The sequence below is a fragment of the Ranitomeya variabilis genome, chromosome 4 (genome assembly GCF_051348905.1).
Source record: "Ranitomeya variabilis isolate aRanVar5 chromosome 4, aRanVar5.hap1, whole genome shotgun sequence".
NCBI classification, from domain to species: Eukaryota; Metazoa; Chordata; class Amphibia; order Anura; family Dendrobatidae; genus Ranitomeya; species Ranitomeya variabilis.
In genome coordinates, this window is record NC_135235.1 from 55,037,080 (window position 1) to 55,109,168 (window position 72,089).

The 72,089-nt window shown below is 43.2% G+C and overlaps 1 protein-coding gene across 2 annotated transcripts; it reads left to right on the top strand.

Annotated features, from left to right (window-relative positions):
* The first annotated feature begins 28,571 nt into the window (after positions 1-28,571).
* LOC143769729 (homeobox protein pv.1-like) lies at positions 28,572-59,065 on the top strand. 2 transcript variants are annotated; one of them, XM_077258541.1, is made up of 4 exons: positions 28,572-28,813; positions 49,840-49,984; positions 51,379-51,653; positions 58,164-59,065. In XM_077258541.1, the coding sequence occupies exons 1-4, from the start codon at positions 28,643-28,645 to the stop codon at positions 58,461-58,463; spliced, it is 891 nt and encodes a 296-aa protein (XP_077114656.1). In that variant the 5' UTR covers positions 28,572-28,642; the 3' UTR covers positions 58,464-59,065. The 2 variants fall into 2 exon arrangements, with proteins under 2 accessions (XP_077114656.1, XP_077114657.1); XM_077258542.1 differs by having other exon boundaries at positions 28,595-28,813; positions 49,775-49,984.
* Positions 59,066-72,089: the final 13,024 nt, after the last annotated feature.

Genomic DNA, 72,089 nt, shown 5'->3' on the forward strand with positions numbered 1-72,089 from the left:
GTGTCTTAGTGGGCTTTATATTGGTCCAGTCAGATGATGATCCATATGAGCATATCGGGAAACTTGCAAAACCGGGTGTGTAGCACAGCATAGGGCAGGGGCCATAGGGGAAGGAGAAGAAGTCCTGCTGAGTAAGGGCAGATATGTAATAAAAGAGATGCAAAAAAATAGAATAGAGACATTTAACTATGTACAGTCATATGAAAAAGTTTGGGCACCCCTATTAATCTTAAGCTAAATGTTTTATAAAAATTGTTTTTTTTTGCAACAGCTATTTCAGTTTCATATATCTAATAACTGTTGGACACAGTAATGTTTCTGCCTTGAAATCAGGTTTATTGTACTAACAGAAAATGTGCAATGTGCATTCAAACTAAATTTGACAGGTGCATAAGTATGGGCACCCTTATCATTTTCTTGTTTTAAATACTCCTACCTACTTTTTACTGACTTACTAAAGCACTTTTTTTGGTTTTGTAACCTCATTGAGCTTTGAACTTCATAGCTAGGTGTATGCAATCATGAGAAAAGCTACTTAAAGTGGCCACTTGCAAGTTGTTCTCCTGTTTGAATCTCCTCTGAAGAGTGGCATCATGGGCTCCTCAAAACAACTGTTAAATGATCTGAAAACAAAGATTATTCAACATAGTTGTTCAGGGGAAGGATACAAAAAGCTGTCTTAGAGATTTAACCTGTCAATTTCCACTGTGAGGAACATAGTAAGGAAATGGAAGAACACAGGTACAGTTCTTGTTAAGGCCAGAAGTGGCAGGCCAAGAAAAACATCAGAAAGGCAGAGAAGAAGAATGGTGAGATCAGTCAAGGACAATCCTCAGACCACCTCCAGAGAGCTGCAGCATCAACTTGCTGCAGATGGTGTCACTGTGCATCGGTCAACTATACAACGCACTGTGTTTTTTTGCCGCCATGCATAACACCTTTTTGTATGACCAAACAACTCAATCTTGGTTTCATCAGTCCACAGGACCTTCTTCCAAAAAGAAATTGGCTTCTCCAAATGTGCGTTTGCATATCTCAGCCGACTCTGTTTGTGGCGTGCTTGCAGAAACGGCTTCTTTCGCATCACTCTCCCATACAGCTTCTCCTTGTGCAAAGTGCGTTGTATAGTTGACCGATGCACAGTGACACCATCTGCAGCAAGTTGATGCTGCAGCTCTCTGGAGGTGGTCTGAGGATTGTCCTTGACTGATCTCACCATTCTTCTTCTCTGCCTTTCTGATGTTTTTCTTGGCCTGCCACTTCTGGCCTTAACAAGAACTGTACCTGTGTTCTTCCATTTCCTTACTATGTTCCTCACAGTGGAAATTGACAGGTTAAATCTCTAAGACAGCTTTTTGTATCCTTCCCCTGAACAACTATGTTGAATAATCTTTGTTTTCAGATCATTTGACAGTTGTTTTGAGGAGCCCATGATGCCACTCTTCGGAGGAGATTCAAACAGGAGAACAACTTGCAAGTGGCCACTTTAACTAGCTTTTCTCATGATTGCATACACCTGGCTATGAAGTTCAAGGCTCAATGAGGTTACAAAACCAAAAAAAGTGCTTTAGTAAGTCAGTAAAAAGTAGGTAGGAGTATTTAAAACAAGAAAATGATAAGGGTGCCCATACTTATGCACCTGTCAAATTTTGTTTGAATGCAGATTGTACATTTTCTGTTAGTACAATAAACCTCATTTCAAGGCAGAAACATTACTGTGTCCAACAGTTATTAGATATATGAAACTGAAATGGCTGTTGCAAAAAAAACAATTTTTATAAAACATTAAGCTTAAGATTAATAGGGGTGCCCAAACTTTTTCATATGACTGTAACTATCTGCTTCACAAAATGAGGGTGCCACATACTACTGATTTTTTGCACACACGTTTTATTGGTCAAATTTAATGTACATACATGACATACTGATACTGTGGTCTGTGGCTGCTACTGTTTTTTGGGTATCCTGTTAACCTAACATTTCTTGATCCATTTTAGGAAGTGAGGAATTGCGGTTCAAGACAGTGACAAAAGTTAATCCTAGCGCAGTAAAAAAAATGCATGGTAAAAGGAAAAGTGGCAATAGCGTTGGACAAACTAATGAAAAAAAAAAATAAAGCATACTATGGCATCTGCCAATAAGAGTATGGGAGCCATAAGAAGCAGCACCACCACTGCATTACTTATCCAGATTATGTAATGCAAGTGACAATTGTCCTCCAATGTATTCAGCAAGTGAATTAGTGGAGAAGTAGAGGCTAGTATGGACTATATTATACATCATTCATCTCAGTCACAGCAGTACAATGTTACCTCTTAGGTGGAGTCACACTCAGCGTAGGGAAATACGGTCTGTTTTTTTACCGGCGTAATACGCAGAGATGATCCCAAAACAGTGATCCGTATGTCATCCGTAGGCAGGGTGTGGCTGCGTATTTTGAGCATGTAAACCTCCGTATGTAATCCGTATGGCATCCATAATGCGTTTTTTTCATGCAACCTTACAAAATGGACATTTAACGGTTTTGAGGCCTGAAATTAATTTAACTCATCAGCATCAACCCTATTTAAGGCCTCTACAACAGGTGGAACCCTCCCATATGGCCATTTTGCTGCTGTGCTTGTGTAGGTGTTTTGATGGTACTTGGGCAACATGTGTGACTTCCTGCATTTCACACCAACTCAGCGGGTGTTATTTAATTGGGTCTTGTCACACCGCTTTGGCCAGCCATACCCCGTGATAGTTGACCCGCGAAGGAGGAGAAGAATGTGGGTGCATCCACTTTTGAGGCAACACCTCACTAAAGGGCATTTTTACAGGCTCTATTCTGCTCTGCGGACACATCTGGACAAATTCTTCCAGTACTGTCGCATGACAATACCCACCTTCAGGGCCGTATTTGCCACTAGGCACTTGAGGGCACGTGCCTAGGGTGGCAGGATGCGGGGGGCGCACTTGAGCAAGGTTTTTTTTTTTTATAAAGTCCGGGGTCAAGCGCCGGAGACAGTATGGGGGCCGAAAAGTGAGTGGTCACAAAATAGAAACTGAGTAGTGAGGGCATAGCATGGAGGGACAATGTAAGGGCACAGCCAGGAGGGGACAGTATACCAAGGAGTACAGTATAAATACTAAGCCCTATAGGGGGACACAGTGAGAGAGGACAGTGTGAAGAGGGGGCCGGTATGGAAAGGAGAGGTCAGTGTGAAGAGCATGTACCATAAGAGGGACAGTGTGGGGGTCATATTTTGTGCAGACAATATAGTGAGGGGCAATTATTTATTCAGGAGCATTATAATGACACTTGTATCTTTAAGGGCGTCTTGTGGAGATTTTCTGCAAAAGAGCGGAGAAGATGGAAGTCTGCAGAGACGGCTGTGGCTGAGAAAACTCATCATGGGGTCTGGACAAGATGAAGAAAAGAACAACGGCTCCAGAGACGATCTATAAGGTACCTGGATGTAAATGTTATTTGTGATACTAACTAACTCTCATGTTTTTATTTATGTTAGGAGCATTAACCCCTTCACCCCAAAGCCTGTTTTCACCTAAGTGACACGGCCAATTTTTACAATTCTGACCACTGTCACTTTATGAGGTCATAACTCTGAAACGCTTCAACGGATCCTGGTGATTCTGAGATTGTTTTCTCGTGACATATTGTACTTTATGATAGTGGTAAAACTTCTTCGATATGACTTGCATTTATTTGTGAAAAAAACAGAAATTTGTTGAAAATTATGAAAATTTAGCAATTTTCAAATTTTTCGTTTTTATGCCCTTAAATTAGAGAGTTATATCACATAATATAGTTAATAAACAACATTTCCCACATGTCTGCTTTACATCAGCACAATTTTGGAAACATAATTTTTTTTTGTTAGGGAGTTATAAGGGTTAAAAGTTGACCAGCGATTTCTCATTTTTGCAACAAAATTTGCAAAACCATTTTTTTTACGGACCACCTCACACTTGAAGTGACTTTGAGGGGTCTATATGACAGAAAATGTCCAAAAGTGACACCATTCTAAAAACTGCACCCCTCAAGGTACTCTAAACCACATTCAAAAAGTTTATTAACCCTTCAGGTGCTTCACAGGAATTTTTGGAATGTTTAAAAAAAATTGAACATTTAACTTTTTTTTCACAAAATTTTTACTTCAGATCCAATTTGTTTTATTTTACCAAGGGTAACAGGAGAAATTGGACCAAAAAAGTTGTTGTACAATTTGTCCTGAGTACGCCGATACCCCACATGTTGGGGTAAACCATTGATTGGGCACATGGCAGAGCTCGGAAGGGAAGGAGCGCCATTTGACTTTTCAATGCAAAATTGGCTGGAATTGAGATCGGAACCCATGTCATGTTTGGAGAGCCCCTGACGTGCCTAAACAGTGGAAACCCCCACAAGTGACACCATTTTGGAAAGTAGACCCTCTAAGGAACTAATCTAGATGTGTGGTGAGCACTTTGAACCTCCAAGTGCTTCACAGAAGTTTATAATGTGGAGCCGTAAAAAAAATTAATATTAATTTTCACAAAAAATGATCTTTTTGCCCCAAATTTTTTATTTTCCCAAGGGTAGCAGGATAAATTGGACCCCAAAAGTTGTTGTGCAATTTGTCCTGAGTACGCTGATACTTCATATATGGGGATAAACCACTGTTTGGGCGCATGGCAGAGCTCGGAAGGGAAGGAGCGCCATTTGACTTTTCAATGCAAAATTGGCTGGAATTGAGATCGGAACCCATGTCGTGTTTGGAGAGCCCCTACGTGCCTAAACAGTGGAAACCCCCACAAGTGACACCATTTTGGAAAGTAGACCCTCTAAGGAACTAATCTAGATGTGTGGTGAGCACTTTGAACCTCCAAGTGCTTCACAGAAGTTTATAATGTAGAGCCGTAAAAAAAAAATAATATTAATTTTCACAAAAAATTATATTTTTGCCCCAAATTTTTTATTTTCCCAAGGGTAGCAGGATAAATTGGACCCCAAAAGTTGTTGTGCAATTTGTCCTGAGTACGCTGATACTTCATATATGGGGATAAACCACTGTTTGGGCGCATGGCAGAGCTCGGAAGGGAAGGAGCGCCATTTGACTTTTCAATGCAAAATTGGCTGGAATTGAGATCGGAACCCATGTCGTGTTTGGAGAGCCCCTGACGTGCCTAAACAGTGGAAACCCCCACAAGTGACACCATTTTGGAAAGAAGACCCCCTAAGGAACTTATTTAGATGTGTGGTGAGCACTTTTAACCCCCAGTTGTTTCACTAAAGTTTAGAATGTAGCGCTGTGAAAATCAAAAAATCATTTTTTCTTTCCACAAAATGATGTTTTAGCCTGCAATTTTTTTCCCCCAAGGGTAACAGGAGAAATTGGACCACAAAAGTTATTGTCCAATTTGTCCTGAGTACGCTGATACCCCATACATTGGGGGGAACCACTGTTTGGGCGCACGGCAGAGCTCGGAAGGGAAGGAGCGCCGTTTGAAATGCAGACTTAGATGGATTGGTCTGCAGGTGTCATGTTGCATTTGCAGAGCCCCTGATGTACCAAAACAGTAGAAACCCCCCAAAAGTGACCCCATATTGGAAACTAGACCCCCCACGGAACTTATCTAGATGTGTTGTGAGAACTTTGAACCAACAAGTGTTTCACTACAGTTTATCACGCAGAGCCGTGAAAATAAAAAATATTTTTTTTTCCACAAAAATTATATTTTAGCCCCCACATTTTTATTTTCCCAAGGGTAACAGGAGAAATTGGACAACAAAAGTTGTTGTGCAATTTGTCCTGAGTACGCTGATACCCCATATATGGGGGGGAACCACTGTTTGGGCGCTCGGCAGAGCTCGGAAGGGAAGGAGCGCCGTTTGAAATGCAGACTTAGATGGATTGGTCTGCAGGTGTCATGTTGCATTTGCAGAGCCCCTGATGTACCTAAACAGTAGAAACCCCCCACAAGTGACCCCATATTGGAAACTAGACCCCCCACGGAACTTATCTAGATGTGTTGTGAGAACTTTGAACCCCCAAGTGCTTCACTACAGTTTATAACGCAGAGCCGCGAAAATAAAAAATATATTTTTTTCCACGAAAATTATATTTTAGCCCCCATGTTTTTATTTTCCCAAGGGTAAGGCTGGTTTCACACTTGCGTTTTTTAAAAAAACGCATGTGTGAAAAAACGCATGTAATCGCGGTAAAACGCATGCGTTTTTTTAGACGCATGCGTTTTTATAGAAAAACACAAGAAAACAAGAAAAAACCAAAAAACCCTTACCCTACCCCTAACCCTACCCCTACCCCTAACCTGAAATACGTGGCACTGAAATACGTGGCACTGAAATACGTTTATATACGTATATACGTATATACGTATATAAGTGCCACGATATTTCAGTGGCCACGTATATAAGTGCCACGTATATAAGTGCCACGTATTTCATGTACATGCCACGATATTTAAGTGCCACGTATTTAAGTGCCACGTATTTAAGTGCCACGTATTTAAGTGCCACGTATTTCACGTAAATGCCACGATATTTCAGTGCCACGTATTTCACTGAAATACCGTGGCACTTAAATACGTGGCACTGAAATATCGTGGCACTGAAATATCGTGGCACTGAAATACGTGGCACTGAAATACGTGGCACTGAAATACGTGGCACTGAAATACATGGCACTGAAATACGTGGCACTGAAATACGTGGCACTATGACTGTCAGAAAATGTTCATTAAACGGTTAGGGATGAGTTTAGGGGTAGGGTTAGGGTTAGGGTTTGGATCCCTTTATCACCTTGATGGTGGTGGGTGACTTTTCAGTGTGTGTTCTGTTTTTTTTCTATAAAAACGCATGCGTTTTTAACGCAAACAAACGCGTTGAGATCGGACGCCATGTCGCGTTTGGAGAGCCCCTGATGTGCCTAAACAGTGAAAACTCCCCAATTCTAACTGAAACCCTAACCCCAACCCTAACCCTAGTCCTAACCCTAGCGCTACTTTCACACTAGCGTTTTTTTGCATACGTCGCAATGCGTCGTTTTGGCGAAAAAACGCATCCTGCAAAGTCATCTGCAGGATGCGTTTTTTCCCCATAGACTAACATTAGCGACGTATTGACACACGTCGCAAGCGTCGTGCGACGGTTGCGTCGTGTTGTGGCGGACCGCCGGCAGCAAAAAACGTTACATGTAACTTTTTTTGTGTTGACGGTCCACCATTTCCGACCGCGCATGCGCGGCTGGAACTCCGCCCCCACCTCCCCGCACCTCACAATGGGGCAGCGGATGCGTGGAAAAACAGCATCCGCTGCCCCCGTTGTGCGGCGCTTGCACAGTATGCGTCGGTATGTCGGGCCGACGCAGCGCGACGGCCCCGTACCGACGCTAGTGTGAAAGTAGCCTAACGGGAAAATGGAAATAAATATATTTTTTAAAATTTTATTATTTTTCCCTAACTAAGGGGGTGATGAAGGGGGATTTGATTTACTTATATAGCGTTTTTTGGGCGGATTTTTATGGTTGGCAGCCGTCACACACTAAAAGACGCTTTTTATTGCAAACAATAGTTTTTGCATCACCACATTTTGAGAGCTATAATTTTTCCATATTTGGTCCACAGAGTCATGTGAGATCTTGTTTTTTGCGGGACGAGTTGACGTTTTTGCTGGTACCATTTTCGGGTACATGACATTTTTTGATCGCTTTTTATTCCGATTTTTGGGAGGCGGAATGAACAAAAACCAGCAATTCCTGAAATTCTTTTAGGGGGTGCATTTATACCGTTCCGCGTTTGGTAAAAAGGATAAAGCAGTTTTATTCTTCGGGTGAGTACGATTACAGCGATAACTCATTTATATAATTTTTTTATGTTTTGGCGCTTTTACACAATAAAAACTATTTTATATAAAAAATAATTGTTTTTGCATCGCTTTATTCTGAGAGCTATAACTTTTTTATTTTTCTGCTGATGATGCTGTATGGCGGCTTTTTTTTTGCGGGACAAGATGACGTTTTCAGCGGTACCATGGTTATTTATATCCGTCTTTTTGATCGCGTGTTATTCCACTTTTTGTTTGGCGGTATGAGAATAAAGCGTTGTTTTTTGCCTCGTTTTTTTTTTTTTTTACGGTGTTCACTGAAGGGGTTAACTAGTGATATAGTTTTATAGGTGGGGTTGTTACGGACGCGTCGATACTAAATATGTGTACTTTTATTGTGTGGTGTTTTTTTTATTTAGATAAAGAAATGTATTTATGGGAATATATTTAATTTTTTTTTCTTTATTTAGGATTTTTTTTTTATTTATTTTTTTTACACATGTGGAAAAAATTTTTTTTTACTTTTTTACTTTGTCCCAGGAGGGGACATCACAGATCGGTGATCAGACCGTGTGCATAGCACTCGGTCTGATCACCGATGTGACAGGCACGTTCCACAGGCTTGCCGGCGCCTGCTATGAGGATTCTCAGCAGACGCCGGCAAGCAGGGTCATCTTATGACCCGGAAGGAGTCCCGCGGCCATCTTGGATCCGGGGACTCCTTCCAGGTCACCGGAGCAGCGCGATCTCATCGCGCTGCTCCGGTGGGAGAGCGCAGGGAGCCCCCGTCCCTGCGCGATCCCCCTCTATGCCGCTGTCACTATTGACAGCGGCATCAGAGGGGTTAAATGCCCGCGATCGGCGACAGCGCCGATCGTGGGCATTGCTGCGGGGTGTCAGCTGTCATATACAGCTGACACCCGCACCCGATCACCGCGGCGCTCAGCGTGAGACCGCGGTGATCGGGGCGCCGTACTAGTACTGCGGCTGGCACTAATGCAGTGCCGGCAGCGCCGTACTAGTACGGCGCATGGCACGAAGGGGTTAAAGGGGATGTCCAGGTTTGTGATGAGTCTGCAGTCATTCTTTGTGACTGCAGACTTCTGAATTCTCACAGCGTGCCCTGCACGCTGTCAGGATTCTCTCGTGCTGGTGATTTACATACATGCGGTCACATGCTGACTAGACATGTGTGGCCTCCATCAATGAAAATGAACTGAGCGAGGCAGGGCATGTCTAGTCGGAATGTGGTCAGAAGTATACAAATCGCATGATTGTGCTGACATGACCGTCCACCGGCAAGGGATAATCCTAAAAGTGTGCAGTTCATTAGTTGTTAGCTGCAATGTCAGGATTCAGCTCTGCAGGTTCCAGTAGTCGTCACTCGTCACATGGACACTTGACTCATATGCGATTTTCACACTTATGGTCCTGTGACAACGAGCTTGCTCTGCTTCTCTCTGTTTTTCACTGATCATTGAGAGCATTAGGGAGAGGAGCTTGTCGGTACATGACTAAGTGTGCAAATCACATATGTCCTGTGGGGAGGGAGGGCACCAAAATGAATTCTTGCCCCTGGTGCCAGAAAACCTAGATACACTCTGCCGGTATGCCACTGCGAGCGGTGATTACCGGGTCCGGTGGAGGGATGTCTGTGCACAGGCAGTGAGGCAGGGACTGAGGGCGTGCACAGACAGAATGGAGGCCCGGAGACTGCCCGTCCCAGTCTAAGCCTGGAGCCCTCATTATATGTCAATGTAACATGTCAGTTAATAAATTGTTTTCCTAAAGTTTTATAGAGTAGTTTTAGGTCAGGGAGGGATGGTTAGGGATGAGCTAGCAAGGTGCAGGGACAGGTAGTGATGTCTATTTGTGGACATGTGCGGCACTTGCAGTTTTGCACTTGCGGTGATACAAAAAATTGCTGCAAGTAACGCATTTGCCGGATCGCGGCAAAACCGCAAGTGCCGCACATGTCCGCAAGTCCCATAGGGAATAAATGAGGCCAAACGCAGTGTTGCTGCAAGTGATCCGTTACATGGCAGATGTGGAAAAACTGCCGCATCTGCTGCAAAAGGCTACTTTGACATCAGCGATTTATGGCAAAGTCACTGCCGATAGTGTCATACTCACCAATGGGGGAGGCAGCACTAAAAGTGCCTAGGGCAGCAGAAACTCTAAATACGGCCCTGCCCACCTTTGATATCTTGTTAGAGACAGTACATCCAGGAATAACATATCAGGATACCAGGATGCGGAAATGCATATCCGCAGAGGAGCGTCTTCGCCTTACCTTACGGTATGTATTCACCATCCTCACATACTGTACGTTGATGATGTTTTTTGTCCTATTTAGATTTTCCTAGCATCTGAATTAAATTATATTAATCAATTTTAGCCCCGGATGGGAAATATATCAGGGTGCGTAAGCCGCCGAACACGGGCTCACAATTCTACAATTATAAGCAGTTTTTCTCTGTAGTTCTGTTAGCTGTAGTTGACAGTAACCACAGGTTTATAATTGTAGATATTGGGGCCTATGGGCGAACTGGAGATGCTAGAGTCTTCAATTCGTCCATTATGGGTCGGCGGCTATGTGAAAACCTGTTGGACCTCCCACCACCACGACAACTCCAAGGCTCCAATGCTGAAGCAATCCCTTATGTACTTGTGGCAGATGAGGCCTTCCAATTGACCAGGCATGTCACGAGGCCTTATCCCCGGCGCAACTTGGACCACCGGCGGCGGGTGTTTAATTTGAGACTTTCACGGGCGCGGCGACTGGTGGAGTGCGCCTTTGGCATTATGTGTGCCAAATGGTGTGTCCTCCAGTCTGCCATTCAGCTGAGTGAGGCAAGTGTGAATGAAGTCATAAAAGCTTGTGTTGTTTTACACAACTTCAAAAGAATTCATGAGTGTTCCTCAGCTAATAGTGGTGAAGGCATGTTGGCCAATGTGGGTAGGCCTACACCACAAGTTCTTCATCAGCGGCATCCCCTTTCTGGCCTTAAAGTTAGGGATATTTATACAAATTATTTTGTTTCTTCTAGGGTGCTACTACCTGGCAAGATATTGCTGTCTCTATGTTGTAATTTTTTTTGTTTTACCTATATATACATCCCTAATTATAAAATTATATTACTTTATTGTTTTTTTTTTAATTTAAATTTTATGTTTGAATTGTGTATGGTGTAATAATGATTTGTCAAACACAAAGAAATTGGCTTGTTAATTTTTGTTTATAAATGATATCATAAGCCAAAATATTTTTTTTAACAACATAATTACATCATATGGCTTTTGTGGCTATTTAAACTTGGCCAAAGTGTACAAAATTAAAAAAATAACATTGCTATTACAGCAGATTAAATAATGTTGGTATATCACACAAACTTATCATTGACAAATCTTTTTTTACAGATTCTGATATGTTGGTGGAGGTGATGGCGGCAGTTCGGGTTGCTGCTCTTGTGGCCTTTGTTGGGCCAATTGTCCTTCACCCTGTTGGTGGCTTCTCTGTTGGGCCTGCTCCAAAATCTACCCATGCTTAGATTGCCCAGTTGAGTACTAGCCATAAGGGTGGATACTATGGGCATCATGACGATAGTACACATCACGTGAGTCATAACTCCCACCAATATGGCCATGTCGTCCAATCCCAGGTTGGGACCAGCCTCTAACACTGGGTCTAGACAAGTGGCCATATTGGTAAGGTTGCTGGAAGGGTGCCATTTGGTTCGGTGTAGGCATTGGTGGGTTATGTTTGGGAAAGGGTTGAGATGTTGGCATTGGTGGGTTATGTTGGGGAAAGGGTTGAGGTGTAGGCATACGGAGGAGGTGCTTCAGATCCCTCCTGAGCATGCACTGGTTGATTTCTTTGCATACGCATGACATTACATGTTGACAGCTGCCACCTCTCAATGTATTCAAACAAATCATAAGGGTTATTTGGGGGGGTGCATGCATCAAGAAGGATTTGAAAGCACCCTCTCACATGTAGCCTCACCTCACGGGGTATGGAACGGAGATACCGGGCCAGGCTTCGCAAAAATGGCTCCTCACCATCATCCTGAGCAGCCTTGGCCAAATAATTTAACACATCAGTGTCCACATTCCTTCAGCTTTCTATTAGCTCTCTCCTTCTACGGCGTGAGGTGACAGCAGGCTGTGGGGAGGCCTCCAGTAGAACAGTGGGGCTGCTGCTGTGGCCAGGATCTTCAGGCATCACTGAAGTTGGTGCATCTGTGTGTGGGCCTGAATCATCTGGCCCAGGGGGATGTGGAAAATGAGGGGCAGCCGAAGATGGATCCAGAGGGATAAACAGGGTAGGAGCCGTAGATGGTCCAGCCACCTCTTCTCCTTCCCCAACAGGATCGATCAATGGCTCACATTCGGACCCTGTTGTCTCCCTCTCAGTGAGGTTGGATTGTGTTCTGTTATGAAAATTGAAAAATTAAATTTTAGAAATCATCTATGAGAATTCCAAACATATGTGTAATGTGGTGTGAGGTTTGTACTAACGGTCTGAGATCCATACTGGGATCCAGAAAGGACAGCCGGTCAAAATAAATATACTTCCTTTTTGCTGGAGCAGATGACCCACTTCTGGACCGCTGTTGCCTTTCTCTTCGGTACTGGTCCCTTATGCTGCGCCAACGTCTCATAACATCTTCCACTGCAATGACAGAGAAGAAAATAATGTATAAGGCAATTGTGCACATGACACTGGTATTGTCGAAGGTGTTGTATATCAAGCAGGGAAAACTGCACCCCAGCCCCACCATTTTAGTACCCCTTAGCCCACCAACTATAAAATGTTCCGCCAATAAAGACAAGACCAAATCATTTGTTTGGAATGATATAGGCCACAGCAGCCTTTATTCAACATACAACAATTAATACAGTGAATGCAAATACATTAACTTTAAAACTAGAAGGGGTCCTTGGAGCCCCCAAGAATCTGGTAATTAACAACCCATAAAGTGAACATAACATAACGGCAATTTACTTCCAGCCGTTCTAACCCTGGCTCGGGAGCACCAAAACCAAAAGAGGGTTCACTGTTCACGGTAATATTCCAGGAGATCCGACCACCCCTGCTGGAACTCCCCACCCCCATTCACCAGATCCGAAACATATTAAACTCCAAAAAACAGAGGAGCCATATGCCAATGGATCCCCCAAACCAATTTCCACCAACTCCAAGAACTCCCCCAGCCGCCATGGCCAAAATGACCCGAAAAACAAACTCCCCTCAAAACAATAACCACCACACCCCAACCAAAAGAAAAAATAGGGCGGGAGGGCAGGACTGCTTGTGACCCCAGAGAGCGGGAACTGACAAGACCCCACCCCTAACCCCCCTTTGTACTTAACTACAAACCCAACCCCTTGGGATTAGCCTAATCCCCTCCCCAACCCATTGTCATGTTGGCCTCCGCCTACGCTGTGGGTGGGGGGTACGGCTCACTCCGGCCCTTCCTGTGGTACCACAAGTTGTCAGTGATTTACCAGATTGTAATATGCCCTAATAAGCTGCATTTCTTAATAAATATCTTCACTAATCAAATTTAACACACAAATCCCACAATACCATAAAAGGGTAACACCATAGAATGTAAGTACACAAGGACAGGGTCCTCTCCCCTCTATACCAGTCTGTCATTGTAAATTTGCTTACTGTAAGTGAAATCTATAAATGCTGTACATAACCCCTTTCTCATGTCCAGCACCATTAAATAAATGGTGCAATATACATACAAAATCAGAATAAGATAAATAATAATAGTCTAAAAATATTGTTCTTACTGCAGTTTACAATATTAATTAATTGAGAAACATGAGTGTACTTACTTATTTGCCTCTGGCCCTCACGTGGCCGCTGCTCATAATCTGGGAAAAGGATACCACAGATGATCCTCCAACCAGCCTCTTTCCTAGCCATGTTAGCATAGTTTGAATCACGCTGGTCCCAAATTTCGGGCCTTTCTTGGACCAGAACCAGGAGCATACAGTATCTACATTGCTGATGTTTGCCATGCTGCTTGCAACTCTGTGGAGGCGTGCGCCAGATTTCCAGGATGTCTGTCTGGCTTTTTCAGCTAATTATCATGTCTAAGCTTCCTGATTGAGGGCTTGGCACATTTCCTGTCACCTGGAGATGTCTGGCGTATTTTTTGCAAGTCACACTGCTGGTCTGTGTGTAATCCGTATTTTTTGCGCACCCATAGACTTTCATTGGCAGATTGTTTGCGCAGTACGCTGACAAACGCAGCATGCTGCGATTTTCTACGGCCATAAAATACGGCTGCGAAATATACGGCAGATAGGAGCTGCCCCATAGAGAATCATTGGTCCATGTGCAATGCGTAGTTTTTGCGCCTCTCATACCTCGGTAAAACTCTCTAGTGTGACGCCGGCCTTACAGTGACACCATCAGTTTAAGTAATTTCTGCACAACTCTCCTCCTCCACTGCAAAAAAATAATAATTTTGATTGTGAGCTGTCAATTCCATCAATGATATCTCTCTCTCTTTGTGGCCTGATATGGATGTTCCTTTTGATATTACTAAGGCTGTGTTTATGGTAAAGAGCTAGAGAGAGGTTGAATACAGTCTTAGGAGTCTTCAGAGTGTTATTCATATCTTTTCGAGGATATCTATGGTTTTAGAATACATTCTATTTTGCGCCCCATTTATTCACAACAAATCAAATTTTGGGGAAAATTCACCAAAGCTGGCAAATTCAAATTTAAAAAGATTTGCTCTTCTCAAAAATCTACACGAACACGGCAACCAGCCGCGGGTGCTGTAGAAAAAGTTGGAATGATGTTTGTGCTGACGTCAGTGAGTTTAACGGAGTTCATTGGGTGTGAACTCACAGGACCTTTCTGATGGCACCAAAAGCATGAGAACCTTCTCACGCTCGCAGTGACATCAGTGAGGTGACAGGAGTTCACCGTGAGACACTTCATTGAGCAAGCACGCACAGCTCAGTGTCTCTGTTGGATGGCAGGCTGTATAGTCACATCATGCAACAATGCAGCTTGACAACTAGATGTAGCAGAGCTAGACTCGTTCCATGACAAATGAGTTATAATCTTCTCAGCGAACAGGAAAGGAATAATGCTGATTATTATTTTAATTCTGTTACCGAAGACATTGGCTTCTGTGGACTGGGCAATGATGTGAGCATGGTTTAATTTAGCTTCATTAAAGGAGTCTGTATGATGCTTTCAATTAAAGGACATGATTCTGGGTGTGTGTTTATTTACAATATAACTATTGCATAATTAATGAGTAGACGTCTTATAGATGCCTTTCCATTATGAAGCTCTGGGCTTGATGTCACTGGACAATGCAAAGGTGACATCAACCCTACAAATATGAACCCCTCTTGCCAACCCCACAAGGTAAGTAAGAAAAGTTGGGCAACGCACCAGAATTGGTGCATCTAATAGATGCGCCATTTCTGAGCAGCTGCTATTTTTAGGCTGGAGTGGCCAATGTCCATGGCCCTTTACCAGCCTGAGAATACCAGCCCCAAGCTGTCAGCTTTAGCTTGGCTGGTTGTCAAAAATGGGGGACCCACATCATTTTTTAATATTATTTATTTGCATAATTAAAAAAACAGCGTGGAGATCTCCTCTATTTTTGATAACCAGCCTTGCTAACACTGACAGCTGAGGGTTGCAGCCAGGGCCGGACTGGCCATCTGGCAATTCTGGCAAAGGAAGGCAGAGTTTGCCATAAATCCAAAGAAGTGTGTCATGGGGAAAGAAGAGGCAAATACTTGGGCTACATTGTTGGAAGGGGTGAAATAAAGCCACAGTAAATACGGTGAAGGCAATCCAAAATTGGCCGCAACCAGTCACCAAGAAAAAAGTTTGGGTGTTTCTTGGAATTGTGGGATACTATTGTCAGTTTATCCCGAATTTTGCCATGATAGCCGCCCTCCTGATTGATCTTCTTAAGGGCACAAAGATGTCGATGACTAAGTGGTCCTCTCAAGCGGAGATGGCGTTCCAGGAGTTGAAGCTCACCCTATGCAAACAGCCGGTGTTGGTCACCCTTAACTTCACAAAGGAGTTTGTTGTCCAGACTGATACTTCCGAGGTCGAATTGGGAGCTGTGTTGTCCCAGTAAGCAGATGGGAACGAACATCCAGCCCTGTATTTGAGTTTAAAACTCTCCTCCTTTGAAAAGAATGTAGCCATCGTAGAGGAAGAGTGCTTAGCCATCAAATGGTCAATTGACACACTGAGGTAGTATCTGTTAGGCCGGAAGTTCAGGTTAGTGTCAGATCGCCCCTGAAATAGATGAGGGAAAGAAACGGGAACAATGCCCAGTTGACTAAGTGGTTTCTGGCGCTCCAGTACTTCAGCTTCCACATCAAGCATAGGCCAGGGAAGCTGCATGGAAAGCAGATGTCCCATCCAGACTTCCCTGCTTAGTGAGTGAAGGTGCCAAAGCCCCTAGCTTTGGGTAGAGGGACCGATATGTGACAAGGTCACTGGCAAAGTGCTGGAGGGAAGATATGTTACACTAAGGCTATTAGCTTCAGTGATTTGAAACCCAGAAGTTTCCTCCTGCACACTATGTGTTGAGAGGGGTTAATTGGCTATTTTAAGGACTGGAACCATTTTGATCTGTTTCCCTGTTTTTGCCAAAGGGCCGTGTCTACATTGCACTTCCCGTTGGTATATGCCACATGTATAATAAACCAGCGAAGATTTAAAAAGAACCGATCTACCACAGTAGAATTTTGGCTACTAACAAAGATGATTTTTAAAATTGCCTAAAATATATTCTCACACAACAAACAAGCATCTTGCTTTTGTTTAGTTAGGCCGATAATCGGAATGAGCATTTCCGATTATCGACCTAACTAAACTATCTAAGCAGTCCTATAGTGTAAACCCCATTATTATATAGATTAGAACAAAATTACGATATTGAATTATATCATCTACTAACATCTTACAGAAATTTTTATATAGCTTTACATGATCTCCATTAGAAAACTCATAACAGAATAATACTGTGTGAGCGGTCTCAATGGTGAAACCTTCATATTTAAGTTGTATACATTTAATATGACCAAAATTGGAATGTCAGTTTATTCACAGGTGAGACCCTTGACACATTACAAGTCCAGGATGTGCAGTCACTGTCTTCACAATACAGGAGATATCATTGTGATTCACATCAGATTGTGGAAAAGGATCAACAGACAGAGTGGAGCCAATGATTAGCACATTTGCAAACTAAAGTGTTACTTGCTAATCTAGTGACATCTCAGACATCTAAGACATTAGATCTTATTGCTCCATATTATCTCTCCCTTTGATGGCCAATTAGATTGCAAACAGTCCTGAAGTCAGTTTGCTCCTTGGTTGTATACAGGAGACAGACATGGGGTGTGTATGTGAATCAGCTAGAGCTAAAGATTGGTCTTGGAGACATGGGTGGTATGTGAATATCAGACCACAAAGTCTCTCAATATTATGCCACCTAATCAATAATTTAATGATCTTGGGATTAAATGTTGAAGCCAATGACCTGCTGTGTGTCCACAGCCTTGAGAGAGAATATGGCTCTATAGGAGGTAAAATGGCTTATATGTGACATGTTAGGGCATGTCTTAGGGTATGTTGCTCCTCAAAACCTATAGTACATTGGGAATTAAATATTCAAACATGGTGACTGTACCTGTGAACTTTATATAGTTAATACGAGATATTATTGAATGTTTTGAAATTTCATGAGCTTCGACAGGTTTTTCTCAAAATTCGATTTGCAGCAAATTGCAATACCGCGAAGCATCTAATTGCCCAGAAAAGATGTATGTATCATTCTGAGGTCTCCTACAACTGTATTGAACCCAGTTCAAGCTCTTTAATGGAAACATAGCCTTAAAAATGTGCAACTGACCTCAACAAATCTGGCCAGCAGTACATAGATGGTAACAATTCGTATCTAACACTACACTGTACTAACAGACATTTTGGGGTTCTCAAATTATGAAAATTGTCCAAAGAATATCCTTTTTGACTCTGTCTTGCTGTTTTTTGTACTCTGGTGTAATAGGAAGTCGTTGTTGCCACTATTTCACATGAAGTGATGCAAAAAGTATCCCTCTTTGGCATAACGGGTACTCACCATTAAATGTAGAATCTTGTATTTTCCATTTTATAATGGTTCCATTCTATTTTCCCTATGCCAATATTCCAATCCAATCAAAAGAAGTACATAAATGCAGAAGAAAAACTATTAATTTATGGCTCTATTAACTCCGTTAAAATAGAATGATGGATGAAATCATCACTTCACGATGGAGTGTGTAAGAAGGCGATGGACATAATTATAAAAAAAAAATCACAGTTTACAGTAGGCATTAAGCAACATGGGTTACAGTATTTTTTTTATTTTTAGACATGTGTACCAAAATGAAAACCCCTTCAAAGGGAACCTGTCACCAGCCAAAATGCTAATAACCTGCAGATATAGGCTTCATCTACAGGTTAAAAGCGTTACTAACTTGCTCAGCGCCTGCACCTATCCAAACCCTGTGGGGAGAAAATTTACTTTATTCTCCCCGGCAGCATTCGGTTTCAGTCATGGGTGTGCCATCGGCAAGGGTGCAGTCATCGTTCTGAGTATTTAGAGCGGCGGCTGTACTGACTGACAGCTAGCTCCTCTGCTGAGCCAGTGTCAGTCCAGGCAGAGGGCATGTTTTTTTTAGAAGATATGAATAATAGGCTGAATCAAATGGGTTTCAGAGGAATAACTGTTTAGGTGTGTGGTCATCTTAAAGGTGTGTTTGCATGTCTGCAAGTGATGCCGAATAGATAGACATGCCATCATCAAATGATCAATGGATGGCCGACCTCTAAGACCCTAAGCAATCTTGAGAAATAGGTGACTACAATTCTACTTCATCGCTGCATTAGTTCATTTTCAGGATTGTGGAGGTCTCAGAGGTTATACCCCCAGCAATCATTAAGTGATAGCCTATCATTTATTCTACACTTACATCAAATACCTTCTTTGATGACAAATGTTGGCTCAAGGATTGGCTACTAAATTTAGACAGTCAAGACTCAATAGCCATCATCATGAGTTTTGAACAACTGAAGATCAAAGGCTCTCATCACTGCGCTTAAATCATTTTATATACGGCAAAGATAAATTATTTACAAAGCACAATCCCTAAAAGAAAGATACCTAGATATTCATTTTAATGGAAGAAGGGAGCTTAGTAAAATCGGAGCCAGTAGAAATGGCCAAGAGCGTAAATGGTTTAGCACTTCCAAGAAGAAGAAAGACGAACCACAAGCAGTGATCAATTTCCTTATCAGTCATATTTAAACGAGCTTTCCATTCATGGCAGATAATTAGGTGCTATTCTAAGTGACCCATTTATATGCTATGCCCCATTGTCATCACTCAGACAGCATGGAAGACAATGAAAAACCAAACAGGATGAGGTGAGAGTTTCCCATTAGGAGACCCTTTGATCAGTACCACAAATCCCTTTTTAGTTTATTAGGTATGTCATAGATCTCTGATGTCTTGTGTCCTGCCCTCCTTGACTCAACTGCTACATTTCTATTATCAGATTATAGTGCCTGTGCTACTAGTCATGTAACCATCCAAAACATGCAATCCACATAGAGACTGATGCTAATCGCTCGCCTTGATTAAGTCATTAAATGTCATTTATATGTTTCAATAGATACAGTTAATGCTCTACTTCGCTAGATCAAATAATATAACTTTTGTCACAAGCAGGGTAGATCTGTCATAATCTAATGGAACCAAGGCCATCACAAGTTCTAATAGTTGACCGAGTATTAGAATCCTCAGTCCTGAGTCGTATATATATATACAGTACAGACCAAAAGTTTGGACACACCTTCTCATTTAAAGATTTTTCTGAATTTTCATGACTATGAAAATTGTACATTCACACTGAAGGCATCAAAACTATGAATTAACACATGTGGAATTATATACTTAACAAAAATGTGTGAAACAACTGAAAATATGTCTTATATTCTAGGTTCTTCAAAGTAGCTACCTTTTGCTTTGATTACTGCTTTGCTCTCTCTTGGCATATACAGTATATGGTGGCCATGAGTAGATGAATGGCCAAATGCTTAATTACTGGCTGATCACATCTCTTCTGTGGCCCAAAAAATGATATATACAGTGCCTTAAAATGTATTCGCACCCTTTGAAGTTTTCCACATTTGTCCACGTTACACACACAAAGTGGAACGTATTTTATTGAGCTTTTCTGTGATCTACCAACACAAAGTAGGAAGTATATGTGAAGTGCAATTGATACGTATATATATATATATATATATATATATATATATATATATATATATATTTGTTTGAGGGGGATTTTGAAGTGCTCCTGCCCCAGCATCATCCGTGTCATGGAGATGTGTCCAATTTTAATCCATGGGTAGGATCAAATTAGAAAATGCAAGTCTATGGGTCCGTGAAGAAAAATCGGACCGCACACATATGACATCAGAGTGCGGTCCCATTTTCCCGTATTGTCAGGGTGGAGAAGGTGGAGAAACTTTCTTTTCTCCAAGAATGAGGAAAACTGAAGACACTTGGACCACACGCTGATCAAAATAATTGATCCGATTTTCTCATACAAGGTAAAAACGGACATCTGAATGAAGATTTAAAAAAGGGGTGCTGAGAGTTTGAAAGTAAGGGGCCCATGCACAGGAGCCCTCTGTAGTCCGTGTCTTTGCTAATTCTCCCAGAATCAGGTATGTCTTCATCAGATTTGAGGAAAAAAACTTCAGATATTAGATACATTTGACATGCATAGATGTACAGTTGTGCTCAAAAGTTTGCATACCCCTGCAGAATTTTTGCTTTCTTGGCCCTTTTTCAGAGAATATGAATGATAACACCAAAACATTTTCTCCACTCATGGTTAGTGGTTGGGTGAAGCCATTGGATTGGGAATATATGGTGGTGGGAGCACAAAATGTAATCAACCTTTGGTAACACAACACAGAATCTTACTAAATATAAAATTAGGCCTGATTAAACAATTTTTAAAGTCTTTGAAAAATAGGGTTCATTTGTTAAATACATAGTGTATAGATTACCTAGATATACCATGAAAAAATTGAAGTCAGAAATTTTCGGTGGCCCACAGATCAAATGACTTATAAGTGACCAAAATTTCGGGATATGCCTGTTTTGCTCCCAGCAGTTCGCTCCCGGGTACATTTACTTCACCTATGGGAAGTTATATCATCCAGCTGCCATACCATCACCCCAGAGGACCCTTTTAAGAAGCATCGGTCCCTACTGTCCGAATACCACAGGTGCATCACAAACTTTATTCACCAAACCCTTAAAAGACGTTTCCCTTTTATTTGAGTGCCCAGGGCCACGGACCGTGTAGCAGCCACTGTGACGTCCCCTTCAAGTACCAGACCCGGTACAGAGTGCCCCATTGCCCTGGCGGGTGGCGGGCGACTCAACTTGGCATCACGAACAGGATGTACCGGGGCCAAACTGCTGGGGGCAAACTGCTGGGGGCGAAACATCCTATAACCCAAAATTTCATAGCATCAATGAATGAAATCACGTGCCTGGTCTTTATACATTCTTGTCGTGAAAAACTTTCTTTCCAACAATAAGGCTACTTTCACACTAGCGTCGTACGACGCACGATGAATTGCGTCGTTGCGACGTACCGACACAAGCAGTGAAAGCGCCGCACAACGGGGGCAGCTGATGCTGTTTTTCAACGCATCCGCTGCCCCATTGTGATTGTGCGGGGAGGCGGGGGCGGAGTTCCAGCCACGCATGCGCGGTCGGAAAAGACGGTCACGACGCACCAAAAAACGTTACATGTAACGGTTTTTGGTGGCAACGGTCCGACACAACACGACGCAACCGTCGCACGATGGTTGCGACGTGTGGCAATGTGTCGCTAATGCAAGTCTATGGAGAAAAAACGCATCCTGCAAGCACTTTTGCAGGAAGCGTTTTTTCTACAAAACGACGCATAGCGACGTGCAGTGCACGACGCTAGTGTGAAAGTAGCCTAAGGGTACCGTCTCACAGTGGCACTTTAGTCGCTACGACGGCACGATCCGTGACGTTCCAGCGATATACATACGATCTCGCTGTGTCTGACACGCTACTGCGATCAGGGACCCCGCTGAGAATCGTACGTCGTAGCAGATCGTTTGAAACTTTATTTCGTCGCTGGATGACCCGCTGTCATCGCTGGATCGGTGTGTGTGACACCGATCCAACGATGTGTTCGCTTGTAACCAGGGTAAACATCGGGTTACTAAGCGCAGGGCCGCGCTTAGTAAGCCGATGTTTACCCTGGTTACCATTGTAAATGTAAAACAAAAACACTACATACTCACATTCCGGTGACTGTCACGTCCCTCGCCGTCAGCTTCCCGCACTGACTGTGAGCGCTGGCCGTGACGTTACCGCTGTGCTGTGCTTTACGGCCGGCACTGACACAGTCAGTGCGGGAAGCTGACGGCGAGGTACATGACAGACACCGGAGTGTAAGCATGTAGTGGTTTTTTTTTTTTTTACATTTACAATGGTAACCAGGGTAAACATCGGGTTACTAAACGCGGCCCTGCGCTTAGTAACCCGATGTTTACCTGGTTACCCGGGGACTTCGGCATCGTTGGTCGCTGGAGAGCTGTCTGTGTGACAGCTCTCCAGCAACCACACAACGACTTACCAACAATCACGGCCAGGTCGTATCGTTGGTTGTGATCGTTGGTAAATCATTTAGTGTAACGGTACCCTAAGGCACACAACTTCATACAATTAGTAAAAGATATGTGCCTTCATTTCAACAAGAGTCCATTATCTACACAGTCACTTAAGGCCCCGTCTCACTTAGCGACGCTAAAGCGATCCCGACAACGATACGACCTGTCAGGGATCGTTGCTGCGTCGCTATGTGGTCGCTGGTGAGATGTAAAACAGTGAGATCTTCCAACGATCGCTGCTGCGATCTCACTGTTTGACATCTCACCAGCGACCTGTAGCGACCTGTACAACGATGTCACATGGGAGCTATTATGACGATTCAGTGTCTGAGTCGTCAACGAGGTCGTTGGTAAGGTGTCAAACACAGCGATGTGTGCTACCCAGCGGGACCTCAACAATCAAAAAAAGGTCCAGGCCATTCCGACACGACCAGTGATCTCACAGCATTGGCCTGGTCGCTGCTACGTGTCACACATAGCGAGATCGCTACTGAGGTCGCTGTTGCGTCACAAAACTTGTGACTCAGCAGCGATCTCGCTAGCGATCTCGCTTAGTGAGACGGGGGCTTTAGATTGCTTTCCAGAGAAACTTGGTGACTTCAGTGGAGAGCAAGGTGAAGGATTTCGCCAAAATATCAATACAATGGAAGCCAGATATCAAGAAAGATGAGATACACATATGATAGCAGGCTATTGTTGGAATATTATTTGCGATTGTCCTGGCAGAACCCACTCTCTGAAGTCTTAAGCCCCCCATTCACACTAGGCTATTATAGTCTCGAACACAATGATATCAACGGCTTCAGCCGATGGTCTTATGTCTATGAGGGAGATGTAGATTGTGCATGTAAAATTTCAGACTGCTGATCTCTTTCTTCTCCCAGAGATAAGCCGCCGGCCAATGCATCAGCTGTCTGCTTTCTCATAGAGAATACAGGAGTGCTTGGCCAAAAAGAGTGCCCCTGCATATGGGAAAGATGGGAGAGTTGGCTAATATGGCTGTCAGATGAACAATCGTCTAGAGCCGATGGCTATTTCATGTGTATGGCCGGCTTCACAAAAGGAGCTTGTTGTACTTTGAATGACTGCAAAGTTTGCATCACAAATTTGGGCATTTGGTATGAAATAAGTAGATTTTCATTTAATTCACTTTTCTTCGTGTCAAAAAGATAAACATTACATTAAAATATCCAGATTTTTTTTATGGGCAAGCAGAGTGATATATGCCCTATGTTCTGTATCTCAAAAGCTAGAGCAGATAGTGAAAAACTGGGATAATTTTTTTAATCACCAGGTCAAATATGCCTCAAATCAGGTCTAACATTTGGGGCACCAAAATGTGTTTTGACCAGTGTAATAAGGAATATAGTTAATGCTCCCATTGTAGAGCAATAATGCCCCCCCCCCCATTTATTAATATTTTCTGCCAATAGGGGTATGTACACAAGTTGAGGTTTTGCAACAGATTTTTCTGCAGCAAAACTCAAAGTGTATTCAAGGAATTTCATTCACTTTGCTAGTACTGTAAAATGCTGCGTTTTTTTCCATAGCAAAAATGTGTGGAAAACATGGCAAAACCTCAGCGTGTGAAAAAGCTCTTGTCCACATATAGTAATAGTTTCCCACCAATTGGCACCATACTGTACAGTAAATATGATCCCCATTTGCCCCCATAAACTAGTACTATTAGTATTATTATTTATTATTATAGCACTATTTATTTCATGGCGCTCTACATGAGAAAATGGGTATATATAAAAACGAGTACAGTAATAGTCTCAATACAAGTCACGACTGGTACAGGAGGAGAGAGGGCGCGAGGGCTCACAATCTACAAGGGATGGGTGAGGATACAGTAGGCGAGGGTAGAGCTGGTCGTGCAGCGGTTTGGTCGATCGGTGGTTACTGCAGGTTGTAGGCTTGTCAGAAGAGGTAGATCTTCAGGTTCATTTTGAAGGTTTCGATGGTAGGTGAGAGTCTGATATGTTGGGGTAAAGAGTTCCAGAGTAGGGGGATGTGCGAGAGAAATCTTGTATGCGATTGTGGGAAGAGGAGATAAGAGGGGAGTAGAGAAGGAGGTCTTGTGAGGATCGGAGGTTGCGTGCAGGAAAGTACCGGGAGACGAGGTCACAGATGTATGGAGGAGACAGGTTGTGGATGGTTTTGTATGTCATGGTTAGGGTTTTGAACTGCAGTCGCTGGGTAACGGGGAGCCAGTGAAGGGATTGACAGAGGGGAGAGGAAGTGAGAGATAGAAGTTTAGCTACAGCTGGGAGGGAAGTGCCAATGGAAATGTTGAAGTCGCCCTTGATCATACTGGGGATGTTAGTGGAGAGGAAATGAAGTAGCCAGGTGGTGAAGTGGTCGAAGAAGACGGTGGCTGGCCCTAGAGGGTGGTAAATGACAGCCAGTTGGAGGTTAGAGAGATAGTAGATGCACACAGAGTGCACCTCAAAAGAAGGGAGGATAACAGAGGGTGGCAGTGGAATTGGGGTAAAAGAACAGTTGTCTAACAGGAGAAAACCAACTCCTCAGCCATGCTTGGTGCTGGGACAGGGGTGTATGTTCCCCATTCTGGTCCCCATCCTGTAGTAAAGTCCTTGGTCTTGGCCCTTACCCTGCAATATTGCCCCTCTCAGCCCACATCCTGTAATAATGTCTTACATCCAATAATACATTTCCCCCTCCTTGTCCCTATTTTGTCATTTGTCATGACCCTATTCTGTAACATTGTCCCCCTTCCTAGCCCTATCCTGTTCTCTGTTCTGGCTCCATCCTGTTAAAATGTCCCCCTTATAAGCTCTTATCTAATGATATCTCCCGTCCTGTAATAATGCTTTCTTTTCTGGCCCCTATCATTTACTAATGTCCCCTATCATGTAATAATGTCCCATGTCATATCCCACAACTTGTAATAATGCCCTATATCCAGGCCCCCATGCTGCAATAATGTCTTCCATCATGGACCCCATCATGTAGTAATATCCACCATCCTATAATAATATCTCCTTCCCTAACCTCTATCATGTTCTCTGCTCTGGCTTCTGTCTTGTGATAATATGATAAGAATCTTCTGTCTTGGCCCCATTATCTATCAATGTCTTCCTCACCTTCCCTAATCTAATGATATCTCCCGTCCTGTAATAATGTCCTCATTTTTAGCCCCTATCCTATAATAATGTCCCCCGTTATGTAATAATTGTAACTCTGCTGCCGGTGCCCCTGCATAGTGTCCCCTTCCCCCTCCATGCAGGGACGCCAGCTTACTCACCACCCCAGCCCCGCGGCGTGATCTTCCTGCTTTAAGGTTTGTGCGCTGCAATTCGGTGGCATGTCTAGTATGCATGTGCCCGCGCTTCCCTGCTCTTAAAGGGGCAGCGTACGCATTCTGCTAAATGCTTTCAACCTGTTGCTGAGAGGTATTTAGCATAAGCAGTACACCTGCAAGATGGCTCCCAGCCAATGGCTGAGAGGCAGCTTGTATATAAGACTCCCTTTTCCTTAAAGAGTTGCATAGCAATGTAGTGAATCATTAGTTTGTAAGGTGTACTGCTAGCGAGTTGTGAGGTCCCCTGGTTCCAGGTTAAACTTTACTGAACATTCACACCCGTGACATGGTACAAACCAGATGATGTTTTCCTGCACTTTCCCTGCTGTCTCCGCATGTTACCCACCACCAAATCCCATACTGGTCTGGGACCCCAAGTTTGTCGAGGGGATGATACCGACGAGCCGGTGCCTATCTCACTTCCCCATCAGTCCAGGGCAGTCTTTTATCCCCACATCCGGGGAACCCTCTGTTCTCGCTGTTGAGCATGTCTCGCCCTGGGCAAGCCTGCCTGGGCTCTGCCCTCTATACAGGAAGTCCTTTCTCTATAACCCTGGAGATTTGCATCATTCTCTTCTAACTCCTCCCAACTATTTAACCCTCTATATCCCACTCTTTTCCCAAGCTAAAACACTGCACATTATATTATAAGACAGCACATTGCAATAACATTAATAAACGGCAAGACACTGCACGTAAGACAGGTGTACAGAATCCACAGTGGGGATACACACCTGACGGACACTGTCACCTCCTTACACCTGAACCTCATCACTGGTCCTGGAGTGGCCAGTGCCTGAATATTGTCCCTCTGGTATCAGAGCGGCCAGTGCCTGAACCCTGTCCTTTGGTCCCGGAGCCAGTACCATGAAACCTGTTCTGTTGTCCCAGCGCCACCAGTGTCTGAACAGCGTCCTCTGGTCGCGGAGTGGCAAGTGCCTTAACTTTGTCTCCTGGAATGGCTAGAACCTGAACTCTGTTCCCTGGTCCTGAAGCGGCCAGTGCTTGAACATTGTCACCTGCCCCAGGAGCAGCCAGTCCTGTTCCTGAAGTTCCCTGCTCCCAGTGCGGCCAGTGCATGAACACTATTCCCTGGTCCATGAATAGCCTAAGGGCCCGGTCACACTTAGCGACGCTAAAGCGATCCCGACAACGATACGACCTGTCAGGGATCGTTGCTGCGTCGCTATGTGGTCGCTGGTGAGATGTCAAACAGTGAGATCTTCCCAACGACGCAGCAGCGATGCGGCGACCTGTAGCGACCTGTACAACGATGTCACATGGCAGCTATTATGACGATTCAGAGGGACGTCCTGTGTGACGAGGTCGTTGGTAAGGTGTCAAACACAGCGATGTGTGCTACCCAGCAGGACCTCAACGATCAAAAAAAGGTCCAGGCCATTCCGACATGACCAGCGATCTCACAGCAGGGGCCTGGTCGCTGCTACGTGTCAAACATAGCGAGATCGCTACTGAGGTCGCTGTTGCGTCACAAAACTTGTGACTCAGCAGCGATCTCGCTAGCGACCTCGCTCAGTGTGACGGGGGCTTAACCCTGATCCTGAATCCTAGACCGGCATGTCTGAACTAAGCCCTAAAGGGTAGTTGCGCTTAACAGTCCAAGCAAAGGGGATGAGACTGATGAAAACTGTGCCCACTGTGTGAAAAACACTGTTGAACTATGTGTCATGTTTTTTTTTCCTTATATAGGGAGCTTGAAAAAAAATCCATGTAGAAAATGTACGTAAAAAATGTAATTGTTTTTAAATGCAGAATCAAAGCTTTTCTGTACTAAAATAAAGAACAATTCTTCAAATAAGAAGGAAAATGCATAAAAATGCAATAACCATAGAAGATTGTTGTTGCATAATTTCATGTAGACATCTACAGGAAAAATGCAGCTTTTCCGCTAATGTGAACACAGCCTTATAAATCTGTTTGGCAAAATGTAACTATTGGAAAAAAATGGAAAAAAAAAAAAAAGCTTGTCTCACAGACATGCAAAACCTTGTACAGCGAAGCTTAAGTAGAAATGAGAAAGTTCTGGCTGCTACAACTATGAATGAACGAACATAAAATAAATCCATAGGTCACAACCATCACAAATGTGGATTTGGGTCTATTTCCTGCTATCACAGGCGGTCTGCCAAATGTCCATAACTGCCATCATGTCCCCACTGACATCTCCTTCTACCAGGGTAGAAAAATGGTACATGGGTGCATTTTGGAGCATGTCCAAATTTGCCGTGCTGCATAATGTGCCTCTTTCCCTTCGGCAAAAGTACGGACCACAGAGTAACTTTTAATATTTTATTTGTGTTGCACTCAGTATAGTATAAAGTGTAAGATGCAAACAAATCCCATTTGGCAGGCAATTTCATGGTTGCATTGCTTGTAGGCGATGATACTTGACCATATGGTCATTAATAGGGTTGATCAAATAGCATCGGATAAGTCCTTATCTCAATAGCTATAGCGCTTCCCGAGTAACTGCATCGGGAACCCGGATACCTGGAGCGCTCCTGATAATCGGCTGATCGGCGCTGCAGCTGCATGTGTTGCGGCCGTGTGATAGTCACAACACATGCATGGAGAGCCTGTATGTTGGGCTCCACATAATAATTTACTGAGAATCCTGAGAAGGCAGCTCTGTATCCCAAGAATTGAGCTCAGCTGAGCACAGATACATATGCTTGACCTAAATAGTGGACAGGTGTCCTCCACTTTGTCTGGCAATCACACAGACCAGGTAGGCATGTTCAACCTCCACGCCATTCAGGACATGGATCTACAGAGCTTGGTTCCCAAAGCCTCATTTTCTGGATTGCTGGGGGAACCAGGGGTGACAGACTCACACACAGTAAGTTGGCTCCCTATCCTGTTAATAGAAAATAAAAATATATGGCCCATAAACATTATAATAAAGATGGCCAATTTCAGTGGGATCACCTGACAGTCTAAGGCTACATTCACATGTCTAGTAATCATCTGTTAGACTGGATCCAGCAGCATCTTTTGCAGACACAACTTCCTTGCCACCTAACAAAAAAACTGATTCATCTGGATCCCTTTTTTTTTACATATATATATATATATATATCTCTATCTATGGAAAACTGATCTGTTAAATAGTCTTCTGTTTTTCTTTCTTTTGAAAAGGATCTGTTTTTTGCTTAATGGATCAGTTTCAAATGGAAGAAAACTGATTGCTAGTTAACAGATCTGTTTTCCTTAGATTTCAATATAAAAAAAAAAACTGGTCTGAAACCTATTATTTTTTTTTTTTTTCTGTCAGATTGGTACTGAATCCATTTGAACGGATGAGCTACTGTGTGAACATAGTCTAGATCTGAATCCCTTTTGTTGTGGTGTATTTTTATTTTATTTTTTTAAAATCAGACTTCAATAAAACCAATAAGTTTAACTTCACAACAGTGCTGATCTGGGCAAGTGCAGTGAAAATGACTGGACCTGTTCACTAAATACATACCTGATAGTCTTAAAGGATCTGTTTTTCATACACTTGCGTGTCACATTAACTCATCCTTTAGACCTAATTTTTTTTTTTTCATGATTGCTGACTGCCTTGCACCAAACTGATTACCCTTTGTAACCTCTCCATCACCATTTTACTGAATGGATGCGGAATTGAATGATTTTTATTTATATATCGCTAACCTGTTCCGCAGCACTTTACAATTAAGCAGAGATATGTACAGACCTTAAAAACAATGCAATATAACACGTTTCACCAGTTACAGGAGGCCTGAGGGTCCTGTTCACTAGCTTAAATCTATGCGGAAATAGGGGAGACCCAGTAGGTAGAACGTGCTGTTACGCACGGTCCAGCCTTCATTATTGGAAATGTTTTCATATTAAGCTGCATGATCCGCTCATCACCCAGGATAGGTCTAGGTGCATGGAGGAAGTGGAGACAGATGAATAGGAGGGAGCGGTGAGAGTTTGATTGTTGTCCCTATGTGGATGCAAAAAATGAGAATAAATACTGGATCTTTGATTAGAGCCTAATGTGTGACTTGCTCTCCCCCAATATCTGGAATGTTGAACTTCAACATGCCAATCTCTTTTTAAAACATAGAAAACACATTAAGGTCATGTTCCCCCAATGAGTTTTTGACTGTGTATTTTATGCTGAGCACAGTCTTGGGTTATATTCCCAAGATTAGCTCTTCGTGAGTTTTCGATGCAGATTTTCTGCACCCATTATGCAAAATAGGTTACTTGCATTTTTTTTTCTTCTAATATGCAGCATAAAATGTTCATTGTGGGAATGTGGCCTTAGAAATCTCATGCCCACTTTTTTGTTTTAAACTCTGTAGCCTAACCTTTGGGCTATGTGCACACGTTGCGGATTCGGCTTAGGAATTTCTGGTGCGGATTTTGTCTCTCCTGGCAGAAAACGCACCTGTGGTTTTTCTGCTGTTCCGCAGCGGTTTTTTGTGCGTTTTTTTGCTGCGGATTTACTGTGTTTTTTACCACTGCGGTGTTCTATAATGGAATGGGTACAAAAACGCAGCAGATTCACATGCTATTTCTTTAAAACCGCAGCGGATTTTCCGCAAAGTGTGCACAGCATTTTTTTTCTTCTCATTGATTTACATTGTACTGTAAATCAATTGCGGATCTGCAGCGTTTCTGCACTGCAAAAAACGCTGCGGATCCGCAGAGAATCCGCAACGTGTGCACATACCCTTGGGGAATGTTTTTGAAATCCATAACATGATGATTTCTCTTGCTGGTAAGCTGAGTTTTATGTGAAAATTTTTCCCATGAATGTGGGAAACAGCAGGTAAGGAATGCATGCGTGTGGTTGTGGCTGCGTGGACATTTTCATGAGGTTTCTTTTTCCTATATCTTATATTATAGAGAGCAGGTGGCTTCCAAACAAAGCCTTCCAAAGAATGAACTTTTTTTTTTTTAACTTTTTTTTTCATTGTGAAGATTTAATAAAAGACGGAGCATGTGCACAGCAATGTCATTTTGACCTTGCAATTTTATGTTCGTTCCTTGTGGCATTTTCAGGAAGATCCCAGGCTAAAATCTGAAATATCTATCAGAAGAATCATCATATGGTTATCTAATGTGTATGGGGGCTTTAATCCTTTTAAGTTTTGAGAAAATTAATATCTAAAGTTCTAAATATACAATATCTTTGAAAGTCTAAATAGGTTTCAGTAGGTTTTATGTGTAGTCTCTCATGAGAGGCAATTAGGCTGAGCATGTTTGCCTTTCAGGGTGATCCATTTGTTGTTCTCCCGAGATAAGAGCTTTCCCTCCTTGCTCTATAGGGACTGACCTACATGGTCCGTAGAGCAAAACCTGAAAAGGGGAAATCTGCAGAGGGGGCAGCAATTACCAGCTGAAACATACTTTAGATGTTGTAATTGTTGGCCACCAGATAAGTGTGTTTTAGAATATGAGGAAACCACACCAGATCTGAGAGAAGATTTAGGCTATGTGCACACGTTGCGGATTAGCCTCAGGAATTTTTTTTGTGCGGATTCTGCATCTCCTGGCAGAAAACGCAGGTGCGGATTTGATGCGTTTTTTGTGCAGATTTTACTGCAGATTTCTTGCGTTTTTTTTTTACCCCTGCGGATTTCTATAATGCAATGGGTACAAAAATGGGATTTTCCACACCATTAGCACAGCATTTTTTTTTTTCCTATTGATTTACATTGTACTGTAAATCACTTGCGGAACTGCAGCGTTTCTGCAAGGCAAAAAACGCTGCGGATCCGCAGGAAATCCGCAACGTGTGCACATACCCTAAGGATATATTTGTTAAAATTCTTTAGCAAAATGTGCCTTTTTTTTCTTCACTTTGGCAATACCTAATACAAGTGCTTCTCACTAAATTAGAATTTCATCAAAACCTTCAATACAAATAGTGAAACTAGTATATTATATAGTCAATACAAACAGTGACCTATTTCAAGTGTTTGTTTTTTTTTCTGTTGTTAACCCCTTTCTGACATTAGACGTACTATCCCGTCGAGGTGGTATGGGCCCGTATGACCACCGATGGGATAGTACGTCTAATGTGATAAGCCGCGCTCACGGGGGGAGCGATATGATCGCATTGCTCCGGGGGTCTCCTACCTCCTTCCTGAAGGCCCCGGATCCAAAATGGCCGCAGGGCCCCTTCTGGGTCCTGCAGGGAGGTGGCTTGCAAGCGCGCTTGCAAGCCTCCTTCAGTGCCTGTGATAGCTGATCTGACACAGTGCATTAAGTGTCAGATCAGCGATCTGACCCTATACTGTGATGCCCCCCCCGGGGCAATATTATAAAGTAAAATAAAAAATATTTACATATGTTTAAAAAAAGAAATAAAAACTAAATAAAGGAGAAATATATATATATATATATATATATATATTTTTCCAATAAATACATTTCTTTAGCTAAATAAAAGTACAAATATTTAGTATCACCGCGTCCCTAACGACCCGACCTATAAAGCTGTCCCACAAGTTAACCCCTTCAGTGAACACCGTAAAAAAAGAGGACAAAAAACGCTTTATTATCATACCGACGAACAAAAAGTGGAATAACATGCGATCAAAATGACTGCTATAAATAAACATTGTCTCGCCAAAAACGTCATCTTGTCCCACAGAAAACGAGCTGCCATCCAGCATCATCAGCAAAAAAGTAAAAAAGTTATAGTCCTCAGAATAAAGCGATGCATTTTTTTCTATAAAATAGTTTTTATCGTATAAAAGTGCCAAAACTTAAAAAAATTATATAAATGAGGTATCGCTGTAATCGTACTGACCCGAAGAATAAAACTGCTTTATCAATTTTACCAAGCGTGGAATGGTATGGTATAAACACCCCCCCACCACAAAAGAAATTCATGAATAACTGTTTTTTGGTCATTCTGCCTCACAAAAATCGGAATAAAAAGCGATGATCAAATGTCACGTGCCAGAAAATGGTACCAATAAAAACCGTTAACTCGTCCTGCAAAAAAAAAGACCTCTCATGACTCTGTGGACCAAAATATGGAAAAATTATAGCTCTCAAAATGTGGTAACGCAAAAAATATTTTTTTGCAATAAAAAGCATCCTTTAGTTGACAGCTGCCAATCATAAAAACACACTATAAAAGTAAATCAAACCCCTCTTCATCACCCCCTTGTTTAGGGAAAAATAATAAAATTAATTTTTTTTTATTTATTTCCATTTTCCCGTTAGGGTTTGGGCTAAAGATAGGATTACATTTACGATTGGGGTTAGGGATGTGGTTAGGATTGGGAATAGGGTTAGGGGTGTGTTAGGGTTTCAGTTAGAATTGGGGGGTTTCCACTGTTTAGGCACATCAGGGGCTCTCCAAACGCGACATGGCGTCCGATCTCAATTCCAGCCAATTCCGCGTTGAAAAAGTAAAACAGTGCTCCTTCCCTTCCGAGCTCTCCCATGCGCCCAAACAGGGGTTTACCCCAACATATGGGGTATCAGCATACTCGGGACAAATTGGACAACAACTTTTGGGGTCCAATTTCTCCTGTTACCTTTAGGAAAATACCAAACCGGGGGCTAAAATATATATTTTTTTTTTTTTGGGGGGGGGGAAGATTTTTTTTTATTTTCACGGCTCTGCGTTATTAACTGTATTGAAACACTTGGGGGTTCAAAGCTCTCACAACACATCTAGATAAGTTCCTTGGGAGTCTAGTTTCCAATATGGGGTCACTTGTGGGGGGTTTCTACGGTTTAGGTACATTAGGGGCTCTGCAAATGCAACGTGACGCCTGCAGACCAATCCATCTAAGGCCGGCCTCACACTCAGCGTATGTAAATACGGTCTGTTTTTTTATGGCCATAATACGCAGAAAAGTCCCCAAAATAGTGATCCGTATGTCATCCGTAGGCAGGGTGTGTCAGCGTATTTTGTGCATGGCATCCTCCGTATGTAATCCGTATGGCATCCGTACTGCGATATTTTCTCGCAGGCTTGCAAAACCGACATCTAATGGATTTATATGTTCGTTAAAATATATATATATATATTCTGTATTTATATTTAATTCAGCGCGATATATGTGAAAGGCCGGTAATTCAATTGCCGGCTTTTAATTTCTCCTTCCCAAACCCGACAGGATATGAGACACGGTTTACATACAGTAAACCATCTCCTATCCCTTTTTTTTTTTTTTTTTTGCATATTCCACACTACTAATGTTAGTAGTGTGTATGTGCAAAATTTGGGTGCTGTAGCTGCTAAAATAAAGGGTTAAATGGCTGAAAAAATTGGCGTGGGCTCCCGCGCAATTTTCTCCGCCAGAGTGGTAAAGCCAGGGACTGAGGGCACATATTAATAGCCTAGAGGGGGTCCATGGTTATTGCCCCCCCCTGGCTACAAACATCTGCCCCCAGCCACCCCAGAAAAGGCACATCTGGAAGATGCGCCTATTCTGGCACTTGGCCACTCTCTTCCCACTCCCGTGTAGCGGTGGGATATGGGGTAATGAAGGGTTAATGTCACCTTGCTATTGTAAGGTGACATTAAGTCAGATTAATAATGGAGAGGCGTCAATTATGACACCTATCCATTATTAATCCAATAGTACGAAATGGTTAATAAAACACACACACATTATTAAAAAGTATTTTAATGAAATAAACACACAGGTTGTTTTAATATTTTATTGCTCTCTCAATCCACCTGAAGACCCTCGCTCTGAAAAATAATAAACCAACAATATACATACCTTCAGATGATCTGTCACGTCCCACGAAGTAAATCTATCTGAAGGGGTTAAATCATTTTACAGCCAGGAGCTGTGCTAAAGCACTCGCTCGTGCCTGTAAACCCCGGGTGCTGAAAGGAAAGCAGGATGATCTGTACTTACCTTGAGTTGCGGTGAGGTGCCCTCTGCTGGATGTCCTCATATGAACTCGAGCGTGGGAACTTTTCCAAGGCTCCAGTTCATGAGGACATCCAGCAGAGGGCGCATCACCGCAATAATTTTTTATTTTCACGGCTCTGCATTATTAACTGTAGTGAAACACTTGGAGGTTCAAAGTTCTCTCAACACATCTAGATAAGTTCCTTAGGGGGTCTTCTTTCCAAAATGGTGTCACTTGTGGGGGTTTCCCTTCCGAGCTCTGCCATGCACCCAAACAGTGGTTTACCCCCACATATGGGGTATCAGCGCACTCGGGACAAATTGTACAACAACTTTTGGCATCCAATTTCTCCTGTTACCCTTGGGGAAATAAAACAAATTGGAGCTGAAGTACATTTTTTGTGAAAAAAAAGATAAATGTTCATTTTTTTTTTTTTTTAAACATTCCAAAAATTCCTGTGAAAGACCTGAAGGCTTAATAAACTTCTTGAATGTGGTTTTGAGCACCTTGAGATGTGCAGTTTTTAGAATGTTGTTACACTTGGGTATTTTCTATCATATAGACCCCTCAAAGTGACTTCAAGTATGATGCGGTCCCTAAAAAAAAAAAAAAAAAAAAATGGTGTTGTAAAAATGAGAAATTGCTGGTCAACTTTTAACCCTTATAACTCCCTAACAAAAAATTTTTTGTTAACAGAATTGTGCTGATGTAAAGTAGACATGTGGGAAATGTTACTTAAGTATTTTGTTGACATATCTCTGTGATTTAAGGGCATAAAAATTAAAAATTAGAATGTTGCAAAATTTTCAAAATTTTCGCCAAATTTCTGTTTTTTTCACAAATAAACGCAGGTAACATCAAACTAATTTTACAACTGTCATAAAGTACAATATGTTATGAGAAAACAATGTCAGAATCATCAGGATCCATTGAAGCGTTCCAGAGTTATTACCTCAGAAAGGGACAGTGGTCAGAATTGTAAAAATTGGCCCGTCATTAACGTGCAAACCACCCTTGGGGGTAAGGTGTTAATGTTGATGATTATGGCTTACAGCTAATGAAAATTCAAAAGTCATTATCTCAGTAAATTAGAATACTTTATAACACCAGCTTGAAAAAATGATTTTTAAACTCAAAATGTTGGCCTAATGGAATGTATGTTCAGTAAATGCAGTCAATACTTGGTCGGGGCTTCTTTTGCATCAATTACTGCATCAATGTGGCATGGAGGCGATCAGCCTGTGGCACTGCTGAGGTGTTATGGAAGCCCAGGTTGCTTTGATAGCAGCCTTCAGCTCGTCAGCATTGTTGGGTCTGGTGTCTCTCATCTTCCTCTTGACAATATCCTATAGATTCTCTATGGGGTCAAGGTCAGGCGAGTTTGCTGGCCAATCAAGCACAGTGATACTGTTGTTTATAAACCAGGTATTGGTACTTTTGGCAGTGTGGACAGGTGCCAAGTCCTGCTGGAGAATGAAATTTCCATCTCCAAAAAGCTTGCGGCAGAGGGAAGCATGAAGTGCTCTAAAATTTCCTTGTAGATGGCTGTGCTGACTTTTCCTCCAGACTCTGGGACCTTGATTTCCAAATTAAATGCAAAATTTACTTTCATCTGAAAACACCTTGGACCACTGAGCAACAGTCCAGTTCTTTTTCTCCTTGGCCCAGGTAAAACGCTTCTGGCATTTTCTTTTGGTCATGAGTGCCTTGACACAAGGAATGCGACACTTGTAGCCCATGTCCTGGATATGTGGATTTGTGCGGTGGCTGTTGAGGCGATGACTCAAGCAGCAGCCTACTCCATGTGAATCTCCACCACATTTTTGAATTGCCTGTTAACAATCCTTTCAAGACTGCGGGTATCTCGGTTGCTTGTACACTTTTTTTTTTTTTTTTCTTTTTTAAAACTTTTCATTAATGCTTGGATACAGCACTCTGTGAACAGCCAGGTTCTTTAGCAATGACCTTTTGTGGCTTACCCTTTTGGTGGAGTTTGTCAATGAATGCCTTCTGGACATCTGCCAAGTCGGCAGTCTTCCCCATGATTGTGGACCCTACTGAAACAGACTAAGGCCTGTCCCACACGTCCAGATAATTCCGGTACCGGAATTATCCGTGTCCGTGTGCCCCTACATTTCTGGTGTACATCAGTGTGGCACATGTGCATCGCCCATGTGCCCACTGGGTACCACACGCACTGTGCTGGGTACCACACGTACCAGCATCTGGTGCTGAATCCGCGATTCATATCTTCCCTGCAGCAGCATTTGCTGCATAGAAGATATGAATAATAGTGTTTAAAAGAAAGATCTACCTGTCCCCCACCCCCCCACCCCCTGTGCGCCCCCCCGCTGTTCTGAAAATACTCACCCGCCTCCCTCGTTGGCTGTCGCTGCTTCCTGTCCTGGCCGCACCTTCTACTGTATGCGGTCACGTGGGGCCGCTCATTTACAGTCATGAATAGGCGGCTCCACCCCTATAGGAGGTAGAGCCACATATTCATGACTCTAATCGGCGGCCCCACGTGACCGCATACAGTAGAAGGTGTGGCCAGGACAGGACACTGCGAGGGAGGCGGGTGAGTATTTTCAGAACAGCGGGGGGGCGCACAGGGGGTGGGGGGACGGGGGACAGATAGATCTTTCTCTTAAACACTATTATTCATATCTTCTATGCAGCAAACGCTGCTGCAGAGAAGATATGAATGGTGAATTCAGCACCATGTGGGGGGGACAGCGCTTACTGTAGCGCTGTCTCCTGCACGGCACACGGAGAAAGTCTGTGTGCGGTACGTGTTTTACACGGACCCATTGACTTTAATGGGTCCGTGTAATATGTGCGCTCCCACGAACACTGACATGTCTCCGTGTTTGGCACACGGAGACACGGTCCGCAAAAAATCAATGACATCTGCACAGATGCATTGATTTTAATGGGTCTACATGTGTCAGTGGCTCCGGTACATGAGGAAACTGTCACCTCACGTACTGGAGCCACTGACGTGTGAAACCGGCCTAAGGAACCTTTTTAAACACTTAGGAAGCCTTTGCAGGTGTTTTTGTTAATTTTTCTAATTTATTGAGATAATGACTTTTGGGTTTTCATTGGCTGTAAGCCATAATCATCAACATTAACAGAAATAAACACTTGAAATAGATTACTCTATTGTAATGACTCTATATAATACACAAGTTTCACTTTTTGTATTGAAGAACTGAAATAAATTAACTACTTGATATTCTAATTTAGTGAGAATGTTGTATGTTAGTTTTTTTGGGTTTTTATTCTAAAGCAATGTGGTGATTTAAATATATTATTCCCAAAATGTTTCACTTATTAAGCCCCTTTGAACATGGAGACTTAAATCAGTGATCACTCTGCAACACTGCACTAATGTGTAGTGGGGGCGCTAGATAACAAGTGCCCCATAAAGGATCTGGCATGTTCAAATTATCAGTATTTTATATTTGTACTGTCGATTTGCTTAGTTCTCCTGGAGATAAGCCCTCATCCAACATAGCTGGCAGCGGCTTTCACAGAGAACACATGAACACTCTTTAAAACAAGCGCTCCTCTGTGTGGGAGGGACTGTCAATGTGGCCAACAGTCATCTGTGTTTGGCAGGCTTGACTATTTGGTGCTGGCTGTGTAATACAACTGTTGCCTTTACTTTATGATGTGGGCTCAGTTTTTGAACTCGCTCCATACACAAAATATGCACAATAATAATAATTCTTTTTATATAGCGCTAACATATTCTGTAGCGCTTTACAGTTTGCACACATTGTCACTGCCGTCTTTTGAAGTGTGGGAGGAAACCGGAGTACCTGGAGGAAACCCACACAAACACGGGGAGAACATACAAACTCCTTGCAGATGTTGTCCTTGGTGGGATTTGAACCCAGGACTCCAGGGCTGCAGTGCTAACCACTGAGCCACCGTGCTCCCCTCCACATCTGCTGTACATGTAGGTTGTATGACTGCAATGGGTCAAGGTGATCCCTTGACCATTTTCAAACCATTCTACAAACAGTGCGTGTCCTTTCCATGTCAATAGAAGAGTATTGTCATTCATCTGGTCAGCCATCCTAAACAAACAATACAAAGGAGTACTCCATGCTGCTCTACAGCAAGGATCAGGTTTGGGTTAAGGGCAGGTGCATTTAGAGCGGAGATTAGCCATGAAGATACGAAGGGCTTTCAACTACAAATGTTATAGACCATTTTATACAAAAGAAAGATTTGCATATTGAGGAAAAATAAACATTCTACCAACAACGCTCCTTGTTTCACAAGCTTTTTATGAATCGAAGTAATAAGTTTCCATTTAGGGAAAAACAAAGAGGTAGGTCCATCTATTTCAAAATGGAGAATCTCCCCATAAAATACAATTTTCATTAAACTGAATAAGGGGGTCCTCAATGTCATGACGATTTGTATGCCATCACCATTCTTTTGCCTACGTTACAGAACAATGATGGATGTTTCATGAGGTTTGTGCATAATGCCCCAAGAGTCACTTCAAATAATTTTACATTTCTCTACTGGTGACTTGAAAACTTGTTTGACGACAGATTTGCATCCTAATGACTTTGGAAAGTCATTATGGAAGAATCTCCACACCCCCCCCCCCCATGATGGGTGTGGAGCTTCATTGTTGCCAAGCAGACACACAATAACCAAACCAGATCAACAACAAATGGTCTCATGTAGAGGTGTAACTTGTCACAATAAAAATTCTGCAACTGTGCCGCCGCTAACCACCATGTGCTATTTATAAGACTGGGCTATTCTTATGTGACAGATAAGCTATTGGGGTTTCTTTGGCACCAAGATCTGGTTGAAACTACTTGTGTACTCCAATAATCTAAATTCTATGACTTTTATAGTTCTTTTCCAGCCTTCATGCTTATCAATTATAGATATCTTCACATTTATGATTGTGAGATTAGGGCTACATAGTGACACTGGTCATGTGACATAAAGTTTAAGACAAAATGAAAAACAATGGGCCCGGTTCATCAACATTGGGCATTGGTCACACTGGTCTTGACGAGAGATGCTGGAGTCAAGATGCTTCTAATTTGCAAAGAGGCATCCGCCTCTTTATGAATCGGGAGCCTTGGATGAGTGACCTACACCTCAGTGTGCGCATCGCCACAAGTCTTTTCTCCAGTCCCAGTGAATGCCACCTCTCATGCGTTTGATGAGAAGTGGTGTCCATGCCCTCATTCCAGCTCCAAAAAATGGCGTGAGAAGAGTCACAAAATTTGAGTGAAGCCTTGAATTGTGCCAAAATTATGCAACTCTTCAAAACTTTTTTTTTTTTTTTTTTCTCCAGAATACTGCTGTAAAAATATTGGTGTATCTGGCCTTATGTCTGGACATTACTGCAACTTTCTGTTGTGTGCCTTATTAGAATTGTGATTTTTCATTTCTCTCACAACTTCAAAAACCTATGTATCCATCAAGAGCGTGTGTGTCGGACTCGGGACATGAGCTTACTCCACACATGGCAAGTGCAAGGCATTATACAGTTGGCATCTTCTTATAACAGATCACTGCGGTTTCACTGTTAAATGCTGCTCTGAGGCAATCATGAGGTGCCAAAATGGCGCATGCTGAAAACCACTGCCAAAACCTTCTTGGTGCCCAGATGAAGTCCAAACACAAGCTAGACAACACATGTGTTGTATGATTGTGTTTTTTTAAATAATTTAAGTCCCTTACAGAAACTAAAAGATGGTGTTGGAGAAAAAAATTGAAGAAATTAATACCTTTTTTCATAAAGAATATTTGGTATTGTTGACACAAAAATCTTGATCTATCAATAATAATTAAATCATATTTAACCTAAATATAAATATTGCAAAAGTTAAAAAAAAAATGGACATGCTGGAATTTAATTATTGATCAACCAGACCCTCAAAGTAACATAGTTATTAAGGTTGAAGGAAGACTTTAAGTCCATCTAGTTCAACCCATAACCTAACATGCCCTAACATGTTGATCCAGAGGAAGGCAAAAAAAAACCATGTGGCAAAGAGAAAGCTCCACATTGGGGAAAAAAAATTCCTTCCCGACTCCACATACGGCAGTCAGACTAGTTCCCTGGATCAACGCCCTATCAAGGAATCTAGTGTATATACCCTGTAACATTATACTTTTCCAGAAAGGTATCCAGTCCCCTCTTAAATTTTAGTAATGAATCACTCATTACAACATCATACGGCAGAGAGTTCCATAGTCTCACTGCTCTTACAGTAAAGAATCCACGTCTGTTATTATGCTTAAACCTTCTTTCCTCCAGACGTAGAGGATGCCCCCTTGTCCCTGTCTCAGGTCTAAAAAGATCAGCAGAAAGGTCTTTGTACTGTCCCCTCATATATTTATACATTAACATAAGATCACCCCTTAGTCTTCGTTTTTCCAAACTAAACAGCCCCAAGTGTAATAACCTATCTTGGTATTGCAGACCCCCCAGTCATCTAATAACCTTGGTCGCTCTTCTCTGCACCCGCTCCAGTTCAGCTATGTCTTTCTTATACACCGGAGACCAGAACTGTGCACAGTATTCTAAGTGTGGTCGGACTAGTGACTTGTATAGAGGTAAAATTATGTTCTCCTCATGAGCATCTATGCTTCTTTTAATGCATCCCATTATTTTATTTGCCTTTGTAGCAGCTGCCTGACACTGGCCACTGAATATGAGTTTGTCATCCACCCATACACCCAGGTCTTTTTCATTGACTGTTTTGCCCAGAGTTTTAGAATTAAGCACATAGTTATTCATCTTATTACTTCTACCCAAGTGCATGACCTTACATTTATCCCCATTAAAGCTCATTTGCCATAAAAAAAAAATAAAAAAATAAATCACAAGTACCCTAAAATGGTAAAGATGGCTGAACCCATGAAAAACAATCCCTCATACCGCTCAATTGATAGGAAATTGAAAGGTAATGGGTTTCAAAAAAGAGAATGGCTTGATTGACCAGGTCATTTTTTTTTTTTTGCAATTTAACCTCAATTGGATTATTTGTCATTTTTAAGTACATGAAATGACCGTTAATAGTGTCCTTCAAAGCTAAAATTCCCCTTGCAAAAAACCCTCATGTTTGTGGATGAATAGTTATGGTTGCAGGAAGAAAGAGGTAGAAAAAAAGAAATTCCCCTCTCGTTATCCTCTTTACGGTACCCCCTCATATAGGGCAAACTTTTTCCCCAGGTGCAGCAAACAATTGGGTGAAGTCTGTTTGCCTCACGAGATGTCTGCCAGCGACTGGCATTTTGCTTTGGGTTCTTCTGGCCATTTACTGATGATGGAGTTATTAAGCTGACATCCGGCTTGGAGAACAGGTAAAATACCCCCCCACCCCCCTAAAGTATGTTGGTAGTGTGAGTGGGGTCACAATATTCCAACTGGACAGTGTTGGGTGAGGACCGTGAAGGCACAGTATAGAGGGGACAGTATGCATAAGGGGGAATAGTGTGAGGAGGTGGTAGAGTATATTCCAGGGGTGGGCAATTTAATTTTCCTGAGGGGCCACATGAGACAATGACTGTTGTAGAGGGCCGAACCAATAGGCTGAAATTAATTAGGCTCAATATTTAATATCAATATTAATTATATTATCACTTTATTGAGCAGAATTAAGCATGCTGACATCCCCCCCCTATATATCATTTGAACTTGAACACAGCCCCATTAATATATCGAATGAGGCCCACACAGCGTCCCCATGGCCAGCACCAGAGTCTCTCGCTTCAATACTCGGGACTGGAGCGTGCGGCTGCATGTATTTCTATGCAGCTGAATGCTATGGTCCTGTGTGCCGATGGCAGTGCCAGGTATTGAGGCAAGTTTCTCGCATTGCACTCGCAAGTGTGACCCCGGCCTGTTAGACATACTGGGAATTTCTAGGTTCATGCAATATAATTGAATACACGGCTGACGTGACACTGCAATGGATGACTGTACCAAGCTTAGAAACAAATTCATGAACTGATGGTGATTCTGGTGATGTATTTATATACTGTTGTTGGTCTGATCCTGTACACATGTAGCAATCCATAACTTGTCAAATAACATCCAAAAATCATATGGTTTCCAGACTCACTGGCCCATAAAAAACAGCCTTGACTACCCTGTGCATGTAGTTATCAGGCTGGAACAACTCCTTAAAAATCCAATAAATAAAAAAAGGGACAATGGCACCAGTGACTTCAGGTGTATATGTGTGATAGTGGGTTTATTGACGCCTCATAGTGTGCAAAATCTTCTTCTTGTTTTCACTCAACAATGAGCCTTTCATATTGAATTTACACTTGTTTAATATTAGAATAGCCATAGATCACATTATCTGGCTATAAAGTATTGTTCTGTCTGACAAGTTGAGATGTTGCATCTGTATTTTTTTGTTAGGAGCATAAATTATAAAATTAAGCAGTGTAATATACCAAATCTTAAGTGTGCAATATACTCACTGTCAGGACTTGGCTCTAGTTGCCAAATTCGGCAGTTATTGCATGATCACTTATGACATTTTCATACTCGGTGTATGTGCACACATCTTTTTCACATGGATTCCACCTGGAACCTGTTTGTCCTGTTCTTTGCATTTTCAAAGAATGAACATTATGCACAGCATGCATGCTGTGCATGTCTTCAGCTTTAGCCAGGAAGCTGTAAAAAGTTACATGTTCAGGCCGGCTTCACACTCAGCGTAGGGAAATATGGTCCATATTTAACGGCCGTAATACGCAGTAATTTTCCCAAAACACTGTTCCGTATTCAATGCGAGGATGCGATTTTTACGGACAAATGTATCCGTATGGCTTCCGTACGGCGATTTTTTTTTTTTTTTTTTTTTGTGTGCAGGCTTGCAAAATGGACAAATCATGGATCCATCGGCTAAAATATTCCTAAAAACATATATACATACGGATCCGTGAAATACGGCAGATAGGAGCAGGGCCATAGAGAATCGTGGTACCGTATGGGAAAAAAAAACAACCCAGGACTAAATTAATTGTGGTTTATTATCAATGCATTTTGAAGTCATCCAGTGTGTGGTTTTTCCTGATGACGTTGGATGACTTTGAAACATGTTGATGATAAACCGCAATAATTTCTTTAGTCGCCTGTGATTTTCTTTTGGATCTCCTCCAGCAGCACAAAGTCCACCTACTCCTTTCTGGCATGTTCAGTCTTTTGGCCAGCTTCAACTTGGATGCCACTCGCTATTTCTAGCAACTCCAAACTCTTCAGGAAAAATGCCACCAGCATTTCTGCCTTGGGAAAACTCAGTAGGTATACTGGCATCAAATGCTATTATTATTATTATTATTATTATTATTAGCAGCAGTTTTATCATCACTGTCCCCATTGGGGCTCACAATCTAGATTCCCTATCAGAATGTCTTTGGAATGTGGGAGGAAACCGGAGAACCTGGAGGTAACCCACGCAAACACGGGGAGAACATACAAACTCCTTGCAAATGTTGTCCTTGGTGGGATTTGAACCCAGGACTCCAGCGTATCTGTATGGTCACATGCCAGCTAGCTTCTCTTCCTGCCTCTCTAAAGTGACCAAGTATGTGAATGACACATGAGCGATCACATGACTATTACTAAAACTGCTTAAAGAGTAATTGTCATTTTTATTTTTTCATAAATCAATGGTATACATGAAAATCAGAAACTTTGTAATATACTGCACCTTATAGAAAAGTGCACTCTCTTAACAATGCAGGTTTCACCTATGAATTTAGAGTGAATAATCCGTCAAGAAGAAGAAAGAAGCCGAGTCCTCTGATAAGATATCTTACAAAGTTGCTCATTTTCATGTGTATCATTGATTTCTGAAATAACTAATTTTAACTAGTTACTCTTCAAGCCAAGCCGAATTGGGCAGAATTGTTTATTTTTGGTCTCTGTAATAACAGGTGATCAAAACATTGTAGCATCGTATCTCCCCAAAATATCAATAAAAACATGGACTCAAGGTGCATAAGGCAAGCAGTCACATATAGTTTAATCCTCTGAAAATTGCTAACTTTAAGGCTCGTGGATATGTCACAAGCAAAATTATTTATATATAATCTATTTATATAATTGCCTTGTAACGCTTTCATTTCCTGTTCTGTCCAGATGTCACCGTATCCCAGAATTGCAAGCGGAGGAAGTTCACCGACCGCCATATTTGGACACACAAGTGATGGGTGTCTCAATATGGAAACTGCTGCTGGTACCAACCTATTGTGCGGTACCACCAGCGGAACAACGTCGCAACTCACTCACTCACTTTTGTGCGGTACCACCAGTGTAACACCGTCACGAACACACTGCCGCCAGGATCAGCCAAATGATTCACTGCCGCCATCTTTGTACGAGAGGAGTGCATGTGCAGTTTTAACCCCTTTACCCCCCAAGGGTGGTTTGCACGTTAATGACCGGGCCAATATTTACACTTCTGACCACTGTCCCTTTATGAGGTTATAACTCTGGAACGCTTCAACGGATCCCGGTGATTCTGACACTGTTTTCTCGTGACCTATTGTACTTCATGATAGTAGTACAAAATTTTTGATATTACCTGCGTTTATTTGTGAAAAAAAAATGGAAATTTGGCGAACATTTTGAAAATTTTGCAATTTTCCAACTTTGAATTTTTATGCAATTAAATCACAGAGATATGTCACACAATACTTAATATGTAACATTTCCCACGTCTACTTTACATCAGCACAATTTTGGAACCAAAATTTTTTTTTTGTTAGGGAGTTAAGGGTTAAAAGTTGACCAATTTTTCATTTTTACAACACAATTTTTTATTTTTTTATTTTTTTTTTTAGGGACCACATCTCATTTGAAGACCTTTTGAGGGGTCTATATGATAGAAAATAACCAAGTGTGACACCATTCTAAAAACTGTACCCCTCAAGGTGCTCAAAACCACATTCAAGAAGTTTATTAAGCCTTCAGGTGTTTCACAGGAATTTTTAGAATGTTTAAATAAAAATGAACATTTAACTTTTTTTCACAAAAAATTTACTTCAGCTCCAATTTGTTTTATTTTACCAAGGGTAACAGGAGAAATTGGACAACAAAAGTTGTTGTACAATTTGTCCTGAGTACGCTGATACCCCATATGTGGGGGTAAACCACTGTTTGGGCGCATGGCAGGGCTCGGAAGGGAAGGAGCGCCGTTTGACTTCTGAATTCCGGTCAATTGTGCATTGAAATGGGACGCCATGTTGCGTTTGGAGAGCCCCTGATGTGCCTAAACATTAAACCCCCCCACAAGTGACACCATTTTGGAAAGTAGACCCCCTAAGGAACTCATCTAGATGTGTTGTGAGAGCTTTGAACCCCCAAGTGTTTCACTACAGTTTATAACGCAGAGTCGTGAAAATAAAAATTCTTTTTTTTTCCACAAAAATTATTTAGCCCCCCAGTTTTGTATTTTCCCAAGGGTAACCGGAGAAATTGGACCCCAAAAGTTGTTGTACAATGTGTCCTGAGTACGCTGATACCCCATATGTTGGGGTAAACCCCTGTTTGGGCGCATGGCAGATCTTGGAAGGGAAGGAACAGTGTTTTACTTTTTCAACACAGAATTGGCTGGAATTGAGATCGGACGCCATGTCGCGTTTGGAGAGCCCCTGATGTGCCGAAACAGTGGAAACCCCCCAATTATAACTGAAACCCTAATCCAAACACACCCCTAACCCTAATCCCAACGGTAACCCTAACCACACCTCTAACCCAGACACACCCCTAACCCTAATCCCAACCCTATTCCCAACCGTAAGTGTAATCCAAACCCTAGCCCTAGCCCTAACGGGAAAATGGAAATAAATACATTTTTTTTTTTTAATTGTTTTATTTTTCCCTAACTAAGAGAGTGATGAAGGAGGGGTTTGATTTACTATTTATAGCGGGTTTTCTAGCAGATTTTTATGATTGGCAGCCGTCACACACAAAAAGATGCTTTTTATTGCAAAAAATATTTTTTGCGCTACCACATTTTGAGAGTTATAATTTTTCCATATTTTGGTCCACAGAGTCATGTGAGGTCTTGTTTTTTGCGGGACGAGTTGACGTTTTTATTAACATTTTCGGGCACGTGACTTTTTTTATCGCTTTTTATTCCGATTTTTTTTGTGAGGCAGAATGGCCAAAAACCAGCTATTCATGAATTTCTTTTGGGGGGAGGCGTTTATACCGTTCCATGTTTGGTAAAATTGATAAAGCCGTTTTATTCTTTGGGTCAGTACGATTACAGCGATACCTCATTTATATCTTTTTTTTTTTTTTTTTTATGTTTTGGCGCTTTTATACGATAAAAACTATTTTATAGAAAAATAATTATTTTTGCATCGCTTTATTCTGAGGACTATAAATTTTTTTTATTTTTTTCGCTGATGAGGCTGTATGGCGGCTAGTTTTTGGTGGGACAAGATGACGTTTTCAGCGGTACAATGCTTAATTATATCTGTCTTTTTGATCGCGTGTTATTCCACTTTTTGTTCGGCGGCATGATAATAAAGCGTTTTTTTTTTTTTTGCCTCGTGTTTTTTTTTTTTTTTTTCTCTTCGGTATTTACTGAAGGGGTTAACTAGTGGGAGATATATATATATATATATATATATATATATATATATATATATATATATATATATATATATATATATATATATATATATATATTGTAGGATTATTATTTTTTTTTACTTTGCCCTAGGGGGGACATACGGTAAATTGACAGATCGCTGATCTGACACTTTGCTGTGCACTGTGTCAGATCAGCGATCTGACGTGCACTCCTGGAGGCTAGTAAGCCACCTCCCTGCAGAACCCGGATGCAGCCCCGTGGCTATTTTGGATCCGGGCCTGCGGGGAGGAGGAGGTAGGAGACCCTCGGAGCAAGGCGATCACATCGCGTTGCTCCGAGGGTCTCAGGGAAGCACACAGGGAGGCCCCACCCTGCGCAATGCTTCCCTATACCGCCGGAACACTGCGATCATGTTTGATCGCAGTGTGCCGGGGGTTAATGTGCTGGGGGTGGTCCGTGACGGCTCCTGGCACATAGTGCCGGATGTCAGCTGTGATAGTCAGCTGACACCCGGCTGTGCTCCCCCCGTGAGCGCGGCTGATTGTGCTGGACGTACTATTCCGTCTTTGGGAAGTAGGGCCCACCCCACATGGATGGAATAGTACTTCCAATGGTAGAAAGGGGTTAATGTAACCGCCATTTTTGTGCAGACAGATAGTGGTGATCTGTTTTACTGCGCCTGCGCAAATTATGTGCAGGTGCATTGAATCATTCAGCTGATCCTGGCGGCAGATGCGCAACGTGTCTACAAGCAGAGGAAGTCGGTCACATTAATGGAGTTTTCTCACTAACGAAAGTTAATTTTAAAAATTGACTGTGCCTGAGCGTGTACAGAGCATACCACCTCTCCTGGGCAGAGGAGGAAGCAAAAGACAATACTGACATTACAGCAAGGGATCACAGTGGATTCATTTTGTCAGGTAAAATATTTCACTGACTGTTTTTTTTTTTAAAAAAAATATATTTTACCTCACAAAATGTATCCTCTGCGATCTCGTGCCGTAATGTCAGTATTGTCTTTTGATTCATTCCCCGCCCAGGAGCTGTGGTATGTTCGGTACACGGTCAGACAATTTTTACAATGAAATTTTGATCGTGGGGAAAACCCCTTTAAAAAGCAAATATCAACGCCAACATGGCTCCTCATAAAAAGTACGCCAATGACAATAAAAAGAATGCAGCAAAGGCACAACGTCGAAGACAACAAAGGGCAAATGAGACTCTTGAAGAGTAGCAGCATCTCTGGGACAAAAACAATGCATATAAGCGTAGGCGTCAAGCACATGAGTCCCCTGATTCAAAAGTCATTAGAGTATCACAGGATGCCATTGGGCAACAACCGTGCCGCATGCCTGCCCATCGAGACATTACCGCCCTCCCGATGCTACAGTGTCGGGCCTCCATCCTTTTTTTTTTTTTTTTTTTTTAACTTGGTGGGAAATAAACTACGAAGTAGTAAAGAGTAGAAGTATTACTATTGAAATAATAAAAAAAAATGTGTGGGCCTATATTGGTGTAAATCACAACCTTAAGGCTCCAAGGCAGGGGAACAACTATTGGTGGGGCTGGGGTGGCAGTGGCACCTGGACCTCGATGCATTGGAATACCCAAAATGTGCATAAAACATGAATATAATTGGCGCACAGTATGTGAGGGGGTCTTACAAATTTAGCATTGAGGCACTGAAATTTCAAGTTACGCTGATGCCATTCAGCCTTTATAATGTAGTAAAATCACTTATCTTGATGTTGTACAAACATGTAGTATATTGCTCCATTGTAAATCCTGATATTCAACCATTGTATTACTCAATGGTATCTGTGTTGATTCAGCCCATCCTTTAATTTCTAAACCATTCTTTAATTTTTTATTATTTCCTCCTTTTAGTGATAATTAGAGTGAAGATGATTCCATTGTATCTTATCCATTTATCGCTTGGCTCTTAAAATAAGGGTTTGAAAGGGAAACACATTGGGATGAGGCATCATTTCTATATTGTCTATGGGCATTTAGAGTACAGCAATGCCATTAGTGTAAATTCACCAGGTGACACCAGTAATCCAACAGACTCGCTGGAGCCAGGGCCGAGAGCATTTGTTGGAAGTGAGAACCTGGAATGGTTACGTTAATTAGTCCATTCTGATAGCCATTATCCATGGTTTTTTTTTCTTTTTCCCTTTGATGTCACTCACACATGCATATCCAATGAACTATAAAATACAAACTGACCACGGACACATAAGGCAAAGCTGGTAGGTCCAACCACCACAAACTGGCCATCAACATGGTTCGACAAAGCTTTACTATAGATTGTATCCTAACAGGGAATGAAATGGAGTCCCTGTCTAGGAAATGTACCTCAAAGCCCCACATCCCATGTGTCCCACAGCCAAAGCCTCCATACAAGTTCTCAGAAGGGCCAACCACTGTCAAAAGGAAAGATCAACCAGAATCGTCTGAGGATACAAAAGCTTCTAAAAACCTTGCAGAAGAGGAGTACAACTGTCTGCAATATGCTGAGTCTTCTATAACCAGTAAGTGCCTTTAATATTTTAATGTGGTTTTTTTACGCAATATTTGAGTATGCATCAACCATTGTATTTAATGGGAAGCGTGTTTACGCTATATAATTGACTTTTAAAGGCTTGTCTACCAATGGACAACACCATTTATGAATGTCCTCAAGGTTTTGCCATACTTGCTTTTACCAGAGCTTTGCCCCTCCTATGGTCAGTCTGGGGTCCTATAGACCCTGAGTGGAGCAGAGGCTGAGCATGCACCAATCCGCTCTACTCAGAATGAAGGTCTGTAGAGCCCATTATTGAGGTTCCAGAACCCAATTCTTTGGGTCCTAGAAATCCATGTATTCTCTTAACCAGTTAGCACCTATTCATGGGATATTTGGAGGACCCATTAAAGGTTTTTTGTAGGCATGTGATAAGTAACCTAGAACAGACAATCTACCGTACCCATTAGGAGGGCGTCATTCTCGATTCCTCCACTACTGATGTGTCATTGGGGCTTTTTTAGACTAACGTTTTATAGTTTTCAGGAGGAGTTTACAGCAGTTTCCACATTGGCAGAGGTAGGATTACAATGACAAAACCTCTACACGTCACTGATAACACAGGAGCCACCCATCACAATAATGTCACCGCTCCCCTCCCTTTCCAATTACCTTTTGTATTGAAGCCACTAATGAGCCTGTGCAGAGTCTGTTCATTGTGTATAATGAACACATGAAACAAAAGGTTAATCCAAAATTACCCTAGTGGCCAATGTGAAAACTAGAAGACTACGATTTTATTTTTTTATTTTTATTAAGATTGTGATGTAGGTAAAAAAAATTGCCAACTTTGATTTAAAAATAAATAAAAACCTAAACCCGTTTAAAACCAACGGTCACTTTCTAATAATAACTTCCTTTTAAACAATAAGGGAGACTTGACACTCAACAAATGAGATGTCCACTTGAGGTCCTTGGAGTTGACAGACCACTCCCCATCCTTGATCTGATATTGTTGACCTAAGTCTTGGAGAAAACAACATTTTAACGTTTTTCTTTTTTTTTTTTTTATGTCCCAGGTAATGATTCTGAAAAGAAGGGTAAAGCATGTCATAAAAATAAGCAATTATACCAATTGAGTCCTAGTATGATATTGTAATTGCCTAAATAAGGAATAATTATTCAGCCATGGCACTAATCAGATCAAGGAATTAGGGTTACCTAGTTTTCCAGATGCGTGCATGCTTGACGGGTGGGTCACACACCTAAGTATCCAGTAATATTTATCTTGTGTATTTAATATTTTTACATAACTACATTCTTGTGTGTGGGGTGTTTATTATTATTATTATTATTATTATTATTATTATTATTATTATTATTATTATTATTAATTTTTTATTTTTATTTTTTTATATACAGCTCCACACACTGGTTGGAGGACTGCAGAAGACTCTACTTCCAGTTGTTCAGAGGATGAGAGTGATCAAGCTGGTTCGCACAGTACAGAGAGTGGTCTCCAAGAAGATGTAGACCATGCGGACACCACTCCACCGAGTGACGTGCAACCCAGGTTGAGAGTCGCTTTCTCATCTCTTCAGCTTCTCAAACTCGAAGAATCGTTCAATAAGCAAAGATACCTGGTGGCCTCAGAAAGGAGAAGATTAGCACATACACTTCACCTGACTGAAATTCAGGTACATATTTGTGTTTTATATTAGAGATCTCTATGATGAGTAAAAAAAAAAAAAAAAAAAGATCTGACCAGCACACCAGTAGTATTAACCCCTTCGACCTTGGGTTTTTGAGTTTCCATTTTTTTGCTTGTTTTTTGAATGACACTATTGGTTTTGCCATATAGTGTACTGGAAACAGGGAAAAAAAAGATAAGTACGGTAAATTGTAAAAAAAAAAAGTGCAGCACGGTGGCACAGTGGTTAGCATTGCAGCCTTGCAGCGCTGGAGTCCTGGGTTCAAACCCCACCAAGGACAACATCTGCTAAGAGTTTGTATGTTCTCTCCGTGTTTGCATGGGTTTCCTCCGGGTACTCCGGTTTCCGCCCACATTCCAAAGACATACTGATAGGGAATTTAGATTGTGAGCCCCAACGGGGACAGCGATGATGTGTGCAACCTGTAAAGCGCTGCGGAATATGTTAGCGCTATATAATAAAGATTATTATTATTCCACAATTTCTTTTTATTTTGCTATTTTACTATGTTCAATAAATGCTAAAACTGACCTGCCATGATTATTCTCCAGGTCACTACAAGTTCGTAGATACCAAACATGTATAGGTTCTTTTTTATGTAAGTGGTGAGAAAAAAAATCCAAAGTTTGACAGCGGCATTGACATATTAACAGCAGCGGGTGGATCGCGATTCCACTAGTGGCTGTTAAGGGCACATGTCAGCTGTTCAAATCAGCTGACATGTGCCAGTAAGTAGGGGTCTTATTGCCAGAGCCCTCTCACCAAAGGCTATATGATTGTATCTATCTTTATAGAGATCCATAATTTCAGAATACACTTGCATGCCACCTATAAGGGCATATAATTCCCAATGGGAGATTCAGTTGAGAAATTAACCCTAAAATTCAGATTATTTAATCAAATCCCACTGTTAAACAAAATGCCTGCTCAATTTGAAGCAAAACATTCCACAATGTATGCAATCTGGGGCACTTCCATAAAAGGGGAATTGGGGTACCTGGATTAGCATGACATCTAGCACAAACTTTGGATTGTCTGGTCCAAGATATCTAACTTCACAGCAATGTAATAGGCATGTAAAAAAATATATATATACAATGAGATCTTATGAGAATTCAGAACAGAAAATAGAGAGCACCAAAAGTCCCAGAATAAAATAAACATCAATTTTATTCAATAACCGTACAATACAATCTAATAGTAATAATCTGTTGAAGATAAAGTTAGATGGTGTATGTTCTAGGTGTCAAACACCGGATCCACCAATATTCTAGTGGTGGGGGGGGGGGGTAGTAAATTGCAGCATAAAAATAAAGTGCAAGTGCTACACTACACTGGATGTTTCCATAATATTATACGTCTGGGTAGAGACCACAAACACACACACAGTCTAAGGCTCACTAAATCTAATATATAAAGCTGAATGTGTGTGTGTGTGTATGTATGTATGTATGTATGTCCGGGATTGGCATCTGAACCGTAGCAGCTACAGCCACAAAATTTTGCACAGTCACACGTCTGGACCCCGAGAGCGTCATAGGCTATGTTGTGAGGTGAAATTTTAACCCCGCGCTTTCCAATTCACCAAACAATTTTGCCCCTATCTACATAATGGGGAAAAAGTGAAAGGAAAAGTGTTGGAGGCGTCGCAGCTACAGGCACAAAATTTTGCACAGTCACACGTCTGGACCCTGAGAGCGTCAAAGCTATATTGTGAGGTGAAATTTTAACCCCGCGCTTTCCAAGTCACCAAACAATTTTGCCCCTATCTACATAATGGGGGAAAAAATGAAAGGAAAAGTGTTGGAGGCAAATTAACAGCTGCCAGATGTGAACAAGGGGGACTTAAAGAATGACAGCGATGGCACCAAAGAGTATATACTGTACAGTTGCTAAGGTGGGGCCCCAACATGGGATAATCACACCACCACGGGGATATGAACACACACACAAAATGCGCCACACACTACCACGTGCTCGAACACATATACCACCCTCAGTGCACATTTCACCACACATACACCAACCTCGCCACATAAAAGTAGAAACACAAAAGTCGCCGCTCAAAACTCGCCACGCGCAAAACTCTCCACATGCAAAACTCGCCACACGTGCAAAACTCGCCACACGCAAAACTTGCACACGCAGAAAAATTGCCACACGCAGAAAAATTGCCACATGCACAAAAGTTGCAACACATGCAAAAGTTGCCTCACACAAAACTTGCACATACTCAAAAGGCACCACACATAAAACTCGCCACGCGCAAAACTCGCCATGCGCAAAACTTGCTGCACACAACTTGCTACACTAACCTGTCACATGCAACTCGACACACAAAAAGTTGCTACACGCATGTCGCCACACAAAACTCATCTCACAAAAGTCCCTACATGCATGTCGCCACACGCAACTCAACACACACAACTTGACACACGAAACTCGCCCTAAAACACACACAAGTCTGGTATCCTTCAAAAATAAAAATCTGATTAATAAGCAGACAAACTACAAGAGCAACAAATGTACCATATAGGAATCCGGCAGCTGTCAGTCACATGACCAGTCTATTATGTGTATGTGTGAGCTAATATATACTGCCAGGGGGTGGGCTTACTGTTGGCTGGGGATTTATCAGGCTGCCATTTTAGCTTACAAATACTGAGGTAAAAATACTGACCAAATAACGTGTGAACGAGGGCTAATACAGGAGGAGATGGCATACAGCTATATACTATATACAGGAGATGACACACAGGTATATACTATTTACAGGGGAGATGACACACAGGTATATACTATATACAGGAGGAGATGACACACAGATATATACTATATACAGGAGAGATGACACACAGGTATATACTATATAGAGGAGGAGATGACATACAGGTACATACTACATACAGGAGGAGATGACATACAGGTATATACTATATACAGGAGGAGATGACACACAGGTATATACTATATACAGGAGCAGATTACCTACAGGTATATAGTATATACAGGAGGAGATGACACAGGTATATGCTATGTATAGGAGGAGATGACATACAGGTATATACTATATACAGGAGATGACACACAGATATATACTATATATAGGTGAGATGACACACAGGTATATACTATATACAGGAGATTACATACAGGTATATCTAATATATAAAGCTGAATGTGTGTATGTATGTATGTGTGTATGTCCGGGATTGGCATCTGTACCGTCGCAGCTACAGCCACAAAATTTTGCACAGTCACACGTCTGGACCCCGAGAGCGTCATAGGCTATGTTGTGAGGTGAAATTTTAACCCCGCGCGTTCCAATTCACCAAACAATTTTGCTCCTATCTACATAATGGGGAAAAAGTGAAGGGAAAAGTGTTGGAGGAAAATTGACAGCTGCCAGATGTGAACAATGAGGACTTAAAGAATGAGAGCGATGGCGACAAAGAGTATATACCGTACAGTTGCTAAGGTGGGGCCCCGACATGGGATACTCACCACACACGGGGATATGAACACAAACACAAAATGCGCCACACACTACCACGTGCTTGAACACATATACCACCCTCAGCACACATTTCACCACACACACACACCAACCTCGCCACATAAAAGTCGAAACACAAAAGTCACCACTCAAAACTCGCTACATGCAAAACTCGCCATATGCAAAACTAGGCTCACGCAAAACTCGCCACACGAGCAAAACTCACCTCATGGAAAACTCACCTCATGCAAAACTTGCACACACAGAAAAATTGCCACATGTACAAAAGTTGCACCACATGCAAAAGTTGCCTCACACAAAACTTGCACATACTCAAAATGCACCACACATAAAACTCGCCACGCGCAAAACTCGCCATGCACAAATCTTGCTGCACACAACTTGCTACACTAACCTGTCACATGCAACTCAACACACAAAATGTTGCTACACGCATGTCGCCACACAAAACTCATCTCACAAAAGTCGCTACATGCATGTCGCCACACGCAACTCAACACACACAACTTGACACATAAAACTCGCCCTAAAACACACACAAGTCTGGTATTGTCCTTCAAAAATAAAAATCTGATTAATAAGAAAACTACAAGAGCAACAAATGTACCATATAGGAAATACGGCAGCTGTCAGTCACATGACCTGTCTATTATGTGTATGTGTGAGCTAATATATACTGCCAGGGGGGAGGGCTTCCTGTTGGCTGGGGATTTATCAGGCTGCCAATAGCAACCAATCACAGCTCAGCTTCTATTTTGCTACAGTTAATTAACCTGAGCTCTGATTGGTTAATATAGGCAACAAAGACATTCTCAGTATAACAAAGCTAATATATGTTGTGAAATGCTTCTATTTGCTTAGTTTTTGCCTTTTAATAATTACATTTCTATCTATTTGTTTTGTGGTTTTTGTGTGCAGAATAAATTTTTGTTAACACATTCTATTTTGCTAACAGCAGTCATTAACCCGGGCGAAGCCGGGTAGTACAGCTAGTATCAGATAAACGCCACAGAAAGACAATGTCAAATATAAAAGGTGTACATAGAGCCAAAGGACCAGGGAGTCATATAAGACCTCCTGGAAAACATGTGTATGTCACTTTAAGGGAACAATGAACATTTTAAATGAACCAAAAACTACCATTACCCATATTCACCACCTGGGAATCCAGTGTAGCAGCCCCAAGGCGCGTTTCATGTGGGCTTTCTTTGGGGGGTTCAACAGATTATTACTATTTATTTATTTATATTGCTATTGAATAAAATTTATATTTTATTCAGGGTCTTTTCGTGCTGTTTTTTTTTTTTTTTTTCTCTTCTGAATTTCTATATTCTTTGAGGGCATCCTTGGCTATTATAGCCACCCTTATTGGTAAGTTGAGGGTATGATGGATTGAGAACATGTTTTCTGATTTGAGGATTGATGAGATCTTATGAGGTTGGTGACACATTCATAGTGTTGCTTTATTCATTCACTTATTCTCAATCAGTCTGATGTCTAAGAAGTATCTTTTCTGTGGCTTTATTAAAGGGAGCCTGTCAGCAGGATTACTGTTATACTGATTAAAATGATACCTTGGATGACAAAATCCATCTTGTGGTTGTTTAAATCTATGTTTTCAGTTTTGAGTTAATGATACACTCGTGTAAGGAGGTGGCAGGGACCCTCAATTGCCTCCTCTCTCCTACACACCGAGCCCATGCGGCACCCTGATGGCTCTCTAATGTTTGTATATTGATATGTCCTGTATTATTGTGTCATGTGCTGTGTTTATGCCTGTTCTTATACTGTGCATATTACAATGTGCTGTGTTTGTTATGCACAAGCTTTGGGATAGAAAGGCAACATAGAGTTAAGCTGTTGGGGGAGCTAAGAAGGGGGACAGTCCAACAAGCTTGCAGGAGAGGGATTTCCTGTCTCTACAGCAGTGCCCGGGTAGGCTTGCCCAGGGCAAGACGTTTTCCACAGCCAGGAACAGAGGGTAACCCGGCAGAGGGGATAAAAGCTGCCACGGACTGTCAGGTCCTGATGTGGCGGGAAGATCTCCAGAAGGAGTGTGGGTTCCCAATCCTGGATGGGAGCCATTGCTGCTGTGTAGCCTCATTAAGTTGCAGGGACAGAGCAGGAAGCATTGTGGTGTTTACAGTAAAGTTTTCCCATTGGGACAGAACTGTAGCCTGTGGTGTTCTCCTGAGGACTCATCCCCAGTGGCTGAAGTGAGCGTGTGATGAAGGTAACTGACTGTATTGCAGGACTGGGACCTCCCCTGTCGTTTTATGTGCTAGAGGCCGGGGTGCTCACTGGCATTTTGGGGGAGGAATTTTTTTTTTTTCTCTAGAAGATGGCGCCACCCTGAAGCACTAGCATATCATTAACTCAAAACTGAAAATATAGATTAAACAACCACCATACTGATTTTGACAACCACTGTATCATTTTAATCAGTATAACAGCGCCAATCTGACACTGTCTGTAGGTTACTGTGCACAATTCTGCTGACAAGTTCCATTTAAACTGCAACTTCTCATGGTAATAATCCTATTATAAATCTTTGCTTTATCATGCTTGGTCCTAAGGTTCTCAAAGGGATTCTTTCAAATATGGAGTCAAGAACCCAGGGTTTGAAATGCAGAAGTCTATACAGATGTGTTTTTTTTTTTTTCTTTTAGAATTGCAATTTTTTTTTAAACTTTTTTGATTATAGAGACCTGATGGTAATGCTCCATGGTGGAAGGAAAGTATCTAAATTGGCTCCAGAAGTTAGCTAGGAAGAAGACCAACTCATGTATGCCAACTATTGAAGTTAGCTTCCTTATATCTTTTAGATAACATGTATCCAGAGGTTGAACTTGTAGGGTAGCTACCTTGAATAGATGGCACTAGCATAGCAATATTTTGATTGAGGTTGATAAGTTAAAGTAAAACAACTTTGAGATGTTCATAAATCCTTAACTTTTTATTTTATTTTTTTTTTTCAGGTCAAAACTTGGTTTCAAAATCGAAGAATGAAATTGAAAAGACAAATGCAAGACGAGTATCCCATGGGCTACCCATCAGTCACTTACCCTCCCCAGCTCCCCTTCCCTTACTATCCAGTACCTTCAGTATCTGTAAATTTTCCTGTCTACCAACCTCAGACCCATTCGTATCAAAGGCCACAGCTCACATATTCCACAACCCCAAGACTCCCGCTTCCCCCACCAGTACCAAGCCCGTCCTTCATGAACAATACACATCCAGAACAATATGGACCATTTTTTAATCCACGCTACATGTAGTTAAACAATGAGACTTTCTGTATTCAAATTTTGGCTGCTTTATTTTTTTTTTAGGGGGATGGAGGTGGGATGATTTAAATTATAATGCAAAATATATTAGTATATATGATACGAGCCTGAACTGGTCTGTGAAATGACAATCTGTGCTATGTATCTTTAAATTCTAGAGTACTCAAATGTTTTTAATCTAGTGTGCTTCGAATGTGTTCTGAATACAAGATCAAATCAATTTTTAAATTAGCGTATATAAAACTTGAACACCAAACTTGGGTTTGGCTACTGCTTTTACATATCTTTTAAACAAGTGGGATTTGTAACTTTGAACAACACCCTAACAAAGGATTTTTACAGTTTATGCTTGCTTATGCACAAGTGACATTACAATTCCCAGAATGGTGGCAGCACTGCAAGTAGCAGAGACTGTGGTCCTACATGGTGTTATGCAGCACCGTGTGGAGCTCCAGAACCAGTACTGCAATGGTGTGAAAAAGATTCTAAGAATCGAAATGTCTCATCTCGTATGATCATAAATATAAGACACTGTTTGAATTTTTACAAATGTACCAATTGTCTAAATAAATCCTACACTTTTTATTGGAAAACTGTGTGTGCAATGGAAATGTTTCTTATGTCTTCTGTGACTCAACTCGTGTCCCTTAGCAGTTCAAAACATACACAAGGGCAGATAGATGAATTTTGCCATTTGTAAACCCTCCTGTCATGTCCCACGACATGGGTATCATACAATATTGTATTGTTGCTGCTACACTATGGAATCTGTTTGCCTTTTAGAAGTTTGTCCTGTCTCTCGCCCTGTAACCCCTCCCTTCTTCCTTCTGTAAGGCTAAGTGCCTGAGCTGGTCACTCTCTGCAAGGAGAAGCCTTACCCCTTAGACCCCAGTCCAGAGCCTCTCACCTAGCCAAATCAGATCTTATACTTTGCGCTGATGAGGGCCAATAGCCCGAAACACTGTCTGCAAATTGAGATTCTGATTTGGCTTTTATCCTAAGTCATATTGCAAGACTCGTTAAAGGGTTGATTGTGACGTGTAGGATCGCTACTTCCAACAGGTGTCGCTATATAGAGTTCAAGTCTTCTTTCTCTCTGAAGAGGCAATTTGCATGCTCTTTTTATCTAATGCAACTATTACAGCTGCTGCTATTAATGTGCAAAGTATAAGAATTCAGCTTGAAAATTAAAACTTCTGGACTCTTTACATGTGCCTCCTGTAGTCAAGTTAAACTATCTGATGAAATCAATTCAGGTGAGCATTCATTAATATAGACATCCATAGAAATGCTAAGGATCCCCACACTCACAGCCTAGTTATGGAGTCAAAATACTGCCAGTAATCGCCTGGCGAAAAAACAAAATAAATTGCTTGATGCGTGATTGTATAGTTCATGGTGGCATTAACGTCACTGTAAATGGCAGCACATTGTCTTGTAGAATATCAAAGTTTCCACAAGACAATCATTAACTAACTATTCTGTGCACATAGAATTGTAGTTAGTCTGTTACTCACCTATCCAAAATCCCTTGCAGTCTTCCTTCTTTGGCTCTCTGCTCTAATGCATATAAGGTTACAATCCTAGTCCTTTTAAGGGCAGATCAGGCAGCTGCACAGCACCTGAGTATTCAGTTAGTTGATTATTCACGCTGCTACCTGACAATTCCTACTCTGCTGTTCCAACGTGCTGTGAGTATAGCAGGGCAGAGTATGCAAAGATACCTGTCTGCAAATAACTCTCCTGTCTAAAGGTGTTGTCAACACATTCATTTATACTGTCAAGATGCAGTAAAATGTCTCATTCCAGAGTTATTGTTCCAAAGTGCTGCCTTCGCACTCTTTCCTAACCTGTTCCTGATTCTCCAAAGCATTAGTCTGCATATCCTCCTCCACTGTTCCTTGTGCCATCCAGCTTTGCTATACATAGTGCCATCCTGCATATACAAGTCTACTGATCCTTGATGTTCTACTTGTCAACAGCATATCCAACAATCCTGCTGTGTAGACTAGATGGCATGTAGGACTCTACTGCATGAATTCATCTTGTTCTTGCTTCTGAACCTGACCTATGGCTTAGAAAATGCACCTCACCAGGTCAGCCCACAAGACAATATTCAGGCTTTTAATTCCAAATGTGTAGCAGCAACAATACCTTCACCATCGAATACTGAGGATTTATCTAGACTGGTTATGCAACTTTCTGTGAGTCAGTGGGATGTTGTCCAGGCTGTATCCTAAGGTCACCTGGGGTTTGGTAAACCATTCACCATGCATGTTGAACTTTGCCTTAACCAGTTTTGCTTTTCTGATCTGTCAAAGGTGGCTGATATCCCTCCACCCCTTAAGGTACCTTCACACTAAGCGACTTTGCAATGATAACGATCCGTGATGTTGCAGCGTCCTGGATAGCGATATCGTTGTGTTTGACACGCAGCAGCGATCTGGATCCTGCTGTGATATCGCTGGTCGTTGCTGAAAGTCCAGAACTTTATTTGGTCGTCAGATCGGCGTGTATCGTCGTGTTTGACAGCAAAAGCAACAATACCAGCAATGTTTTACAATGGTAACCAGGGTAAATATCGGGTTATTAAGCGCAGGGCTGTGCTTAGTAACCCGATATTTACCCTGGTTACCGTTGTAAAAGTAAAAAAAAAAACACTACATACTCACCCTCTGATGTCTGTCACGTCCCCCGGCGTCCGCGCTGCTACTCAGAGCTTCCTGCACTTCCTGACGTCACCGCTGTGCTTTAGGGCCGGCGCTTACACAGTGCAGGGAAGCGGACGCGACAGGCACCGGAATGTAAGTATGTAGTGTTTGTGTTTTTTTTTTTTTTTTTTTTTTTTTTTTTTTTTTTTTTTACATTTACACTGGTAACCAGGGTAAACATCGGGTTACTAAGCGCGGCCCTGCGCTTAGTAACCCGATGTTTACCCTGGTTACCAGGGGACTTTGGCATCGTTGGTCGCTGGAGAGCGGTCTGTGTGACAGCTCTCCAGCGACCACACAGCGATGCTGCAGCGATCGGCATCGTTGTCGATATGGCTGCAGCGTCGCTTAGGCTACTTTCACACTAGCGTCGGGAAAGACCCGTCGCTGTGCGTTGGGTCGACGTTCCCGACGCTAGCGTGGTCTCCGCCGCACAACGGGGGCAGCGGATGTATTTTTCCAACGCATCCGCTGCCCCATTGTGAGGTGCGGGGAGGTGGGGGCGGAGTTCCGACATGTAACGTTTTTTTCTCCCGACGGTCCGCTACCACACGCCCAAGCGTCGCAAAACGGACGCGACGTTTGGCAATGCGTCGCAAATGCGTCGCTAATGTTAGTCTATGACGAAAAAACGTATCCAGCAAGAACTTTTGCTGGATGCGTATTTTCGGCAAAACAACGCATTTGCGACGTATTGCAGTTAACGCTAGTGTGAAAGTAGCCTTAATGTGACGGTACCTTTAGGCCTGGCCATTATTTTAATGGGAATGAGATGAACCTATAATGTACTTTCTTTCATCTCTCCTTTTTGCATTATGTATTTCATAAACAAGGTTGAGTTCAGTTTGCTACTGAGACAAAGGACACATTCTTTGGGACCTTATTTTCATCCTGTTCTGAACCATGTAAAAAAAAAATTTGCCTGAAACAATGAAGCACATCTGGAAATTGTCTACGCCGGTTTGTCTAGTCAGATAAAGGATGAACATGCTGGTAGGGATTTGCTAATTTATCTGGATGATTTGATTTCTCTTGCCATCTGAGTGGACTTGCATTTTAAGGAGAGATCAAGGGAGAAAGCTCTTGGAAGCTCGAAATACTAAAGATTCTTCCAAATCTCCAGCCAAAGTGGCAGTAATGTAATCCATACAAATAGACAGGAGACATAATAAATCTGCTCTCTTCTGGTGGTCTGCAGAAGGACTCAAAGTATCTGTTTTTCTGGACTGCCCACAGGATAAAAGCCTCAGAATCCATGGCTTCATCATGGACTATTCTGAAGTTACAGCTCATCTTACAGCCCTCTCTGTCTTTTCAGTGAGGAAGAGGACTAGAACTCTTGTGTGATCTATAGGTGGCACTAGAGTTCTAGTCCACTTCCTCTCTGAAGAGACAATTTGCATATTTCCCAGAGGAGCATTGCGGCATGAAAGTCTCATCTTGACATGTCTCTCTCCGCAAGGAGAAACTGTAATCTTTGGAGCTCTCACTCTGAAGTGTGTTGTGTTAAACCTCTGTAATCCAGACCTTTTATGATCCTAAAGACCAGTGTTTTTTTTTTTTTAATTTGTTTTTTTTCTCCTTCTGCTCTTTTTCTACACCACCCAGAAGTCAACAGGCTGATTTTTTTTTTCCCTTGAAGTACATGCCTCTACTATAGGTGCAAGTTTTTACTAAACCCTAATGAATCTGGAAACCATCCCTGCTGTTTCCTTTCAAGGAAACTTTGTCCTGCAGAATGGATCTACAATATTGGTGATGGAAAACTTGTGGCCATAAAATTAACTCTAGAGGAGTGTCGGCAGCTATTTGAATTTGGAATTTCAGGGACCATTTTTACATACCATAAAAATCTGGAGTATCCTTGGTCTGCCAGTAAACTGAATCTTCCTCAAGCTCCGTTGTTGAGCAGGCAAAAATGGAGGATTGCTTCTCTTTCCACATCTTTTGATCCTTATGATGTCTTCACATAAAGGAACGATTCCCTGGTCTCTTAAAACACTTCACCAGAAGGTGTTCGCTTAGTTAATGGCAATTCTGCCTCAATGTGCCTAATTGAAATATATTAGCAGAAAAAAATGATTCAACTCACCTGGCTAATACATGGATTCCTAAGGTCCAGGACTCGCATGGATGTAGCCTGAGTAGCCAATGTAAGAATAGGAAAAAGCAGGGTAAATCCAGGGAGAAAAACTGCAACCTTGTACTAAATTATAGCTTTTAATGAGCCATTAAATGATGAACATCAGAGTTGTGGTCTACTAAATACCAACTAACACAATAGTGCAGCATTGAAACCAATGCGTTTCGACTTGCATCTCAATCAAGACCAGGCTGGAGCGAGCCACCCCACCCCCTCCCCCGGGCGGCCTGTGTGGAAGCCGACATGACCGGGGGTTTGGAGCAGGGAAAAAGGGGGTGGGGAGTTTGCTCTGAGGGGAGGGTTAATGCTGGCCTGGAGAGGGTATGGGGTGAGTGGGGGGGGGGGAGCCGGTCACTTCCCGCTCTGAGGACCTGGGAGCAGGAAGCACCACGCACCAGCGACCCACCATGGCGTCCATAGAAGGAGTCCTGTCACAGCTGCGGGCGGCGTCGGCGTCTCAGCCTCCAGGCTGGCTGGAGGCTCAAGTGGCTTCTATCCTCGGCGGTGGTGGCAGCAGCGTTAGCGGTGGTGCGGATCCCCTGGCGGTCGGGACCGGTGAGCAGCGGTGTTCCAGGCGGGTGCGGCACCCTGAACGCTTATCCCCAGATGCCGCTCCGATGGCTCAGCGTCGGCGCAGGAGCCCCTCAGGGGACCCTCCAGGCCGTGTGCCTGCTCAGAAGCGCCCCAGCAGGCCACGGTCTGGGAGGAATCTGCCTGCCGCGCCGAGGTCTGCAGCGGCAGTCAGGCCTTCTCCCCCAGCACGCCGGGGCCTATGCGCGCCAGAGCTCATAAAGCTCCCAGTGATGTAACGGCGGGCCGCCGAGGTGATGACCAGGCCGGGCGGCCGGCTTCCAGCGGCAGCACGAGACGGCGGGGGAGTATCCCAGCGGCATCGGCGGGCAGCGCCCCAGACCCGGCGGGGCTGCTGGACACGACCAGGGGGCACCATCCTTCTCAAGCACCGGCGACCAGGCCTGCATCTCCCTGGGTGGCGGCGCCAGATGGCAGCGTTTCCGACGGCGGGCCTGGGTCTGGACATACAGGACGCCTGGCAGTCACCCCGGATGACGGATTCGGCACGGTCCCCTCTGCGGTGGGCAGATCGGTTGGACCGGTATTGCGGAGCGAGGTTCATGTCCAGGACGGTACACGGACGGCTTCGGGATCGAGAGACGGCTGGACGGCAACAGCGTCTGTGGCTGGGGGGATCACAGCTCCCCTGCAGCCTGGTGAGAATCCATCTATGTTTTGTTTGTCCCCAGCGTTTTCGACGCCGACTTTGACTACGGTGAATCGGGTTGAGGGGGACGTTGACCGGGGTGCTGGAGTTGGTATGCGGGTAGATACGGGTCGTGAAGGGGTGGGGGAGTTGTTGTCGGGTGTACGTGAGCTGTTGTCACGGTTGGGCAGTGGCAGGCCAGGGGCATCCCCTTTGTCAGCTTGGGCCGGATCGTTTGCTCCAGGGTTGGCGTTATCCGGCAGCGGGTCTGCCGAATCGGGTAGGTTGTCCAAGCCGGTCTCTGTATCTGTGCAGACTGAGAAAGAGAAGGAGGGGGGCATTCGGTTGGATGATAAGGCGCGTGGCAAGGTGTACGTATGCTTTGAGGGGCCGTTGGGGGCGCACTTGAAAAAGGAGGTGCGTGAGAAGATTTGGAAAGACGAATATGTCGAGATATTTTCGCTCTTGCCGTTGGAAAAATTTAACCTCGATAAGAGTAAAAAGGAAGATAGTAAGAAGGAGGATGAGGAAAAGCGGCGATGGCGCCTTATTCCGCAGACGTTTGTAAATTGGCTTCAGGCGTTCGCGATTTTGGCGAGTGTTATCGGCGAGAAGGCTCCTGAGAACTGCTCAGCCTTGTTTTGTTATATGGATTCCATAGGTGAGGTGCATAGGGCATATGGTGGGCAAGCATGGTTACGATATGACGAGCAGTTTCGGCAGCGGAAGGCGGTCCGTCCGGCGATCCGGTGGGATCAGAAGGACATTGGTTTGTGGTTACGGGTGATGGCGCCAACAAACTTTGGTCACTCCTTTCAGAGCGGGGCCGGAACTTCCGGCCAAAGCGCTTCGCAGGGTTCCTCTTCAGGATCCGGGGGTCAATCGGGTCATTCCGGCGGCCAGAAGCATGGTGTCTGTTGGCAGTTCAACGACGGCCAGTGCAAGTTCGGAGCGACTTGTAAGTTCAAACATTTGTGCTCCAACTGCAACGGCGCCTCACACGGAGCTTCCAAGTGTTTTAAGAAAAAAGGGAAGCCAGAGGGTAATTCCAAAGGGGGTGACTCCGGTGAGGTTGGACGCGATGGCCCCCTATCTAAATAGGTTTCCTGACAGGGAGAGGGTGGAGTTGCTTCGGGGTGGTTTTGATGTTGGTTTTCGTATACCTGCCCCGGATTTTGTGATACCACCGAGTTTGAAGATCCTCAGATCGGCTTTGTTGCACGCATCAGTCGTGTCAGAAAAGTTGGGCAAAGAGGTGGCTTTGGGTAGGATGTCTGGACCGTTTCCCACTCCTCCCTTAGATGATTTGGTGGTGTCACCGTTGGGCGTGGTCCCCAAGAAGGAGCCTAATAAATTTTGGCTCATTCAGCATTTGTCTTACCCTAAAGGGAGGTCTGTGAATGATGGTATCGACCCAGAGCTTTGCTCGGTGGTGTATACGTCGTTTGATGAGGCGGCCAGGTGGGTGCGCAGTTGTGGTAGAGGGTCCTTGTTAGCTAAGACCGACATTGAGTCGGCCTTTCGTTTGTTGCCGGTTCACCCCGATAGCGTAAATTTGTTAGGCAGTTATTGGGACGGCGGGTTTTATGTTGACCGTTGTTTGCCGATGGGCTGTTCCCTGCGCTTATTTTGAGGCCTTTAGCTCTTTTTTGGAGTGGGTAGTGCGGGATGTGTCCGGTTTGGATTCAGTGATTCATTATCTGGATGACTTCTTGTGCATAGGACCTGATCGGTCGCAATGTTGTGAGGTCTTGCTGAGGACGGTCGTTTGGGTTGCTGAGCGTTTTGGGGTCCCGCTGGCACTGGGTAAGACGGTGGGTCCGTGCACGAGTCTGTCCTTTTTGGGTATCATTATTGACTCCGTGAAATGGGAGTTTAGGTTACCGGTTGACAAGGTGTTGGGTTTGAGAGAAGAGGTGGCCCGTGCTAGACGACTGAAGAAACTGCCTCTGCGGGGTCGCTTTTGGGGAAACTGAATTTTGCATGCCGTATCATCCCAATGGGGAGGATTTTTTCACGAAGATTGGCTAGCGCTACAGCTGGGATTTCCGCCCCACATCATTTTGTTAGTTTGTCGTCCGAACACAAGGCCGACTTGGAGGTCTGGGACCGTTTTTTGTCCAGGTACAATGGGCGTTCATTGTTGATGGATGAAGCAGTGGGTAATGCGGATTTGGAATTGTTTACCGATGCATCGGGCGGTTTTGGATTTGGGGCCTTTTTCAGGGGCCGTTGGTGTGCTTCACGATGGCCAGAAGCTTGGTTCGAAAATGGATTGGTACGAAATATTACTTTGTTGGAGATTTTTCCGATTTTGGTGGCTTTGCAGCTTTGGGGCGACGATTTTTGAAATAAGCGGGTGGCTATAACTGTGATAATATGGCGGTCGTGTGTGCCATTAACAGTCTGACGACAACGTCGCCTCCTGTGATCAGAGTTCTTTGGCAGTTGGTTTTGTCTTGTTTATCCTTGAATGCTTGTTTCACGGCATCTCATGTGCCCGGTGTCAATAACGGCATTGCTGATTCTTTGTCTCGTTTCCAGTGGGAGCGTTTTCGGTCGCTGGCTCCGGATGCCGAGGAGACGGGGCTGGAATGTCCGGCGGAGCTTTGGAGCGTGGTGTCCGGGCTGCAGAACCTTTAATTCAAGCGTCCTTGGCGCCGAGTACGTGGTCGTGTTATCAGGCGGTATGGAGTGCGTGGGAGAGCTGGTTGGCGTCGTGTGGCGTGGTGGGTACTGGTCGTGACCAAGTTGGGGCGTTGTTGTTGTGGATGAGGCACGGCGCGGACCTGGGTTGGTCGGCAGCAAAAGTCGATAGGACAATAGCGGCATTGGCTTTTGGTTTCAGGCTCCGGGGCCTGCAGGATTTGACAAAGTCCTTTTTGGTTAAGCAAGCTGCGAAGGGGTTGAGAAAGACAAGTAGCCGTGGCGATTGCAGGCGCCCGTTGTCTTTTGAGATGTTGGAGCGGTTGGGGGCACGTCTGGGTGATATTTGTGTTTCCGTTTTTGAGGCTGTGCTTTTTCGTTTAGCTTTCTCGTTGGCTTTTTACGGAGCATTGAGGGTGGGGGAGTTGGTGTCTCCCACTACAGTTCGTCATGGGGGCCTTCGGGCGGGGGACTTTTGTTTCCGAGGGGTCGTTGCAATTTTGGATTCGGAAGTCTAAGATGGATCAGACGGGACGGGGCAAAAGGGTGATTTTGGGTGCCGTTCCCGGGTCCGTGATGTGTCCTGTTCGTTGCTGGCAGGATTTTGATAGGCTTCGCCCGCAGGGTGATGGGCCTTTGTTACGTCATGAGGATGGGTCTTTTCTGTCAAGATACCAGTTCATAGCGGTTTTTCGGCAGTCTTTGGAGGCTATTGGCGTGGATTCTTCCAGGTTTGCATTGCACTCTTTTCGGATCGGGGCCGCTACGGAGGTGGCGCAGAGTGGTTTGGCTCCTACAGTGGTACAGAGGATAGGGCGGTGGGAGTCTGGTCGTTATCAGAGCTTTGTGAGGCCCTGAGAGGCGGGTGACTGTCGTTTTTTTCTGTACTCGTGGTTGGTGTGTGCTTAAGTTGTTTATGTTTTTTCAGGTTCATCCTCTCTTTTGGTGTGGATTTTCAGCCACTCTTATGTGTACTGGGGTGCGAGGCGAGCAGACGTCCGACAGGATGGAAGACAGCTCGGTTTTTCCAGGGACGTGGCCGTCATCAGGTGGTTGGGGTTTAGGTTGGAACAGAGTCCTGGAGGAGGTACACAATGGGGTTCGATTGGACAGGCCTCCCGACATTCTGGTTTTACATGTCGGAGGAAATGACTTGGGAGTTCGCCCTTGTCGCGAGTTAATCCGGGACATTAAGCATGACATGCTATGTTTATTGGTTTCCTTTCGGGACATGTCTTTAGTGTGGTCGGAGATCGTTCCAAGGAGGTCCTGGCGGCATGCCAGGTCGGTGGATAAAATCAATAAGGCCCGCATCAAGGTTAATAGGGCCGTGTCTGGTTTTGTTGCACGGAATGGGGGTTTCGCCGTGCGTCATTTTGAGTTGGAGCGGGGTGGTGACCAATTTCTTTTGGGTGATGGCGTTCATCTGAACGCGGTGGGTATTGACTTGTGGGCCCTTGGGCTGCAGTCTGGCATTGAGAGGGCCATAGCGGTTAAGGTTGGTGGGGTCTCGGGTACTTGAGGGGGTCAAGTATCCTCGTGGTGGCGGGGGGAGGGGTCCTTGGAGTTGGTGCTAAGTTGGCCTGGAGGGTCCGTCGGGATACGGATTCTCCAGTTGGTATAAGTTTTGGTTGCGGGTCTGGTGATTTGGGGGAATCTTGGTAACGGTGGGCCAGATTCCTAAGTTGCAAGTGGACAATGGGAACCCTTCGGGGTATTTTGGTGCTCTCGAGCCTGTGGGGTAACGGCTGAGAGTAATCTACGGTTGGTCTTTTGTCCACTTGCTTATAATATGGTTAACACCAGATTTTTAGCTTCAAGGACCCCCTCCCCGAATCAGGTTACGGTTAAATGTTGTGTTTGTTTATAATAAAGGCCGCTGTGGCCATTCATATCCAATTTGAGACTCATGTCTTTCTTCGGAGGCTGGGAAGGTGAGGGGTCGGAGACCCTTGGGGAAAACACTTATTCACGGTGGTCGACAATACCAATGTCAAGACCAGGCTGGAGCGAGCCGCCCCACCCCCTCCCCCTGGTGGCCTGCGTGGAAGCCGACATGACAGGGGGTTTGGAGCAGGGAAAAAGGGGGTGGGGAGTTTGCTCTGAGGGGAGGGTTAATGCAGGCCTGGAGAGGGTATGGGGTGAGTGGGGGGGGAGGAGCCGGTCACTTCCCGCTCTGAGGACCTGGGAGCAGTCCCGCCCACCCGCCCTTTAGGTTGTGTATTTTGTTAATTTCCGTTGTTTTTAGTTAAGGTCATAGTGGCTGTAGGCGGGGGGAGGGGTCCTTGGAGTTGGTGCTAAATTGGCCTGGGGGGTCCGTTGGGATACGGATTCTCCAGTTGGTATAAGTTTTGGTTGCGGGTCTGGTGATTTGGGGGAATCTTGGTAACGGTGGGCCAGATTCCTAAGTTGCAAGTGGACAACGGGAACCCTTCGGTGTATTTTGGTGCTCTCGAGCCTGTGGGGTAACGGCTGAGAGAAATCTACGGTTGGTCTTTTGTCCACTTGCTTATAATATGGTTAACACCAGATTTTTAGCTTCAAGGACCCCCTCCCCGGATCAGGTTACAGTTAAATGTTGTGTTTGTTTATAATAAAGGCCGCTGTGGCCATTTATATCCAATTTGAGACTCATGTCTTTATTCGGAGGCTGGGAAGGTGAGGGGTCGGAGACCCTTGGGGAAAAACTTATTCACGGTGGTCGACAATACCAATGTCATGATTAAGACGCAAGTCGAAACATGTTGGTTTCAGTGTTGCACTATTGTGTATTGTTCTATTGTGTGCTGATTGTTATTCAGTGGACCACAACTCTGTGATGTTCATATTTTAATGGCTCATTAAAAGCTATATTTTAGTACAAGGTCTCTTGTTACTTTACTGATCTTCTTAAGGCACAAGGATCCATCTGGAAAGTGGTGGACCATTTTTACCAGGACTTTCATGTGCTCCACAGCGGACCAAATTTTTCTTCAAGAGATTTTCTGATTCCACGGCACTTCATGGTTTAAGGCTATGTGCAGACGTTGCGGATTGGTGTGCGGATTTTTCCGCACTGTTTTTGCAAAATACGCAGGTAAATCGCACTGCGAATTACTCACGGATTTGCCGTGGTTTTTGTGTGGATTTCACCTGCGTTTTTACACCTGCAGATTCCTATTGAGGAGCAGGTGTAAACCGCTGCGGAATCCGCACAAAGAATTGATGTGCTGCGGAAAAAACAACGCTGCGTTTTTTTCCGGAGCATGTGCACTGCGGATTTTGTTTTCCATACGTTTACATGGTACAACGCATGGAAAACGGCTGCAGATCCGCAGCATCAAATCCGCTGCGGATCCGCAGCAAAATCCTCAATGTGTGCACATACCCTTATGGTTTGAGACTGGTGTTATGGTATGGTAATTTCCATAGCTTGATGACCATTCTGCAAGATTTTAAAAACTTTGTTGGCTTCGCCTCTGTCCATCACACCCAGAGTAATGGGTGAACTGAAAAGTTCAGTCTAGGGAACAATACCTACTTATTTTGTATAATGCTCGTTAGATCAGTTGCTCACATTTGCTTCCTTCAGTCAAATTTGCTGAGCTTTATGGAAAATCTCCCTTTCCCAGTCTTTTGTCAAGAGCCTCATCTTCCGTTGCCCATTGCATTTTAAAGTTCCTGCTGTGAACAATGCTTCTTCTATCCACAATATATGGACCAAGATGCAATTTAATTTGACTTCTCCCAAAACTGAAGCAAAGCAGAACGCTGATAACCACAGGTAACCTACTCTCACCATGGTGACAAATTTTTCTTTTCCCTTTAAAAAAAAAATAAAAAAAAAATCCAAAGATCATTCGCACATTTCAAATAAGTGAGCAAATCAACCCAGTAATTTCTCATTTGAAATTGTACACCACTGAAAGCAACGAATGCAGTAACGGTCGGAGGCAGAGCAAGGGTTAACAGAGGGATTTAATCTAACAGCCTTACTCCACACAGGGAGGGGGTAAATGGAGGATAGGGGGATAAGGAGTAAAACTGTATACTATTAGCCAGTGTGGGACTGGGATGCCAAGAGCCCACCAGTAACATTGACTTTGGGGGCCCACTTTTCACCTGCATACAACTTTACCTATATCTCTATATAATAATAAACTGAGTAGTTTGGTTAATGGATGAGATGCTGTTCTTTTTCTGTACAGAGTGAATCATGTGAATTATGGCAAGTACTGCCCATACAGTGGGGTTGGGTGCCCAGATATGCACAGGGGTCCACCGGGGGATTCCCCTGTTACCCTATCGGCCAGTCCGAGCCTGCGATTAACTTAGGGACAACTTTTTAAGACTTAGGACTTTTTAAGGTGTGTATTCTACTGCTTGGAATTTAGATGCCTCATCATACATGTGGTGTTTAGGTTCAGAAGATTTATACCTCGCTTCAGCATCTGATGGCACAGAGTGAAAACCACCTGTCGCTTGTTGGCAGCACATTCCCTGAAGTAATGCCACGCCAGGGAGCTCTTTAGAGCTGTCTTTGGTGTGCTTATTTTAGCAGTGCGTTGGGCAGTAGCAGCTGATGTACTGGCTAGGAGCTGGCCGCTGTGACTTTGCGCCCTTGTTCCATCTTTGGCTGTGCTACTGTGGCAGCGTGGCCACTTCTTCCTCCTCCGAACTGTTCGTGTCACTAGGATGGCTCCCACTCCATGTGAGGTCTAAAACTTCATCATCCCCCCCGTATCATCTTTAATCGTCTCCTCAACCCTGCCCTCCTTGCCAGTCTGCACATGGCAGATATACCCTGCAGTTGGCAACCAAGTTTCATCTTTATCTGACATGTGTTGCGGTGGTTCACTGATCGTGTGCACTAACCCTCCCACCTAACAAGTGATTGGCATCAGTGCACTCAGTCTCTT

Coding starts and splice junctions, on each gene's coding strand:
- LOC143769729 (XM_077258541.1), top strand. CDS start 28,643: ATGCTTGACCTAAATAGTGGACAGGTGTCCTCCACTTTGTCTGGCAAT. Junction 28,814..49,839: donor GGGTGACAGACTCACACACA/GTAAGTTGGCTC, acceptor TGTGTCCCACAG/CCAAAGCCTCCATACAAGTT. Junction 51,654..58,163: donor TTCACCTGACTGAAATTCAG/GTACATATTTGT, acceptor TTTTTTTTTCAG/GTCAAAACTTGGTTTCAAAA.